The sequence below is a fragment of the Cornus florida genome, unplaced genomic scaffold (genome assembly GCF_030987335.1).
Source record: "Cornus florida cultivar Cherokee Brave unplaced genomic scaffold, ASM3098733v1 CherokeeBrave_3.0.0_Hap2_Chr11, whole genome shotgun sequence".
NCBI lineage: Eukaryota > Viridiplantae > Streptophyta > Magnoliopsida > Cornales > Cornaceae > Cornus > Cornus florida.
Window position 1 is genome coordinate 67,916,834 of NW_026775581.1, and position 72,089 is coordinate 67,988,922.

At 33.9% G+C, this 72,089-nt stretch overlaps 4 protein-coding genes and 1 long non-coding RNA gene across 9 annotated transcripts in view; 4 read left to right on the plus strand and 1 right to left on the minus strand.

Annotated features, from left to right (window-relative positions):
• Positions 1-19,580: 19,580 nt before the first annotated feature.
• Positions 19,581-27,345, plus strand: LOC132286556 (putative disease resistance RPP13-like protein 1). Of its 2 annotated transcripts, none has more exons than XM_059788903.1 (6): positions 19,581-24,116; positions 24,235-24,302; positions 25,817-26,094; positions 26,230-26,517; positions 26,771-26,961; positions 27,099-27,345. In XM_059788903.1, the coding sequence occupies exon 1, from the start codon at positions 19,767-19,769 to the stop codon at positions 24,054-24,056; it is 4,290 nt and encodes a 1,429-aa protein (XP_059644886.1). In that variant the 5' UTR covers positions 19,581-19,766; the 3' UTR covers positions 24,057-24,116; positions 24,235-24,302; positions 25,817-26,094; positions 26,230-26,517; positions 26,771-26,961; positions 27,099-27,345. The 2 variants fall into 2 exon arrangements, 1 of the variants encoding a protein (XP_059644886.1); XR_009472806.1 differs by having other exon boundaries at positions 19,992-20,093.
• A 2,679-nt stretch (positions 27,346-30,024) lies between these two features.
• On the plus strand, positions 30,025-32,007 carry LOC132286557 (ubiquitin-conjugating enzyme E2-17 kDa-like). The gene is made up of 3 exons (XM_059788905.1): positions 30,025-30,183; positions 30,932-31,036; positions 31,625-32,007. The coding sequence occupies exons 1-3, from the start codon at positions 30,073-30,075 to the stop codon at positions 31,766-31,768; spliced, it is 360 nt and encodes a 119-aa protein (XP_059644888.1). The 5' UTR covers positions 30,025-30,072; the 3' UTR covers positions 31,769-32,007.
• Positions 32,008-46,193: 14,186 nt separating this feature from the next.
• On the plus strand, positions 46,194-51,598 carry LOC132284811 (putative F-box protein At1g58310). Of its 3 annotated transcripts, XM_059786941.1 has the most exons (7): positions 46,196-46,398; positions 46,558-46,632; positions 46,853-47,610; positions 47,795-47,860; positions 48,160-48,366; positions 48,453-48,528; positions 51,361-51,598. In XM_059786941.1, the coding sequence occupies exons 4-7, from the start codon at positions 47,816-47,818 to the stop codon at positions 51,363-51,365; spliced, it is 333 nt and encodes a 110-aa protein (XP_059642924.1). In that variant the 5' UTR covers positions 46,196-46,398; positions 46,558-46,632; positions 46,853-47,610; positions 47,795-47,815; the 3' UTR covers positions 51,366-51,598. The 3 variants fall into 3 exon arrangements, with proteins under 3 accessions (XP_059642925.1, XP_059642924.1, XP_059642923.1); XM_059786942.1 differs by having other exon boundaries at positions 46,194-46,632; positions 47,801-47,860; XM_059786940.1 differs by having other exon boundaries at positions 46,196-46,632.
• A 3,696-nt stretch (positions 51,599-55,294) lies between these two features.
• LOC132280747 (putative disease resistance RPP13-like protein 1) lies at positions 55,295-63,607 on the plus strand. Of its 2 annotated transcripts, XM_059782473.1 has the most exons (7): positions 55,295-59,741; positions 59,862-59,929; positions 61,830-61,899; positions 62,050-62,343; positions 62,479-62,765; positions 63,019-63,209; positions 63,347-63,607. In XM_059782473.1, the coding sequence occupies exon 1, from the start codon at positions 55,441-55,443 to the stop codon at positions 59,704-59,706; it is 4,266 nt and encodes a 1,421-aa protein (XP_059638456.1). In that variant the 5' UTR covers positions 55,295-55,440; the 3' UTR covers positions 59,707-59,741; positions 59,862-59,929; positions 61,830-61,899; positions 62,050-62,343; positions 62,479-62,765; positions 63,019-63,209; positions 63,347-63,607. The 2 variants fall into 2 exon arrangements, with proteins under 2 accessions (XP_059638456.1, XP_059638455.1); XM_059782472.1 differs by lacking the exon at positions 61,830-61,899.
• Positions 63,608-71,550: 7,943 nt separating this feature from the next.
• The window catches only part of LOC132286938 (uncharacterized), a 3,334-nt gene continuing 2,795 nt past the window's right edge, over positions 71,551-72,089 (minus strand). Inside the window, exon 3 of the long non-coding RNA XR_009472895.1 lies at positions 71,551-72,007. This is a non-coding gene — a long non-coding RNA (uncharacterized LOC132286938). The remainder of the gene's footprint in view (positions 72,008-72,089) is intronic.

A 72,089-nucleotide genomic window follows, 5' to 3' on the forward strand; every position in this document is an offset into this window, starting at 1 on the left:
TTCTTGTATTAATGTGATGTGATGTGATGAAACCTTCGCTATATTTGATGAAGGAGAAATTTGACTCTCAATAACAACCGACCGTAGAGTGGGTTAGAAGAAGTTAATATCTCCAATGCTTGCATAATCAATGTCTCCATTGCAGAGCATGAGGACATCATATGCAAATGAGAAATGTGAAATTTTGAGAGTGTTGCATCTCTAAAACTTCTTTTATATTTATATGAACATTAGTCCTAAATGTCCCTACTATTTAGTTGAATAATTGAATATAGTAATTTGTCCTTTACAAGATTCTAAAAATAGACTAGTTTGGCAAGAATGACTAATTTGCAACGGATTTAATAGTTGTCGCATCTGAGTCCCACTAATTTATTAGTGAGGGAGTCTCAAATTTAACCAAGCACACGAAGCCAGAATTTCATTAAATATATTTGATAAAATAAAATAAAAATCAATTAAATAGACTTAGGGACAAGTGCAGAAAACACTCTAAAGTATACTTCGCGTAACACTTTTACTATCAATTTGAAAAAGTGTGCAAAAAATACTCATAATCTTTTTACATTGTGCAAAAATACACCCTCTGACATGAATTAGTGTTGTAATACTCGTTTTGTCCTTTTACTCTTCCAAAAATGCCCAAGGGGGTATATATGCTACTAATCTCATAGTGTAGAGGTGTTATGTACACATTATCTTATATATATATATATATATATATATATATATATATATTTGAAACTCTTTTCTTTATATATATGTCTATATTCTATTTTATTTTTTATTTTTAATTTTGAGAATTTGTAGAACAAGGATTTGAATTTTTTTAGATTCCAGTTTACTCTTTTCTACTAATTTTTTTTCTTTGTTTTATTATTTTTTTTTTTCTGTACCAACACTGTTAAAAAAAAAATTCCCAATATCAGTGTGCACTAGTTTTCAAATTTTGGAAAAATTTTGTTTTCTTTAGTTTGCACTTTTTTTTTTGTTTTTTATTTTTATTTTTCTTTTATACTTTTATTTTATATTTTTATCTTTACTTGTCCATTGCCGGTGTCCTCCAATAGTGTTATTTTTAGTCATTTCATAAAATTATTTGTTTTTATATATTTTATAAAATGGTTCAGTAAGGGTAATTTAGTCAACTTAGGTTTTAAATTTGTCAAATGGACCTATTTGCACTAGATTGAAACTTTAGGTATGTTTTTTTCACGAGGGGGGCATCCTCCAATATTGTCCTTTTCGAAATTATTTATTTTTATATATTTTATAAAATGGTTGAGCAAAGATAATTTAGTCAACTTAGAGTTTAAATTTGTCATAGGAATTTATTTGCACCAAATTGAAACTTTAGGAATATTTTTTGCACGTAAGGATTGTTATATGCACTTAAAGCATATTTTAGGAGCATTTTCTGCACTTACTCCATAAAATTATGATGATGACATGATGTGATGAATTATCTAATAAATGATGGTGTGGTAACTATGTTTTTTTTATTTTATTTTTTATTATTCAATATTGATTCACAATCAATTTTGGCCACGTTGGTTTGATTATGGCCACATAATTCAACCCAGGTAATACAAAACATTTTGTTTCTTTTTTTAAAATCCCAGCAAATTCAAAATATATATATATATATATATATATATATATATATATATATATATATAAAATGAAGTTTGTTGAAATATTATATATATAATTACTTTTTAAATATTATTTTTAAGTATATATGGTCAAAATAACATAAAGAAAAAAAAAAAAAAAAAGAAGAGTAAGAAACTTGGTGGCTTTTTCCCAGAAAATAACATAAAAAAAAAAAAAAAAAAGAAGAGTAAGAAACTTGGTGGCTTTTTCCCATAAAGAGAGTAAGAAACTTGGTGGCATTTTCCCAGAAAATAACCCGTGATATACTAGCAGAGCATATATACAGTAAGTTACCTTGGTATCCTAAGAAAATGAATGATTCCAAATTGGTTGTCACCTTCCCAAAAAAAAATAAAAAATGAGTTGTCGGTGAATGATTGATTCTTTCCTAGTCAGCAAATACTTTTTCCAAGTGCAATGAATTATTTTTTCCTACTTTATTGGTATTATGGCCGACAGTAGTACATTTCAATGGACTAGGATTCTCTGTTGTAAAAGGGTCGTGATGTACCCGTGCTGTAGTGAAAAAAAGAAATTGTTTTAAATTGGTAACTTCAGAGTCCAACGAAAAAAAAAAAAAAAGGAAAATAAAATATCCTCCTCGCAAAACAAAAAAAGGAAAACAAAATATTGTCTTCTACTTCAGCACGTTCCTCCCTCGTCACCGTACGCCATCTCCCTCTTTCGTCACAGTGTACCTCAAAATAGCATAGTTGTACTGGATTGTTCAGGCGTCACCTCGTCGCGGTCTCAGGGCTATATTTTCAGGTGCTCACCATTTCTCTCTCTCTTTCCTCTTCATAAACCCTAAATCTCTCTCTCTAAAAATCACACTGATTTCTGCACAGTATATCATAATATATGCGAGTGAGATGGAATCTTCTTCTCCATCGATTTGCATACTAACTACTGCACACAAACTATATTGATATTTGTCGCTGGTGCAACTACATAAATTCCAATAAGGTAGGCGGCTAACAGTTCTACAGTATAGTTAGAAAGTAGTCCAGAAAGAAAGATTCCACTTCTGGTGTAAGTGGTGAAGGCTTCTCCTTCGTTGTAGTACAAAATGTTGATTCGGTTTCCACGGGTTGCATTTATGTTTGCAATCCAAAATTAGTTAAGCACTTAACCTAAATGCCTTTTTGAAACAACAATTTCCCAGGAAATTGGCCAATATAATTTATTAACAAAATCTAAATAAGGTACACGGTAGGGACTTAACTGTTTTATTTTATAATTTATTTTTCATATTGAGGTTTATTAATTTTTCCAACTTTGTCTTAACTGTTTTTGGATGGCTTGCTTTGCTGTACAAATTTTAATGATAATTCTAATATCAGTGATTCAGTGACGAGTATCATATAGAATCAGTAATTAACTTTGGAACTTTAATTGGAAAAGTGAGGTTTCATGAATCGCGAAATAACAAGCTTTGGTGTTTTACACATGTTGAAACTTCCAGTGTTCGGGATGGGATAGATACAAGAGTTTTAAGGATGCAATAAGTAAGGAGATTAAGGATGTTCTCATTCTTTTCAGAAATTACTTATACCGTGTGGTCTTGATGGACTTTGTTTGAGGTCTAATGTCAAAAGGTACCGTCTCTATGAGAAGTAAATTGATGAAAAATATATTTACTTCTATTATTTGGTGTGTTTGGAATGAAAGAAATAGGAGATTTCATGGTGGTACAATTCATTCTCCTCATCAGCTGGCCACAGAGGCCTGTTTTGAAGCCCTGGACTAGTGTTGCTTTTTGTGATCTCTGGTTCGATCACTTCTCCCTGTACTTTAATGTTTATTTGTATTAATGAAATCCACGGAAATATATATGTGTGTGTGTGTGTGTGTGTGTGTGTGTGCACGGATTGTACATGGCAAGGGTTTTTTTTTGTACTTTCCCTTTGTTTATTTGACACAATATGTTAAATGCTTTTTTTTTTCTTTTAATTTCCTTGTATTATTTGATGTACTAAAGGTACAATTTCAATTTTTCTTTTCATTTAGTCCTCAACGAATCATTTTGGAAATCTCTAAACTATAAGGGATGAAGATGACCGGGATTGACCATCTTTTGCATAATCGATTTATTTTTTTATTTATCGATTTGTTTGGTGATTTTAATTTGATGGTGTAAATGATAAAATTGTTGATTTGTTGCTTTCTAATTCTTTATAGCAAAAGACTCTTTTTTTTCCTATTCTTTAAGGTTGTATCTCCTTTTCTAATCATATTTTTGTAACAAATTTGCTGATTTTTTATTTTGTTATATTACTTTGAGCTATATGGAAGAAAGTTTGTTCGCATGAATCAGTTTTTTTTGGAAACAATACTCGTCATTTTATTAATATTTTTAGTACTTCTCAACTCCCCTCCCCCATCTCTTGGTTCTTGGGGTTTTTCTTTTCTTTTTTACTTATCTCTTTATTGTTATTACCTTTTTGTGAGGATGCATTCTCTAAGACACTTTGTTATCTTATTATAGGTGGTGGTTTTAAATGGATACTCCATTAGGTGAAGGAGGCCATAAACCTAAAATTGGAATGATGTTCAAGTCCTTTGAAAATACATACAACTTTTACAATGCTTACGGACGTGAAGTTGGATTTAGTGTGAGAATAGATTATTCCAATAAAAACACTAAAACTGGAGAAATTACTTTAGCCCAATTTGTATGTTGCAAGGAGGGTTACAGAGTAAATTACAAAAGGACCATCTTACAAAAGAAGCTAGGGTAGAAACAAGGGTCGGATGTGGTGCATTCATGCATATAAAATTTGAAAGAGGGGAAGGAATATATTTCACAGACAGATTTGAAGAGAAGCACAACCATAAACTTATTAGAAAAGATTGTACTTATTTGATGCCTTCACAACGGAACACCTCTATACCTTAAGCAATTGATGTCGACTTGGCTGATGATTTTGGACTACCAGTTGGTTCTTCATATGAACTAATGGGACGGCAATCCTGGGCAAGAGAAGCGCTTGGGTTTACAAAAGTAGACCAAAAAAATTATTTTAGAATCAAGAGACAAAAACAATTACAATCTGGAGAGGCTGGATTCATATTTGAGTATTTTCAATCACAGAAGTTGGAAAATCCCACATTTTTTCATGCGGTTCAGTTGGACAAAGATGACTATATAACCAATATATTTTGGGCTGATGCAAGGATGATTATTGATTATGGTCATTTTGGAGATATTGTGTCGTTTGACACAACATACAAGGTGAATAATGTGAATCGACCATTTGCCGCTTTTGTTGGTCTGAATCATCAAAGAGAAACAGTTATATTTGGAGGTGCTTTAATGTATGATGAGACATCTGATTCATTTGTATGGTTGTTTGAAACATTTTGTAAGACAATGTCTCATAAATTTCCGAAGACAATTATAAGTGACCAAGATGCGGCTATTACAAAGGCATTAGCATTGGTGATGCCCGAGACACACCACCATCTTTGTATATGGCATATTATGCAAAATGGTACGAAGCATTTAGGTAATGTTATCAAGGGTCCAGTGGGTATAACAGGCATTTTATCTGAGTTTATGAAAAAATATGAGGATGAAGATGATTTTGAAATATGTTGGGACTCCATGCTAATCGAGTGTGGTGTTCGTAACAACAAATGGTTTTCTGAAACGTATAATTTAAGGACCAAATGGGCAAAGGCATTTGTGAAAAATCACTGGTGTGCATAGCACTCAACTTAGTGAAAGCTTCAATTTCGGATTGAAAAAATTTGCTAAATCTGACCATAATATTCCTGATTTTTTCAAACATTTTGATAGGATGATCACTGAGAAAAGGTATATTGAGCTAAAGGCGGAGTATGATTTGACTCACCAAGAGCCGAATGTTAAACTTCCATGCATGATTGTAGTCAAAGCTGGTGAGATTTACACGAAAAAAATATTTCAGTTATTTCAAAAAGAAATTCAAGGTACAGTTGAATTCTATTTCAAAGAATCAATTTAGGAGGATGGAGAAGTTATATACAAAGTGGTCTCACTAGAAAAACATAATCAAGAATGGCGTGTAAGAAGGAAAACATATGACTTTTTAACATGCAGTTGTTGGATGTTTGAAATGGATGGTATTCCGTGTTCACACATGTTAAAGGTCATGAGAGAAGTGTTACACAAAACTGAATTACCTAAGGAATACGTACTAAAACGGTGGACTCGAGAGGCAAGAGATGGGGTAGTGTTGGATTTCATTGGCCGTGAAGTGCAAACGGATCCTAAATTGCAACAACGACAAAGATATAGAGACGTGTTATTTATTCACTCGCGTTAGTTCATTTGCATCAGAGGGTGAAGATTTTTTTAATTTATCCATTATCCACAGGGAACATTTGCTTAAGCTTCTTGAAGAAATGAGAAGGCAAAAGCGGGTGCAACGTAATGATGAATACTCATCCAAGGCTAGCAATAGGCATCAAATTCATGTCACTTACGAGCAAAGTGGCCATGACATTACTGTAAATGGTTTAAAAAAAGGGGACACATCAAGAGGGAAAAAAAGACTCAAATCAGCATTTGAAATTGCTACAAAAAAGGAAAAGAAATCTTTGAAATAACCCGTTCAATCATACGTGAAGCATGAAGTGAGTAGCACTCTAATATGTTACAAATGTTTAAAACATACCGGTTTGACTACCATTGGATTTTCATTTTAATTTTTATTCTTTTTAGGGTGCTGAAATTCCAAGCGAGTATGCATGGATGTCCATACCACCCAGTCCACCCCCAAGCCCTAACTTGCAAAGGAGTTACGACTACCAAAGGCTTCAATTTCTTAATCGGTGTGATAAAGATAGTGTAACAAGCGCATAAATATTGAACTGCAATTTGTCACAATCGAACACAGAAGTGAATATTACTTCTCAATCATCTTATTTTCCATTTCTCAAGCAGGTCATTACCTATTTCATATAATGTTATATTGTAATTTTTTTTTTTTTTTTTGTTTAAACAATTATAACAATTATTTATACAACACTCTTGTGGTTAGGTTAATGAGAGAACCGATCATGCTAAAGATACAACATCAGAAAATCTAAGCGGTGATTGGGTAAGCCTATCATTTTATTTATTTATTTTTAAAAATCAAAATTGGCTATTTATTAATGGTAATACATATTTTATTTTTATTTACTGTATTTTTTTTAAATGCAGCCCTTTGATCTAAACTCTTGAAGTTGTAGTTGAGAAGACATATATGGCGTTGTTTTGTATCCGCCAGGCCTTTGCTCACCCCCCATAATTTTGTAGATGAAGTAGATGGTACCGGAAATAATTAGCTTGATTGAAGATGGTTGATTTTACTTTACTTCCCTTGGGAATACTTGCCTAGTTGAGTTCCATTATTTGGTTCTTATGAATTCAGGAGATTGTTAATGCTTCTATTCATGGCCCTTTTATCTATGATAACTTGTTTATCGTTGTAGCATTGTGTTCTCTATTTATGGTTTTCCTTCCTGACTTGATGTTTTGATTTTGAGAGTTAAATTTTGTCTTTCTAAATTTACTGTTTTTTTGTAGTCTGTGTTTTGAATTTAGTACAATCTCTGCATTAGTTTGGGTAAATGAATAAGATACTGGCAGGAGGGTCTGTTCGTTTGATTATTGAATTTGTTTTTAATGTACTTATAATTGATGTTTGCAGCATGTACTAAATTGGGTAAATGAAAAAGATAATAGCATTGTGTACGAAGTGAATGTCGAGTTTTCAGATGGATTGCTTTGGCACTTTTAGTTTCTTCAAAAACATGGGACTGCATGCATGGTTTGGATTTTCTAAGAATAGCTTCTTGTTCTCAAAAAGCAAATAAAAAAAGTCTTTTGAAAACAGAGTCGAACAAGGGATGATTTCGTTGAACAGTTTTGATAGTTTACTAGTATTAGAATTCTTGACAGAAGTGGAAAAGTTTCTTGGACTTAGTTGCCATGGGTGATCGATCTTTCACGATGCCATCAGAAACCAACTATCCAGATCAAAAATCAATATTGACAGCTACTTGGGAGATCATTGACCTCTTGATTCACGTTTTCTTGTGTAACTATTCTCCTTTCATGGAGGATACAGTGTTTGGTGCATTGTCATTTTCATTCTACAATTTTTGAACATGATAAAAAGATTAAAAAGTGGCACCTTTAATTTTAAGAACATTTTTTTAATCTTTTTTCTCAACACCTTTAATCTTGTTTTCAACACCATTTAATCTTGTTTTCAACACTTTTTAATCTTCTTTTCAACACTTTTTAATCTTATTCTCAACACCTTTTAATATCTAGCTTAACATCTTTTAATCTTGTTCTCAACACCTTTTACACTTTTTTCTCAACACCTTTAATCTTGTTCTGAACAATTTTTCATCTGTTTTCTCAACACCTTTAATCATGTTCTCAACACCATTTAATCTTGTTTTCAACACCTTTAATCTATAGCTCAACACCTTTTTAATCTTTTTTTTCTCAACACCTTTAATAATAATATTTTTCTCAACACCATAAATCTTATTCTCAACACCATTTAATCTTATTCTCAACACTTTTTAATCTTGTTGTCAACCTCTTAAATTTTTTTGTCAACATCTTTAATCTGATTCTCAACACCATTAATCTTGTTCTCAGCATTTTTTAATCTTTTTTGTCAACACCTTTAATCTTGTAACGCTGTTCTTAGTCCCAACCAAAATAGTGGAAGGTAATTTAAAGAAGGAGGGTATCAAGAATAGCTATCAAATTAGCTCTAAAGCATACTGAAACATACATGTATCATATTCCATATTGAAAGATAAAAAAATCTGTGATGATGTTGACTATAAGGGGAAGAAAAAAATTATAGAAAAAGTATATACAAGGGAGACCATTTAATCTGTGATGATGTTTAATCTTTTTTCTCAACACCTTTAATCTTCTTCTCAACACTTTTTAATCTTGTTCTCAACACTTTTTAATCTCTAACTCAACACATTTTAATCTTATTCTCAACATTTTTAATCTTGTTCTCAACACTTTTTAATCTTGTTCTCAACAACTTTTAATCTTGTTCTCAACACTTTTTAATCATGTTCTCAACACTTTTTAATCTTATTCTCAACACCTTTTAATCTTGTTCTCAACACTTTTTAATCTTTCTCTCAACATCTTAAATCTTGTTCTCAACACTTTTTAATATTGTTCTCAACACCTCAAATCTTATTCTCAACACTTTTAATCTTCTTCTCAACACTTTTTAATATTTTTCTCAACACTTTCAATCTTCTTCTCAACACTTTTTAATATTACTCTCAACACTTTTTAATCTTGTTATCAAGGATTTTTTAATCTATAGCTCAACACCTTAAATCATTTTTCTCAACACTTTTTAATCTATAGTTCAACATCTTCAACATCTTTTAATCTTATTCAACACCTTCTAATCTTGTTATCAACACTTTTTAATCTCTAACTCAACACCTTTTAATCTTGTTATCAACACTTTTTAATCTCTAACTCAACACCTTTTAATCTTATTCTTAACACCTTAAGTTTTCTTCTCAACACTTTTAATCTTCTTCTCAACACTTTTTAATCTTGTTCTCAACACCTTAAATTTTATTCTAAACACTTTTAATCTTCTTCTCAACACTTTTTAATCTTGTTCTCAACAACTTTTAATCTTATTCTCAACACTTTTTAATCTTGTTCTTAACAACTTTTAGTCTTATTCTCAACACCTTAAATATTGTTCTTAATAATTTTTAATCTTGTTTTCAACACTTTTTAATCTCTAACTCAACACCTTTTAATATTATTCTCAACACCTTTTAATCTTGTTCTCAACATCTTAAATCTTTTTCTCAACACTTTTAATCTTGTTCTCGATAATTTTTAATTTTATTCTCAACACCTCAAATCTTATTCTCAACACTTTTAATATTGTTCTCAACACTTTTTAATCTTGTTCTCAACAACTTTTTAATCTTATTCTCAACACCTTAAATCTTATTCTCAACACTTGTAATCTTCTTCTCAATACTTTTTAATCTTATTCTCAACACTTTTAATCTTGTCCTCAACAATTTTTAATCTTCTTCTCAATACTTTTAATCTTTTTCTCAACACTTTTAATTTTCTTCTCAACACTTTTTAATCTCTAACTCAACACTTTTTTATCTTATTCTCAACACTTTTCAATCTTATTCTCAACACCTTGAATCTTGTTCTCAACACTTTTTAATCTCTAACTCAACACTTTTAATCTTATTCTCAACACCTTAAATCTTATTCTCAACACTTCAAATCTTGTTCTAAGCACTTTTTAATCTTGTTCTCAACAATTTTTAATCTTGTTCTCAACACTTTTAATCTTGTTATCAACAATTTTTAATCTTATTCTCAACAACTTTTAATCTTATTTTCAACACTTTTAATTTTGTTCTCAACACTTTTAATCTTATTCTCAACAATTATTAATCTTATTCTCAAAACTTTTAATCTTATTCTCAACACTTTTTAATCTCTAACTCAACACTTTTTAATCTTATTCTTAACACCTTAGATCTTATTCTTAACACTTTTAATCTTCCTCTCAACACTTTTTAATCTTCTTCTCAACATCTTTTAATCTTGTTCTCAACATTTTTATTTTTATTCTCAACACTTTTTAATCTTGTTCTCAACAACTTTTAATCTTATTCTCAACACTTTTTAATCTTATTCTCAACAACTTAAATCTTATTCTCAACACTTTTTTATCTTATTTTCAACACTTTTTATTCAAAAACTCAACACTTTTTAATCTTATTCTCAGTACCTTAAATCTTATTTTCAATACTTTTAATCTTCTTCTCAACACTTTTTAATCTCCATCTTAACAACTTTTAATCTTATTCTCAATACTTTTAATCTTGTTTCTCAACACTTTTTAATCTTATTCTAAATAACTTTTAATCTTGTTCTCAACACTTTTTAATCTTATTTTCAACACCTTAAATCTTATTCTCAATACTTTTTAATCTTGTTTTCAGCACTTTAAATCTTATTCTCAATACTTTTTAATCTTTAATTCAACACTTTTTAATCTTATTCTTAACTCCTTAAATCTTATAATATAATATAATACAATATAATTGTAAATTGCAAAGTATATAGGGATTATTTAGTCTTTTAATCTAGTTTTGTAGGTTAAACAACTCATTTTTGGTGAAGGTATGAGTTTTTTTTTTTTTTTTTTTTTAAAGTTATGTATTGCGTTATTTAATATTTTAGACTAATCAAGAAAAGGCACAAAAATAGTTTTGAACAAGAATGTAAGATAATAAAAACAACATTTAAGTAAATTCAACTTCGATTTCAAACAAACTATCGAGTCAAATAAGGTGTTTACCAATCAATGAGACATGAAAATTGGAGAAAAAAAAAAGAAAAAAAAGAAAAAAGGTACAAATGATAAGAACTATCTTACTTTTAAAGTTCAAATCATGACATTCAAATCCTAAAACCATTAGGATACCAAAACTTTGTTTCAATTCAAAGCTCTTTCGAGTCATAATTAATAACACAACAAAAAAATTCCCTTGTGTTCTTAAATGATACGATACAATTAAATTTTTAAATGCTAGATAAAAATTTAAATAACTTGCCTATCCTTGACTATATTGTTAGCCATAATCAAACACTGAATTCTTTTCAGCTATAGAACCCCACTTCATCAACTATCTTTTGCTTATACTATTCAATCTGCCTAAGTCATAGTGTATTCATAGGAGGTGTAAGTAAATTGATCTAAGAAGAACCAAAATTTTGGTTTCCTATCCTTCCCCTCTGCCTTCTCGACAACAAAAAAGAGGTTTATACAGAAGAACTGAGTTTTCTTTACAAAATAGCATGAAAATTAAAAAGGAAAAGTCAGCATACAAAATTTATATGTTGAATTTCTGATTCTGAATGATTTGTCTTTTCCAGTATTTGAATATGATGGGAATAATCAAGCCAATTAGACTTATACATAATCCGATATTTTCTTCATTGTGTAACATGGTGGAAAGAAAAACAATATAATATATATATATATATATATATATATATATATATATATATATATATATATATATAGTTCCAGTAGTTACTCTGTTTCATTCAATTCTGTTTTTCCCACCCAAGAAATACAAAACATATTTTCAAATATTTGTAATACATATAAGGAGAGGGGAGAGAGATTGGGTTTTCTGGTTCTTGTGTTTGGTAGAGAGAGAGATTTGATTAATAGATTAAAGTGGGGTGTTTGGCTGGCCATAGTCAGAGAAAGATTCCTTTCTATCTGATCTAAATTTTCCTTTCCGTTTTGGTCAACGTTAAGAAGAATACAAAAGGTTGAGAAACGTCACAAAGTAAATTTCGGCTTTGCTTTCAATTATTTGTTGAGTCTGTTACAAGGAATTGGTAATTGATGACCTTCCAGTGTTTATGATTGCCTATCCTTGACTATATTGTTAGCCATAATCAAATATTCAATTCTTTTCAGCTATAGAGAACCCCACTTCATCAACCACCAGCAATCAAACTGAAGGTTACCAATTTACCAGCAATCAAACTGAAGGTTAATTATAATTTTAGTTTTGTTTACTTCTTGTATGATTTATATGACCATTGGAAAAGATAGAGAAAGGGTGAGTACCTGAAAATTCAGCCTTGAGCATGAACAACCCAGTAGAACTATATTATTTTGAGGTAGACCGTGACGACTGATGAGAGATGGCAATGGTGTATGACGGTGACGAGGGAGGAGGCGCTGAAGCAGCCCTTTTTTTTATTTTCTTTTTTGGCAGGGATACGCTGAAGCAGTTTATTTTTCTTTTTTCTTTTTTTCTTTTTATTTTATATTTTTTACCGTGGTTCCTTTTTCCGTTGGACTCTGAAGTTACCAATTTAAAATAATTTCTTTTTTTCACTACAGCACAGGTATAGCACGACCCGTTTACAGCAGAGGATCCTAGTCCCATTTCAATCGCTACTTTCTACCCTTTGGTAAAGTATATCCAAAGACAACTTCCAAGAAAAAAAAAAAAAAAAAAAGGGGGGGGGGGGGGGGGTGAAGCTTTCAGTCAACCCCCGCTTCCTCTAGCTCTTGAGCTTGGTTTGAATTTGATTAGGTGCAAGCAAAACCCATTTTGGTTCTATCATACTGCTCAGTCTTTCACAAACATATCCATCTATTTTCTTCTGGATAGATGGAGGTTGTGGGGATCTTTCAATATTTCTAAATGGAAAGGTTTAGGTATATATCAGCAGCCTCAGTGCACGAGATTTTCATCATTACAAGAGATATTCACAACCTTACTTGTAAATATTGAGGTTGTTTTCAGTTCCTATTTCCAAATTTTTCCGACATGGTTCATTGTAGTAGAATTTTTTGACACAGTAAGTTATATACTATATGGTTCTCAATTTAAGAAAACCTAAAGTCCATAAGGGTCCTATAGTCCAACAGGCCATGGTGATCCTTAGGTGAACAATGGAAAGAAGAAAACTTTCTAAAATTTAATTGAATAAAATTTAATTGATAGGTTGAAAGATAAATATGCTTATTTATGTTAGACTACCAATTACTCCAGAAGCTCAAGCTCTTTCACCATTTTGTAATTAAACAGTTATGTTTGATAAAACTAAAATTAAGTATTTAAAATTTTAAGAGCTGAATTTTAAGAGCAAAATTAGCAGATTTAAAATTTAAATTAAATTTTTTAAAAACATTGCTTTAAAATAAACACTGTAGCCATTTTATCTCTTATGTATTACAATTAATAACTGAATAAAAAATTAGATGAAATGTACTCTTTGGGATAGAGGGAGTATATAAATATATTTTTGATCTTCCAAACAATTATCATGTGTCGCACACCCAATTAAGAAACTCATTTAAACTAGAGATTGTGATTTATTAAAAGCAAAATGTACAAAATCATAAATCTTAGATTTAATTTTAGATTTTAAAATAAAGGGATGCAAGTGAAGGTAATAAAAAACAATACCACGGTAAGTTATTGTAATAAGATCACAAGCACACACAAACCTACTCTGTATGCTTTCGTAAGAGAAAATAACGCTTTAAATATTTCTGTGGGTCTATGCAACAAAATCATCATAGCAGGGTAATATTGGCATACTGTTAGAGTCATAACACAATAACCAAATGTTTCTTAAGATAACTGCTTAATTTGTTCCACATTTGGAGATTAGGGATGCTCAGGCATCTGCCTCTTTTGGTCTGCACACAAGTTCCCATGGAACTTTGGCTCTGAGCTTAGACATGACGGGATTTGACCACAAAAACTTTTGAAGAATTTGGTTCATTTAAGTAATCATATTATAGGGTAAGATAAACGCGTTAGTCCAGAAAATGTGTATGCTGTATAAAGTGGCATAACTAGGGGAAAAAAATGTGCCTCGGATAAGATGCACCTATAAAGGAGAGTGCTCTTGCTATCCAATTAATAATTCTAACTGGTATATAATCTATTAGTGTTTGGTAGTCTTTTGCACTTAATCTTGTAGTTAGTAATGGAATAACCAAGTATCTAATGGGCAGGGAGCCACAAGGAAACCAGAATAAGTTGGTAATGTCTTGTTTGGTGTTCTCAGGAACTCCATATAGGAGGAATATACGACTTTTGTAAGTTAATCCTGAAAGGCTAGAAAATGTGTCAAAAGCCTTTTAAACCTGATGTTGGGTTTATGACTTGAATGCCTCCTTTCCAGGTTATTATGGATCAATTCGATCAATTCACTTGCGGTGTGTTGCGAAGAGGAGTGACCCCAAGACATGTACGTTCAACATTTTTTTGGAACATGTTCATCTTTGGTAGCGAGCTCTAAAACGGTGATTTTGTCAAGGTATTATTTTAGAGTTGTAATTGTTATGGTAACCTTTTATAGGCAAGTTGTGAAATTTTTATTTAATAAGGAATTAAGTTTAAAGACGCTATAAATAGAGATGAGTGTAATAGATTAGGGTAGAAAGGAAGAGGGGAAATATATAAGGGGTTGGTGAGTGTTGTGAGGAGAGGAGAAAGATGTAAGGGGTTAGTGAGTGCTGTGAGGAGAGAGGAGAGTATATGTAATTCTTGAGTGTAAAGATTTAGAAGAGTGTGATGAGTGAGAGTGAGTGGGTTTTTGACATCTGGTTGTATATTTTCTTCATTAATTCATAATAATGGAAATTTCTTTCTCTTCATAGACATGACTCTAAAGTTAGATAAACCATATAAAATATTATGTCGTGCATGAATGTGTATGACTGTTACTCCATATATGTTTGTGTTGATGTGATGTGATATAATGATGCTTCAATTATGTGTGATGAAGGAGGATTTGACTCCCAATAACAACTAACCGTAGAGTGGGTTGAAAAGAGTCAATATCCCCAACAACTGGTATCAAAGCCGATAGTGGGTTAGAGCTTGAGGTTGGTTCTGAAGATAAGAGAAGAATGATGGAGTGAAGTTTGTCAGAGTAAAGGTTGATCATAGGTTCTATAGAAAATCAATCAGGTTGATGCTGACATGAAGAAGGTGGATAGTATGAAGATACAAGCACATGAGAAACAAGTTTTGGGGACAAGCCAAAGAGTGGTGCTAGTTCTCAAGATACGTCTAGTACGATTTGAGGAATGACTGAGTTTTCTCTAAGCTCGATAAAAAGCATTGCAAAAGGAATAAGAGGTTTGTCGTTTTTGCCCAAAATAAGCAGCAAAGGGGGTTAACAATTGACAAGGATGGTGGAAGAAGAACAAGCATGATGGAATTTGAAAAAAGATGGAGATTGTTGGAGCGTTTTCAATTTCATCATAGCGTTTGATTTGAGGTAGAGAGATCTTCAGTCGAGGTGGAGTTATGGGGTAGCGCGTGCAGACTAAATTCAAGCCAAGGTAGAGATTGTTGGGTTTGTGGCTTGAATTCATGTGCAAAAGATGGATCTATTCAAGTTAATAACTCTTTGTAGGCAAGTTGTGAAATTCTTGTCCAACTAGGAATTGAGTTTGAAGACTATATAAATAGAAATAGGTTTGAGAGATTAAGGTAGAGAGATGAAACATGAAAGAGGTTGGTGAGTGTCTTGAGGAGGGGGGAGATTAATGATTATGTGTAATTCCTGAGAGCAAAGATGTAGCCTTAAGGATGTGATGAATGATAATGAGTGGGGTTTCGACATCTGATTATATATTATCTTCCTTTATTCATAAAAGTGAAAATCTTTCTTTGTGGGCATAACTCTAAAGTTGGGAGAACTACGTAAAATATTGTATTTGTGCGTGGATGTGTATAATTATTATCTTTGTATATTCTTGTATTAATGTGATGTGATGTGATGTGATGAAACCTTCGCTATTTTTGATAAAGGAGGAATTTGACTCTCAATAACAACTGACCGTAAAGTGGGTTAGAAGAAGTTAATATCTCCAATGGTTGCACAGTTAATGTCTCCATTGCAGAGCATGAGGACATCATATGCAAATGAAAAATGTGAAATTTTGAGAGTGTTGCATCTCTAAAACTTCTTTCACATTTATATGAACATTAGTCCTAAATGTCCCTACTATTTAGTTGAATAATTGAATATATTAATCTGTCCTTTACAAGATTCTAAATATAAAATAGTTCGGCAAGAATGACTAATTTGCAATGGATTTAATAGTTGTCACATCTGAGTCCCACTAATTTATTAGTGAGGGAGTCTCGAATTTAACCAGGCACACGAAGCTAGAATTTCATTAAATGTATTTGATAAAATAAAATAAAAATCAATTAAATAGACTTAGGGACAAGTGCAGAAAACACGCTAAAGCATACGCGTCACACTTTTACCATCTATTTGAAAAAGTGTGCAAAAAATACCCATAATCTTTTTACATTGTGCAAAAATACACCTTCTGACATGAATTAGTGTTGTAATACTCGTTTTGTCCTTTTACTCTTCCAAAAATGCCCAAGGGGGTATATATACTACTAGTCTCATAGTGTAGAGGTGTTATGTACACATTACCTTTATATATATATAGTTGAAACTCTTTTCTCTCTATATATATATATAAATATCTATATTTTATTTTATTTTTTATTTTTTATTTTTAACTTTGAGAATTTGTAGAATAAGGATTTGAATTTTTTTAAATTCCAGTTTACTCTTTTCTACTAATTTTTTTTTTCTTTGTTTTATTTTTTTTTTTCCGTACCAACACTGTTAAAAAAATATAATAATAAAAAATAAAAAAATTCCCATTATCTATGTGCACTAGTTTTCGGAGTTTGGAAAAATTTTGTTTTCTTTATTTTGCACTTTATTTTTGTTTTCTATTTTTTATTTTTATCTTTATTTTTCTTTTATACTTTTATTTTATATTTTTATCTTTATTTGTCCATTGCCGGTGTCCTCCAATAGTGTCATTTTATAAAATATATAAAACTTTAGTCAAATTAGGGTTCAGTAAGGGTAATTTAGTCAACTTAGGGTTTAAATTTGTCAGATGAACCTATTTGAACCGGATTGAAACTTTAGGTGTGTTATTTTCACGAGAGGGGCATCCTCCAATAATGTCCTTTTCGGTTATTTTACAAAATTATTTATTTTTATATATTTTATAAAATGGTTGAGTAAAAATTATTTAGTCAACTTAGAGTTTAAATTTGTCATAGGAATTTATTTGCACCAAATTGAAACTTTAGGGATATTTTTTGCATGTAAGGAATGTGATATGCACTTAAAGCATATTTTAGGAGTGTGTTCTTCACTTAATCCATAGATTTATGATAATGACATGATGCGGTGAATTATCTAATAAATGATGGTGTGGTGATTATGTTAGGTCTTTTTTTTTTTTAATATTCAATATTGATTCACAATCAATTTTGGCCACATTGGTTTGATTATGGCCACATTATTCAACCCAGGAAATACTAAACAGTTTGTCTTTTTTTTTTAAATCCCAGCAAATTCAATATATATACATATATATATAAATCCCAGCAAATTCAATATAATGAAGTTTGTTGAAATATTATATATATGATTACTTTTTAAAGATTATTTTTAAGTATATGTGGTCAAAATTACATAAAATAAAAAATAAATAAATAAATAAATAAAGAAGAAGAAGAAGAAGAGTAAGAAACTTGGTGGCATTTTCCCAGAAACTAACCAAAAAAAAAAAAAAAAAAAATGAAAAGAAAAGAAAAGAAGAAGAGTAAGAAACTTGGTGGCGTTTTCCCAGAAAAAAACATTAAAATAAATAAATAAATAAATAAAAAATAAAAAAGTAAGAAACTTGGTGGCATTTTTCCAAAAAATGACCCGTGATATACTACAGTATTATACAACAAAAATCATCCTAGCATAGCATATATACAGTAAGTTACCTTGGTATCCTAGGAAAATGAATGATTCCAAATTGGTTGTCACCTTCCTAAAAAAAATTAAAAAATTAGTTGTCGGTGAATGATTGATTCTTTCCTAATCAGCAAATACTTTTTCCAAGTGCAATGAATTATTTTCTCCTACTTTATTGGTATTATGGCCGACAGTAGTACATTTCAATGGCTACTTTCTACCCTTGGCTAAGTATGTCCAAAGGCAACTTCCAAAAAAGAAAAACAAAAGTATGTTCAAAGACTTTTGAAGCTTTCAGTCAACCCCCGCTTCCTCTGGCTCTTGAGCTTGGTTTGAATTTGATTAGGTGCAAGCAAAACCCATTTTGGTTCTGTCATACTGCTCAGTCTTTCACAAACATATCCATCTCTTTTCTTCTGGATAGATGGAGGTTGCGGGGATCTTTCAATATTTCTAAATGAAAAGGTTCAGGTATATATCAGCGACCTCAATGCACGAGATTTTCGTCATCGCAAGAGATATTCGCAACCTTACCTCTAAATATTGAGATTTCAGTTCCTATTTTCAAACTTTCCCTACATGGTTCAATGTAGTAGAATTTAATGACACAGTAAGTTATATGCTATTTGGTTCTCAATTTAAGAAAACCTAAAGTTTATAAGGGTCCTATAGTCCAACAGGCCATGGTGATCCTTAGGTGAACAATGGAAAGAAGAAAACTTTCTAAAATTTAATTAATCAGTTGAAAGATAAATATGCTTATTTATGTTAGACTACCCATTACACCGGAAGTTCAAGCTCTTTCACCATTTTGTAATTAAACAGTTATGTTTGATAAAACTAAAAATTAAGTATTTAAAATTTTAAGAAGAGCAAAATTAGCAAATTTAAAATTTAAAGTAAATTTTTTTAAAACATTGCTTTAAAATAAACACTGTAGCCATTTTATCTTTTATCTATTACAATTAATAACTGAATAAAAAATTAGATAGAATACACTCTTTGGGATAGAGGGAGTATATATATATATATTTTTGATCTTCCAAACAATTATCATGTGTCGCACACCCAATTAATAAACTCATTTAAACTAGAGATTGTGATTTATTAAAAGAAAAATGTACAAAATCATAAATCTTAGATTTAATTTTAGATTTTAAAATAAGGGGATGCAAGTGAAGGTAATAAAAAACAACACTGCTGTAAGTTATTGTAATAAGATCGCAAGCACACACAAACCTACTCTGTATGCTTTTGTAAGAGAAAAAAACGCTTTAAATATTTCTGTGGGTCTATACAACGAAAATCATCATAGCAGGGTTATATCGGCATATATCAAAGGTTTTTGTTTTGTTTAATTTGACAATAAGAAAGTTTATATTGTATATTGGAAAATAAAGCACATATACAAGATAAGACAGACTAAAAAAATGAGTGGATTGAGACAAAAGATTCCAAATTGAATGATGCTTTGGTTGTCTGATTTTTGGATCAACTACTTTTTTTCAAGTGCCACGAATTATTTTCTCCTACTTCAGTGGTATTATGGCCCACGGTAGTAAATTCCAACAGCTCCACTATCCTTTGGTAAACTAATGTCCAAAGACTTTTGAAGCTTCCAGTCAACCAACCCCCTCTTGCTCTTGCTATTGCTCTTGCTCTTGGTTTGAATCTGATTAGGTGCTCAATCTTTCACAAACATATCCATCTCTTTTCTTCCTAATCGATGGAGGTTGCAGGGATCTTTCTGGGGCCGATCATTCAGGCGCTGCTTGACAAGTTGGTCTCTCCGGCGGTGTCAAACTATGCCCGTCGTGAGGGAATCGATGCTCAGTTGAAGAAGTTGGAGAAAATGTTGCCAGCTATTCGTGCTGTTCTGGCTAACGCAGAGGACAAGCAATTGGAAAATAATGCTGCTGTCAAATTGTGGATGGACGAGCTCACGGACTTGGCTTACGATTTGGATGATTTGCTGGACGACTTGGCTACTCAAACTTTGGGACGAGAGCTGATCAAGCCACAATCTCATGCTAGCACCAGTACTACTAGTAAGGTACGACAACTCAACCCTCTCAAGCTTTATCATAATATGAGGTCCAAAAAAGATATGAGGTCCAAGATAGAGGACATCACTAAAAGATTAGAAGATATTGAAAAACAAAAGAGTATCCTGAAATTGAAAGAGAATGCTGAAGTGATTGGGTTCAAGACAACAAGAGGAGGTCGTGAAACGTCTTCTATGGTCTACAAATCTGAAGTTTATGGCAGACAACAAGATCAAGAGGCTATAGTTGAGGAGTTGTTGAAGGGTGAAGTTAGTAGTGCTGACAATGTCTCTGTCATTCCCATTGTGGGCATGGGAGGTATTGGTAAGACAACTCTCGCTCAGCTCGTCTATAATGATGAACGTGTAAAGGGTCGTTTTGATCTCAAGGCATGGGTTTGTGTTTCTGATGATTTTCATGCATACGTTCATCGGGTGACCAAGGCAATTCTTGAGGCAATTCTTGGGGAAGTCACTTTAAAAATTGACGACTCCAAGTCTTTGGATATACTTCAACAGAAGTTAAAGGAGAAATTGACAGGGAAGAAGTTTCTTCTTGTTTTGGATGATGTTTGGAGCGACAAGTATGACGACTGGCAGCTCCTAAAACTTCCTTTTAAGGTTGGGGCACCTGGGAGCAAAATTATTGTCACAACTCGCAATAAAAAGGTTGCATCAACCATGACTCTGTCTCAGCTGGCTTACCAACTAGAAGGTTTGTCCAATGATGAATGTCTATCTTTATTTGCCCATCATGCACTCGAGAAAGAAAACTTTGATGCAGATCCAAGTCTAAAAGGAATTGGTATGGAAATAGTGAGTAAATGTAATGGCTTGCCCTTGGCTGTAAAGACACTAGCAGGCCTCTGCCGGGAAAAACGCCAAAGTAGTGAGTGGGTAGACATATTGAATAGCAAGATATGGAATTTACCCGAACAAAGTGGTGGTATTCTTCCAGCCCTTCAATTGAGCTATCATCATCTCCCATCTCATTTGAAGCAATGCTTTGCCTACTGTGCAACATTTCCAAAAGACCATGAATTTGACAAAGCTGAGCTAGTTCTATTGTGGATGGGCGTAGGTCTTTTGCAGCTATCAAAAGAAAAGGATCGAATGGAGAATTTTGGCAATAAGTGTTTTGATGATCTTTTATCAAGGTCATTTTTTCAACAATCTAGTAGTAGTAAATCATTGTTTGTGATGCATGACCGTCTACATGATCTAGCTATACATGTTGCTGGACAAATATCCGTTCGGTTGGATAAGTTGGAGGGTAATGAGCAATTTGAAATTCCTAAACGAGCTCGACACTTGTCATTTGTTCGTCAAGAATATGAAGTCTTTCAAAAGTTCAGGCCTTTTTGCGAAGCTCAGCATCTGCGAACTCTATTAGCATTACCACTAGTTCAGACATATCATTGGGAAGAATATCACTTAGCAAACAAGGTTTTGTTTGATTTATTGCCAAATTTGCAATGCTTAAGGGTGTTATCATTGTCTGGTTATTCCATAACTAAGTTACCAGACTCAATTGGCCATATGAAGCATCTCAGGTATCTTAATTTGTCTAAGACTTTAATTCGATCGTTACCTGAATCAGTCAGTGCTCTCTACAATTTACAAACATTGTTATTGCGTGGTTGCAAAACTCTTTGTATGTTTCCTCCAAACACTGAGAATTTAATTAATCTGCGCCATATTGACATTGTTGATACTGTGGAATTACGAGAGATGTCCTCAGGTATTGGTAGGCTGGAGAATTTGCAAACACTACCAAAGTTTGTTGTGGGCAGCAAAAATAATGGGGCAAGACTGAATGAGTTGGGGAATCTGAGCCTTTTAAGGGGGAGTATTTCTATTGAAGAGTTGCAAAACATAAAAGATGTTCGAGATGCAAATGAGGCAAATTTAAGGAACAAGGAGTGCCTTAATGAAGTAGAGTTGGCATGGTGTAGTGAGTTCAATGATTCTCGAGATTATTACCTCGAATTGGATGTGCTTGACACGCTGCAACCACACGTAAACTTGAAAAGGCTCAAAGTTAAGTTCTTCGGGGGCAGGGAATTCCCAAGTTGGATAGGCAATCCATCCTTTTCTGAAATGGTGAACTTGAGTCTTATAGGCTGTAGGAAATGTAGATCTTTACCACCACTCCAGCAACTACCCAAGCTCAGAGAGTTATACATTGAAGGCATGCATGAAGTGCAAAATTTGGGGGATGGACTTCCTTTTCCCTCACTGGAGAGGCTAAAATTTGAGGACATGCCAGCATGGAAAGAATGGTCTTTTTCTATTTCCATTGGTGTTGAAGAATCTCGAAGTCAATTCCCTTGCCTCCGTGAGCTCAGTTTGCGTGGTTGTCCCAATTTGATTACGGTTTCCCCTTTAAGGCTTCCCTCTCTTCAAAAATTATACTTGGAAGAGTGTGAGGAGGTGGTGCTAAAAAGTATAGTTGGTGTGACCTCACTAACTAGCTTGGAAGTTGTGGATATTAGAGGACTGTCTCAGCTGGAGGAAGCATTGGTGCAGTCTTTGGTAGCACTTGAAAGTCTAGTGTTCAAAAGATGCAACCAGCTGATGGCTTTGTGGCAAAATGGCGGCGGGGTTGCACAGGAAAATAATCTTGTCCGTTTACAAAGACTGAGAGTTGAGTCGTGCCCCCAACTTGTTTCCTTTGGAGAAGAATTAGATGACGAAGGGCTGCCTTGCATTAATCTTCAGGAATTGTATCTAAGAGATTGTGTGAACCTTGAGAAGATGCCAAATGAGCCGGATAAGCTCACGTCTCTCACATCTTTAGAGATTAATGGGTGTTCGAAACTTGTGTGCTTTCCGAAGGCAGGTGTCCTGCACATGCTTAGAAGACTTGAGATAAGAGATTGCAATGCATTGAAGTCCGTGCCTGAAGGCATATCTGGTCTTAAAGAGTTGAAGATTGAGAGATGTTTATCATTGAGTTCCTGGCCCACTGAAAATATGTTACCCACCACTCTCAAGGATCTTAGTATTGTTGATTGCGTGAATTTGGAGGACTTTAACATAAATAATAATATTATGTCATCACTTGAAACATTAAGGATCGAGAAATGGCCAAAAGTTGGAATGTTTGTTGGGGGTTGCGTAAATAATAACAATTTTGCTAGTCTCAGAGAACTTCGTGTCGAGAATTGCGATGGTGTGGAGTCCTTGTCGTTCCCAGAAAGAGGCTTACCCAACCTCAGAGAACTTCAGGTCTGGAATTGCGTGAATCTGAGATCCTTGCCTACCACCAACCAGATTCTTCAAAACCTTGAAGACCTATGGATATGGGGATGTCCAAGTCTCGAGGCCTTTCCGGAAAGAGGCTGCTGCTTGTCCACCCCCAACTTGAGATGGCTTCGGATCCGGGGCTGCAATAATCTGAGGTGGTTGCCAATTAAAAGCCTCGCATCACTTGAAGACATTAGCATATATGATTGTCCATGTCTTGGGGAGTCTTTTAATCAAGGCAATGGGAACGGGAATTTGCCCCCCAACCTTATTCATCTTAGTATTGAGCGTTGCGGCAAACTGAAGCCCTTGTCAGAGTGGAGTATGCACAGACTCACCTCTCTTCAATCTCTATGCATTGCCGGTGGATATCCAGAGCTGGTCTCCTTTCCTCCTGATGATGACTACTGTCTATTTCCTACAACTCTAACCCATTTACGCATTGTGGATATGCCGAATCTGAAATCCGTATCATTAAAGGGCCTCCAAAATCTCACCTCTCTTCAATCTCTATGGATCCAAGACTGCCCGAATCTGAAATCCATATCATCATCATCATCCAAGGGCAAGGGCAAGGGCGGTGGCCTCCAAAATTTCACCTCTCTTCAAGATCTATTTATCTACAATTGCCCTAAGCTTCGATCCTTACCAAAGGAAGGCCTGCCTGCCACGCATTGTGGATGTCCACTTCTTGAAAAACAGTGCCCATATCCCCTGCGTTGAAATAAATTTCAATTTGCTCAGCTAGACTGAACCCCCTACTATTCTATATTCTTCTGTAAGGTAAGCTCAGGTTCTTCACACACTCTCTCTCATGCCTCTCATTTTAATCTTTCATAACCAAAATGCTTCATTAGGTCCACAATTTTCGACTTAACCAAATGCATTTTCTCCATTGCAGAATAATGGTCCACAATTTTACATTTATGGAGTGCTTGTGATTAATTAAGTCACACTTTTCGGACTCAGGTGATACTTCTTCTTCTTATTCTTTCACAGCCTCTTCATTTTCATATCATGTTTAGCCTTTTAAATAAAAATAATATCAAATAAATTATTATTATTATTATTTAAAGTAATTCACATTTCACACTACTTTAATTTTTGCAAAGGAATTTTGGTAGGTAGGCCACACAAGTTTTTAGGCTTTTGGGAATATAAAGCTTTTTTTATAAACAAAAGAAAACTTTCGGGAAAAAAAAAACATGAACTGATATATATAAATCGTGCAAGTAAAATTTCAAATTAAATGAATTTGTGGAGTACGAAACAAGTAGGATGAGAATAGGTAGAATAAAATTAAACGTAATTTTTGTTTTTATATTGTTTCATACACGGACTTCAAAAGATTCTTATGAATATTAAAAGGTTAATGGATTCCAAATGTAAAACCACTTGGCCAATTACTTTATTTTAAATTTAGAGAATATAATTTTTTTTTTTTCTTCTCACAGCAGTGAATAACTTATAAAATTCATGTTTAGTGATTATGTGATGTGGGAATAGTATACAGAAGCTCTTACACTTTCAGAACAAAAAAAAGAAAAAAAGATTTTATTATATTTTATAAATTCTGGTAGACAGGTAAATTTTAATTATGCAATGGTGCCTACTGAAATCTCCATAGTTTAGCCTCATACTTCTGTGACTCTTACTTTTGAATTGTGAAATTCTACAAAGTTCTACAATATTTAATAATCAATGGTGAAGTTGAAATTCAAATTCTATGATGACTAGCTAATTAAATGAAACTAAGAGATTGTTTCTGAACAATTAAAGTAAAACAAATAAATAATGTTGAATATGTATAAACAAGACATTTTTTTATTTTTATTTTGGTTAAGTGAATAAACAAGACACATTAGACATCATTTTTTAAGAGATAAGACTAGAATAATTAATTCACACTCCTTGCCAAGGAGTGCTGCGAATAGTTCAGTGGCAGTTGTACATGAAGCAGGATACCGTACCAGTATATGCGAGGCCCATTAATTAAGATTAAGACTAAACTAAGTTATGAACTGAATTACCACTCAGATTACTCTAAGTTATGTTAGAAAATTGAAGAAAGAAATTAGTACATTGCAAAAATGTAAAATGCTGTGTCTCTGTGAATTGTCTCTCTATAGAAGACTTTACCTTTTAGAAATTAGTACATTGCAAAAATGTAAAATGTTGTTGCCAATTTTATATGGAGTGGTAAAGAGAGATCTTCAAATTTTGTAAAATCTAGAAATAATGTGAAGCTATAAAAATATTGTAGGAAAAGGGAAAGAACTTCTAGTTTGAATCTCACTCAATCAATGGAGGCTAATACAACAACTTTATTTGAGGTTAGCAAGTGCTTCACTTAATTCTCTAACCAAATCAACAAGAAGAAACATAAGAATGCGTATTTTTGTTTTCCTTTTCCTTCATTTTCTCAACAACCAAACACCTCCTAATAGAATTCTGTGACTAAATACTTTATGTCACAATTGCAGGTTGGGATGCTAAATTGGTGAATGAGTCGTACCCATGGATTGAGAAGCAAATTGTTTACTGGCCAAAGCTTGGGCCATTGCAGAGAGCGGTGAGGGACAGTCTTTTGGAAGTTGGGGTCTTACCCTTCAACGGATTCACCTATGATCACATAAGTGGACCATTTTTGACAAGTTTGGTCGCCATCACACATATGCAGAGCTTCTTGCTTCCGTAATTTCTGAGAACCGTCATGTTTTGATTCATGCTACAGGACAAAAGATCATATTCAATGTAACAGGTTTGCTAGTTACTCAGATTCAATATAGGATTTTAGTCCCAAAAGTCGTAAATGAACCAGAAAGATTGACAACTAACTATAGAATGTGTACGTACTTGTTAACGGGCAGTAATGAGTTTATAATGTCCAATACAGGGAAGAAACCAGTGGCCGTTGGAGTGATCGTCATGGATGAAAATGGGAAACAACATTGATAATTTCTTGCAAAGAAGCCGAGCAGTGAGATAATAGTGTCGTGTGGAGCAATTGGAAGCCCTCAGCTGCTGCTATTCAGTGGCGTTGGACCTAAGGCTGACCTCAAGAAGATGAACATTTCAATGGTGCTTGATAATGAGTCTGATAACCCCTTGAACACTGTTTTTATTCCCGCCAATCGATCTGTGGAGCAGACATGGATACAAACTGTAGGGATTACCAAGATGGGTATGTACTTTGATACTAGTTCTTGTTACCATTAAGGGATGTACATGGATTAGAAAGAAATGCATAGGCTGAGTACTTATGAGGCTACTGTCTCTAATCTGACAATTTTACCAAAAATATGTGTTTGAAAGAATGACTTCTAAGGAACACAACTAGAATGGACTATATAAAACTATGTAAATTGATAGAAATTTTCTCCCCATTCCCCCTATCATCTCTGTTTAATCTCTTTAGCCATCCGCGTGATCTACAGTGTTGCGTTGAAGGTATTCGTATCGTGGAGAAGCTTGTGAGCTCCAAACACTTCACAAACTTCGCACTGTTTGATAGACAATCAGTGGCCATGCCGCTCAACACATTAATGAAACAGGGTCATTGGAGCAGTTTTGCAAAGATACTGTGATCACAATTTGGCACTACCATGGTGGGTGCCTAGTGGGCAAGGTAAGATCTTAATACAATGTATAGATATACCTTATAAAAGATTGTCTAGGTTCTTATTTTTCTGTTCTGCCTCTGTGAATTTAGGAGAGAGAGTAATAAGCACAAATGGTTTAATATCATGATTTGGACTTGTACAGGCACATGGGAGTGAAGATTTTAAGAGAGATTAGGAAGAGCAGCTGGTTTATAAAGACAGATCAAGACCAAGTAAGGGCAGATGCATTTGTATGTTGTGATAGGGAAAATGTAATTTTCTTAGTGCAATTGTATGTAGAGATAGGCTTGTCAACAATCAATATCGGTGTTCTGTTCTTTTGTATCTATGGTTTGTATAAGAACCAAATTTTATTTATGAAGTCACCTGTTGGTCTTTTTGCTGATTCACTTCCATTTTTTCAAAGTTTCATGTTACTCATTGTTTGATGTAGAACAGGTGGTGTTGAACTATCTGGAGTAGTTACGCTGTCCAAAGCTTAATCCAGAGCTATCAGTTAGACTGAATTTTATGAATGTTGAATAAAGTTTTCGCTGGACGCATCCCCTTATTTTTAAAGATAAGGTATTTTGGTCGAAAACAATCATAATGAGTGGGGTGTTTAAGATAAGGTTGCAATTTAAGCGCATTAAAAGATATAACCTGAATCTAATCCATTCTTTAAATTTGAGTTGAATTCGGGTTTGCAACTCAATCTAATGTTTCGAGTTATAAAACCGGATTGCTTATATGACTATTCTCTAATTAAAAAACTTAATGTGAGACAACCATTCCAGTATCATACTTCAACATAACAATTAAGAAAAATATTGAACTCAATATGCAAGCAATACAAATAGTACACTGCCTATAAATGTGCAAGCAATACAAATATTTTTACTTTCACAAATCAAAGTTAATCGGGTTAGAATATTAAGGATGGGTTAAAGTTAGGCTTTGTATTGCGTGACACATGAACCCAAGTCTAGACCGAATTTATTTTGGATTTCTCTTTTTCACTCCAAACCCGCACCGAATTTCAAATAACATTATCCGAGTCCAATTTTTTTTTTAATTGGCCTCCAGTTGGGTCTAGCTTAATCCAAGGCATAAAACCGTGAGTTAACAATATATATACTTGAGCTTGGATTACATTTTTTTTTTTTTTTAATATTAATATAAGGTTGGCCTTTGGGCTTGGGTTGGCCTTCGGTTGTTGAATAATACCTCAGCCGAAACCGAAACAAATTAATTTTTGGTCCAAAATTTTCAACTTAAGCCCAACCTGAATAATGGAAAAGTTGTCCAAACCCATTTAAGTGATCACATTGGCTTTTAGTTAGCCCTTCGAGGTTGCATTCCTGAATGATTATGATCACAAATATCAATACAGGATATCTTTGATTCCATCAATAAGCAACAAATAAGGAGAAGTTAATGATAAAGAAAATAAGTTGTAGGGAAAAAACTTATTATATATTTTTTATCATTATTATTTTTTTTTATATCGATTACGGTGATGTAAATCTTACATACATCAGATAATTATTCAAAAAATTCACAAGAGGTGGCCCCTATTATGAATGTTAAATCACTAAAGCACAACTTATTAGTTGTTTACTATGTTATTTCTATTAAAATGTAATGGAGTTATATTTACTTATTTTTACATTACATTAAAATATATATATATATATATATATATATATATATATATATATATATATTCAATTACATATCCCTATAATGGTGCACGTTCTTGAGTAACTAATGTTCAATTTTAATCTGAAATTTGAGGTCCAGCTTGATTGAATTATGTGTTTCTGCTAATGACCTAATGACGTACTATTTACTTGTGACTTTGTGTGCCATCCCTCTGAGCCACACCTATCCTAGTTGGAACAAAATTGTAAGTTCTATTGTATTTTTATTTTTTGCTTTAATATTGTCTTGATGATTTGTTATGCTGGCAGAGAATTGTTCTATCTGGAGGAAAAATTTCTTAAGTTGATCAATTTCTGAGTTGTATTTGGTTTTACCATGGAAATTAAATTGTCTCATTATAGCTTAGTACTGTAGCAAATTCTGCTCGACTAAACAGAGACTTAATTGGGCTAAAATCAGCTCCAAATAATACCATATTTCTGGTTAAATCTTAGGCTTTCGTTTATGCCCTCAGTAGCTCATTCGACTCTTTAGTCTTCGTCTTGTCTTCAACTTGACTGTCTAGGATTTTGTACCATATGTTATAAGCAGCTAGCTTTATAATTGTCTTGTCCACTAAATTTGTTTATTTAGCTTAATTGGTACTTAATAATCACACAGCACTTAAAAAGTATTTTTTCATATTCTTTTAGGAATTATGATGTGTTGCTCGGTTACTTGAGATCATACGTAAGTCTTTTGATTTGGTAAATATATTCTTAAGAAATTATATACAATAGGAGAGATGACTTATGATAGAAGAGAATGAAAATAAAGAATTCATGTGGCCAATCCTATTCAAATGGGACTAAGGCAAGGAGGATGATCGTTTGGTAAATATCTAGAAGGGTACCAACATGATATGCTGATCACATTTAGCAACAATAGGTTATGATATGCATTTATGACTCTTTGGAAGTGCAATGGTCACCCTACAAGTTGGTTAAATGAAAAAGACGTCACTCTACAGTTGATGATAAAAGCTCAAGTTAATCTTTTTTGTATACATTTTAACTTTTTGATTGTTTCCTGTTTATGAGAGTTGGATTTCTTGCTTTTCATCACGTTGGTGGTTGTGGAATTTATACCTGCTCGAAATGAGCTGTGTCTGTGCACACAAGTATTCACTATTGATTATAAATGATGAACATTGGTCTTCTCTAATGTTTTGAAATGAGAGGTTTTGACATGGGACACATTTTGGTGATCTTGTACTTGAGTAGAACATATTCTTCGCATGCAATTAAATTTGAACTTAGTTTCTTATCTCATTTGATTAGGTCATATGGCGACACAAAATACCTAGGCAAAGTAAAAATGAGATTATATTATTTAGTATGTGGAAAAAAGGTTTACCAGATCATAGATATAGCAATTTATTCATTTTGATGTCTTGCATTTGAATATATATTATAGGTCCAGTTGCCGAGGACATGTTTCACTGGCAAGCAACAATTATGGGTCCCTCCGACAGTCCTTATGCAGGTGGAGTGTTTCTAGTTACCATACATTTCCCTCCAGATTATCCGTTTAAGCCACCTAAGGTACTGCATTATCTGCTGTTAGTATTATGAAAGATGGGTGTAATGTCTTATGGTGCTTCATTTTAAATAAGAAGAGGCTAAAAGTTTGTATGATGTTAATCATTTTAAAATATGCTATAGCCTTTTGTGGTATAATAATCTATGCATGAAAGAAGATTGGTGAGAATTTGAAGTATAGAAGGTGGACGTATCTAATGGAATATCCTGTAGACTTGGTTTGAGAGAGAGGGGCAGAGTAAGCAGGGATACACATGATTGCATACGAGGTAGACTTTAGGATCATGTTGTATGTAGCATGCTCTTGTTTCTCCTAGTATGGCTCAAAAGAATTTTTATGTTTCCTCTTATTTTCCCCTCTTGTACTCACACACTCCTGAGTTGTGGCATATTTGATTCATACCACCTCATAACGCTGAAACCAAGATGCATTGGAGAGCCCCGAAACCATGACCAAAACAGCATTGAAAACCATATTCTTCATAAGAGTACTTAAAAAAAACTATATTCTTCATAAGAAGTGTTCACATTAAAACTAGTGTCTTTCTCCCAGTCTTGGAATCTTGGACACGGGATATATGAAACTATTTTCTACTTAATCATATGGAATTTGGCACTTTGTTGATCTTAACTATACATGCTTAACTTAATGGCTAATTTTGCCATGCTTTTTTTATGGATGAAAATTTATTGAAAATGTTTTCAGATAGTTTCCCCTTGTAGTTCTATTTACTTTGGATGGCTTTTGCAGGTTGCATTCAGAACAAAGGTCTTTCACCCTAATATCAACAGTAACGGCAGTATTTGCCTTGATATATTGAAGGAACAGTGGAGCCCTGCCCTTACTATTTCCAAGGTTATTATTCTGTTACTTCAAACCACTTTACGAAGGAAGATTTACATGTTTTAAAATAAAATACAGTGTGGTTGAATAAACTCTCCTACTCATGGCATCTGGTTCTATCGTTTCAGATGCTATGAACCACAAAACTCGACCCAATTGAGCAGTGGCACTTAGTTTTATGATCTGAAAGTAATTACAATTGAATATGGGAGGTGATATTTGCACTTTACTTTTTCATAATTGAACTCCAATTTTTAAAGTGAAATGACATCATTGTCTCTATTAATGAATAAGACAATAAGATATTAGGGGTGTTATTTGTCATTTAATTTGAGGAAAAACAAAAAAGGAGTGCATTTATAAAAGAGAAGTGCGAACCTCCCTTGAAAATTAGACTTGAAAATCTTGGAAGTTGGTCATTTGGGTTATCGATCTGCTTTTGTATCCCCAGGTCTTGAGGGTTTGTGTGTGGGTGTTTTGGGAGGCTGTGGACTGTGGGTCATCATGCATGTCCTCCAAAACTATTAGGAGTGGAAATTCATTTTTGGCAAAGTGCATGATTTCATATGGATGTTTAAGTGGATTCGTGTTCATCTTCAGGTATTGCTCTCCATCTGTTCTCTATTAACGGACCCGAATCCTGATGACCCTCTGGTGCCCGAGATTGCTCACATGTACAAGACAGACAGGAGCAAGTATGAGACAACTGCCAGGAGCTGGACCCAGAAGTATGCAATGGGTTAGCGCGTGCTGCCATTTGTGATAGGAGGGCTCCTTTACCTTGTGCTTTGGTCTTCTATCTGTAATTTATGAATGTAGAAGTAAGATCTGTCTGCTGTAAGATGGACCGAGAGAGGGAAAGGTTTAAATCCTGTCCTTCTTAAAAAAAACACAGGTGCTGCTTTTGAATTGTTTGTATGGTAAATTGTATGTGTAACTAAGAAGTATGCTTCTTAATGTTTGAAGGTCTTCACTCTTCATCACTTTGGTAGTTCTAATTCAAAATTCGAAAGCATAAGATAAGAACATGAGCGTAGTACTGCAAGTTCATGTTCTCATAATCTGTCACTTAAGCCTCAAGTTTACACTTCATTTTCCTTCCATTTCTAATTGAAAGCCTATATAGGTGACTTTCAACTACTCATGCAAGCCATTGGAGTTTGTACTGATCAATTCTTGTGACCCCAATTCTCGTGACCACTCTCAATTAACCTTGTACGTAATTAACAATGGTTGTAACAGTTATTATGGTTGAAATATCCCATGTGGTTATTGTTCCTGCACATTAGGTCAGAAAAACTTGCATGTGAGTGGGAATTTACTTGTCACTAACATTTATGATGTCATGATGATATCAATCTCTACTCACCTCAAATTAGTCGGAGAAAGATATTAAATGCAGTCACACCATAGTTACCTAGTAGCACTTGTACCCAGGCACGGACCCATTAAGAGCTCAGTGGGGCAGCTACCTCCATTGAAAATTTATTTTATTTGCAAAATTATTTATAAATTTCATTAAAATCTTAAAAAATGCTCTCAGTCAATTTCTAATGATACCTCATTATATATTATTGTTGTTCAAGATCGCCCCCTCTCATACAATTCTCTGAGTTCGTCATTGTCTGTACCAAGTTTACTCAATTTTTTTTCTTATTAAAAAAAAAAATTTGATTTCATAACTAATAGTGAACTTTTCTCCTTCTTCTTCTTCAGAAAAATAAGACCATTTTAAGGATGTAAGAATAAACCTAAATGGGACAATAAAATTCAACCAGTGTCATGAGGAGGAGTTTCCAAAATTCAAAAGGCCAGCTAAAATAATCCAACCATGTCATGCCTAGACAAGGTTGGTTGATAGGCATAAGAAGAAGAATAGTGAAGTAAAACATACACCAACTTTTAAGCAAATCAGGATAAATAACAGAATGCTCCAAACCAAACATACAGCTAAAGCTATAAAGAGATTCACAGTGAGATTTTCATATGTACAATTATATCAATAGTTTCAACTATCAACCATTTGCAACAATCTTTAAATATTTCTAAAAATAAAATAATTTTGAGGAGGATGGGAGGAATAAAATTGTCTGAGGCTGTCCACTTGTCGACACAAAGTTTTTGGAAGGACATTCCTGAATGACCCAAATGAATTGAATGCTTCATTTCTATTTTCAAAGTAGCTTTTCTTTTTATACCTTGAGCCTTTGTTTTTTTTTCCTCCAAAAGTTCAAGCAAACATATACATGTCCAAATGCAAAATACTGCAATTTCTAAAACGCATAAAGACTATGCTTTGAATTACATAAAGTGTAGTGATAGGAAGTTAACAGTCGGACAAATTCGACTAATTTATATGAATAGTAGAAGTTGATGTCATTATAGCATAAGTGATATTAATAACTTCGACCGCCATACATATAAACCAATTAGAATTGTTTGACTTTTGTACTTCAAATCATTATCTTTATATAAAACATGCATAACACACCCTTCAAGCAAAATTTATATTTATCTAAATTGCAAGTACTTTTGGGTATAAAATTTTCAAAATTGAAAGTAAATTTTCTGCGACTCCAATTCTAAGACGTCCATTGATAGAGTATCACACGCTAATTAAATACGATACATAAGTAAGAATACATCTATTTTAATGTGTCCTATTAATATGTGTCGGTGTTTAATTAACGCATTATTCCATGTCATCAATATACCATGAGCATTTAAGTTTTTCTCGTCCATTTGGTTCTCTTTTTAAAAAACAAACAAACAAATACATTTTCTGCACTTCATACCTCTTGCATTTGTATGAAACCTAAAAGACACTGCTAATTTTGGGAAACCAAAACCAGGGAAAAAAAAAAAAAAAAAAAAAAAAAAAAAAAAAAAGAATAAGAAGAAAGAAAATGAAATGCTTAGAACTGTTTTTTTCCATATATTTTATGGGAAACAAAACAGAGCATAGAATGGAGAATAAAGTTTACCATTGCTGGTTGGAGTTGGAGTTGGAGTTGGAGTTAGAGCTGGAGAAGGAGCCAAAGATTTAGCTTCAATTGCGGGCAAAATGATAGCAACAATTAGTGATAAAGCTGCAATGATACCAAAAGAAACCCTAGAAATCGCCATTTTTGCTTGTTCTGCTTTCTCTTGTTAATTGATCTTTAGTGTTTTTTTTTTTTTTTTTTTTTTTTTTTTGTACTCTCTCTATATGCGCGAGAGGCGCCTAGAGAGAAAGGGGCGAAGAATGATTTGTTTGAGAATAGGAAGCGGCCCAGAGATTCTGATGGATGCTAATGTTGCGGTTTCTTACCAGCAAGAGGAACAAAAACCGATAGATTTGGTAACCGGTAAAGACAAACTCAAATAACCAGTCTGTTCCCTTCTTGGTGCCAGAATCTACGTTCTTTTTCTATTATTTCCATTTTATTTTTATTTTTTTGACATCATGCTTAGTTTTGGTCGTCCCAAAACACTCAAAACTTTTTTTTTTTTTTTTTTCATTAACAAAAAAAGGTTGAAGCCCATATGGACTTACATTGCTATAAGTCCAATATAAAGCCTTCTGTTGGCCCAAGCCCTTTATAAGACCAACTACACAATTAACTATCTAATGACCACCATCAAGACACAGATGGGAAACATCAACAATCCATGGCTTCTAATAAAGCGGAAGAACAAATTGCATCAAAGAATAATCTAGGGAGGTTCCAATCAACTGCAATGGATGGCGCAAGGGGACATTTGCATCTTTTAATGGAGAAGAAAGGAAGCCGAACAGATTCAACAATGAAGTCCGGAGTTCATTCCAACTCTTGGGGTTTGTGTAGAAGCCATATTTAGCTTACAAATTGTTCCAAATAACAGTAGAATATGAACAATGATGAAAGAGATGGTTGTGATCCTTTGCTACACTAAGCTTAAGGCAGAGAGCATATACATTCTACTGCATTAGATAGCCGAGTGTTGGTTTGTCTTCGTGTAGGTAATTTGTCTTGTATGGCTAGTCATAAGCAAAAAGAGTGGTTGGTGAGATGGCCTTAAGGGTATATTTATTTGAGAGAATAGGTTTTGTTTGGGGATGGGAGCCATTAGAGGAGGTCATTTGTTTGTATTAAGGTTAGGTGGAGGAAAAGTGGTTGTGTCACCAACTGGGATTACATTATTTTGAATGAGCTTAGGCCATGCATGCCCATTCCTCATTAGAAATAAATGTATATATACCTTCATGTATTTGTTGATGTTCTAATCTAGTCTCGTTTTAGCATTTATGTGAGACCTCTCGGATCCGAGACACGGGTTGATCAGGCCCAAGCCCAAACCCGAGGGAATATCAAACAATTAAAGTATTTTAAATCGAACACAGAATAGAAAAATAAAGAATTTAAATATAAAATCCTCCAATGATAAATAATAAATTATTCCTCCAAAAACCTTCAAGGTTGTAACTTGGGAATCCAATTAGTGGACCCCTAAACCAAACTCCAACTGAAACTGGGTAACTGAAAGTAAAGATATTCCAAAACTAAATCATGAAGTGAAATCCTATGTCGTCAGTAGAATGAATGAGTGTAACGACCTGGTCTTTTTCCTCCTTTTCTATTTTCGGTGATTTTCTTTTTTTCATTTTTTTTTTCTTTCTTATTTCGTCTTTTCCTCGTTTATCGTTTTTCCTTGCTTAACCTCACTTCGGGTGTTTGGATTTGATTCCAGTTTTGCATGCATTCATAATACTTGATTTCCATGACATTTGTATTTTCACTTTTGTTGAAAAGCATGCTAGTTGCTTTTATTTTTCATAAAGGGCATGAATGCATACTTTAGTATAATTATTCATAATTTTTGGGATTTTAGTGTAATTATGCAAAATTATTATTTTTCATTTGAGGGACTTTTTGCAATTTATTTTAGAAGATATTTTGAAAAAAGGACCATTTTGCAATTTTTGAAAAGTGTGACAAGTGTCACACTTTCATGGAGCCATTTGTTGGCATTTAGGTGAAGAGACTTGGCACCATGACCTCTTGACATTTGGTGGGTGGAGATTCATCCATGTGTTGGCCTTAGATTGGTGCACATGTAACCATTTGATTGTTGACAAGTGTAAGCTTAGGATTAAGTCTTGGAAGAGGCATTGGATTAGTGATAAGTGTAAGGCCATGATGTAGTCTTGCATTGTGTGTGTGTGAGAGGTAATGCAAGAGCACATAGTGAGTGGAGGATCTCTAGCCCTTCCACTCACCATTTCTACACTTTACTTTCTTCATTTTATTATCTCACATGAACCCTAACAAATCCACCATTAGAGGAAAGCTTAGTTCATAGCTTACCCTTTCAATTTGGCTCACTTCCATACACCTTAGACTAAAAACCTTGGGAGAGAAAAGTTTCCTCTCATTCTCCTCTTCAAGAACCCTAAACTTGTTTTCCATTTTGTGTTTGGTAGCTTGGATTATAGAGATACTATTCTCTATTGAGGTAGGGGTGGTAGTATGTTTATTTTCTAAGTGTTTTGAAATTCTTTGGGGTTTAATATATATTGTATACATGCTTTTAGAATTGTAGTATTGCATGCTATAGGAAATCCTTATGATTGATCAAGCATGTATGTTGTGTATATATCTTGTGTAGGATTGTTGAAGTTGTATAGAATTCTTAATGATTTGAGTTCCTATGCTATTGTGATGGTAATCCTACATTCTATTAGATTACTATTGATAATCATGATTGTTTTAGAAGCTATTTGCTAAAATGCAAGCATTTAGTATATATGGCTTATTGTTGAGGCATGCTTAAATTGATAAATTAATGATATTGTTTTGTGCATTATATCATGTTAAGAACTTGTCATCTATCATGTCATTCTAAACTTGGAACCCTAAGACATGGTTTGTATGGTTTCAAAGTACTTGTGCATGGAAGGTGGTTTATATGCCTTATTATCTATATATAAGTTTTAAACTTGATATATATATTTTAGATTCTCTTGGGACATGGTTACTAATAACATGGTTAGAGTTTGGCTCTAGTGCGGGAGGTATGAGTTCTCCCCAATCGAGATAGTACGCACTTAGGGTGGTCTTCCCTGCGGGTTAATGCTCGGAATAACCGTTGAGGTCTCGGCAGAATTCCGAGCTTAGGTGTCCAAGGATTCTATTTTTTTGATTTTGCATTCGTTTCCAAGTTGACAATCAATGCTATTTGTAACTTGTAAATTTTGTTATATGCGGTTTGATGTTGCTAAGTACATCTATTTTGATATTGTGTTGCTAAGAAACATTTAAGTTAGCTTAAGATGATCCCTTAGAACACCTTGAACATAGACGTTAAGTGGAATGCTCCCTTATATTCGTCTATATTAATCTTGCAATGATATTGAAACTTTAGGGTATACGCATATGCTTCTCCTACGAGTAACTTGATTACTCACCCTAGTGGTTTGGGTTGTTTTTCAGGTAAGGAGACCATGTTCTTGGATGCTCATCATCCTTAGAAGATTTTGAGTTATTTGAAGCATTTTTGTATATTGACATGCACTTGTTTAGCATGCCTTCCTTTTTGGATGTTAATTTTGTATACCATGGATGTATGGTATTGTAGAAGCTAAGATGGATTCCTTGATGTGTAATGTATATCTAAGAACACTTGAAGATTTTTATTTTGTATACATAACATGAGGCCAAGTGCCATGTACATTTATATCACATGTATGCTAGTTTAATCCCATAGTTGTCTTATGAAATGGTGAGAATTCGAGGTTTGACAGGTTGTATTTTGTATATGACATGTTATGTGACCATGAGCTATTGGAACACGTGTATTTACTCATTTTACATATGTGTGCATGTTCACTTTGGCACACAACACCATTCTTGATGAAATGAACACTTAGAGTATCATTCATTTACATATTTTTGCTAAATTAGACCTCAAGGGCATTTTTGGTATTTCACTTGAAAAATAAATGTTGGTCTTGATATGGTTGACCAGAAAACATGATTTTAAGGGGGGTTACTTCATAACTTTTTTCCAAAAAAGACCCAGAAAGTCCTCAAAATGGCATTTCAAGGTTGCATTTCAGGTGCAGCTACAGGAGTTCGAGCGCTCTAAAGGAGAGTTCGAGCGCTCAAAGTTTGGGCAGAAATTTTTGGCCTCGGGCATGTACTGTTCGAGCGCTTGAACTAGGACCCGAAGTACTATTCATAGGTGTGTGTTTGTGTGTCTTGGTTCAGCACTGCACCTCCAACTTCAAATTGTCATATCTTCCTCGTTTTAACTCCAAATTGGTCCGTTCTTGAGCCTAAAATGACCGCATCGAAATAATCTTTCCAATGGTACCAATTAGATTTTCAGATTCCTTTGGTAGTTCAAGATATTCAGGTTTTAGTGGAGGGGTGTCAGTTTTTGGCTCGAACCGGGATAGGGTTTTTCTTCCTTCGACTTCAAGACTTGATATCTTTGCCGTCCGGACTCCGAATCAAGTGATTCTTGAGTCTAAATTCATTTTTTTTTCATTGTCTTTCCAACAGTGTGCTTGGTAGTACTCACTTTTGGGATGGAAATGACCATTTTACCCTTGGGTCCCTTTTTGTCCATTTTTGAAATCTTGTTTCCGCATTTGTTTTCTTTGGGTTCCGTGATCTCATTGAGGGTCTCTTTGGTGTCCTAGAAACATGTTGTATCCCTAGGGATGTCATTTCATCTTTTGCTTCCGCAATTCAGATCCGTTATCGGGTCATCTTTTGGTTCATCGCTGACGCACAAGGTTGAAAAACCTTGGGCCGTCACAATGAGAGTCTCTACTTAGCAAGATCAAGCTTGAGACTGGAACCGTCCGATACCTGAAAAGAATAATAAAGGAGTGGGTCAGGCCCACGAGCAAGTTTTAATCTAACTGCAATCCATACAGTGACCTGATACGCAGATACACCGTAAACACCTCACAACATCTATCTAGTCCATAAATATAAATATATCCATACTAAGGGACATTCACTGGTCTATAATAGGGGTCTCAACCTGAATAGAAGTCAACATGCGAAAACGCACCCAAAGGTGGTCATGAATATCTAGGCCTAATAGGGTACACCTCAACCTATTATAACCAGCTACGCATTCACTGCATATACGCACCCTAACCAACGAGTTTGAGACTCAAGCTCATCTCGTGGTACCATAAACATATATATAAAGTCCGTCCAAAACTAGGATATGTAGTTCAATTATTTATCGAACTGACATACAATAACAAATTAGTTAGTCACTCAACTTATTCAGTTGATATGACTTAACCATCATCCATTATTCCAGGAAGCCACTCAACTTAGTTGCAGTTGATTTGACTTAAACACAATTAGGATTCAATATTTATAAATCCATTCCTTTAATCCGTTAGGTTAGGTTTAGGCGTTTTGAGTTAAACCGTCCCTAGTATGTCACCGTCCCATACCGGTGCATACAATCTTCCATATCCTTGTAAATTACATCATATATATAACAATTTAGTAATTTACAATCCAAAACTAATGTCCAAATAATTGCAGAAAGAAGATTAACAATCTAGCAATTAAAATCTAGTATTAATCCAAGTAATTGCATCAAAGACTTTAATATTCTAACAATTAACATCCAAAACATGCATAGTTCAAATTTAATATAACAATGACCCTATCATGTATTTAAAATAAGTTCTATAATAATATTATAGTCCAATAAATCGCTAAATTAATTTAAGCAATTTAGCTCCTTCCATCCGGTAACAACGTACTAAATTGTATACTTATCTTCTGTTTTATCTTTTAGCACAGAGCCACATACTATGCCACAAGTCCAATTTATTAATTAAAAGACTTCACCGTGCATTTAAAATAAATTTAGAATCATTTTATAGCACCCTAAACTATTAGATTAAAACTAGTCAGTAAATCTCCTTCCAGCCGTTAACCGCATGCAAAGTTGTCAAATAGTGTACTGTTAATTCTATTCAAACTAAGGGGTAAATTTATGCAATTCAAGACCTTAGTTACATGTGAAATTAATTATTGAAAACCCCATTGAAGTTTTAAAACTGTTCAGAAACCCCAAGAGCCTAAACAGTAGATGAAAACTTACAGTACGCATCAAAATGGAAAGAGCCTGCTCTAAAAAAAAATAGAGCAGGCTAAAACTAACATTGAGCCGGCTCCAAAAACTTTTGGAGCAGGCTCAAAGTGCTTTAAGCCGCCTCCAAAAAAACTTGGAGCCGCCTCAAAAAAGGGGAAGCCCACTGTTCCACTTCCTTCTTCATTTCCGATGATCTACTTCAACCCCGGCCACTTTCTACCCTTCAGTTGGTTTCTAAAACTGATCCTAAGGGTCTTATTAATATTAAATAGCATCCCAATGGCTTGATAACAACAATTAAAATCAATTACAGAGATTGAATTTGCTACCGAACTAACACGCGTTAGGAACAAAAGTGAAACTATAGTTCTATTCCAACCCCTATATTCCTCTTCACAAACTGATCTTAGGAGTCTTATATCATCCCATTAAAATCCCTATGGTTCGTTTACAGAAGATAAAAGCAAGAATAGTAACTAAAATCACAACAGATTTTAACATGCTTTAATGAACAGAACTAGGAGCAACCATACACGAACTGTAAACAGATTTGAATTTAAGGCAAACAGATCATCAACAAAGCATATATTAAACACGTAAGTTTCAATTACTAATTAGTTAAACCTTAGAGACTATCTAGGTGCACAGAACACGAGCCAAAGGGAAAGAGGAAGATAAGAACTTGCCTATGATTTCAGTTATGAAATCCCGGCATCGTGTCCACTGTTCCGGCAACACCGAACTACTGTCAAACCTCCTAGTACTCCGAGATAATTCACCACAATCCTTCCTTGGTCCTCTCTGATTTCCTTCTTGCCAATCCTTACAATGCTCTGTTCCTCTACCCTCTGTTTTTACTGAACAACTCTACATGTATGTGCTATATGATATAACGTAAAGCCTAGGGTTAAAGCATAATGGTGTATTTATAGGCTTAACACTAAAACCCTAATCCTTGTCATAAAAGAGATAGAGCCCTAAACTTAATCCTAGTCGGCCCATAACAAAACCTACGATTAAATTCTATGTAGGCTACACCGGACGACGTCCCAAAAACTTTAAATAAAAACTTAATATATTTACAACGCACGTAGTTTAATTCACATAAGAAATCTAATAAGTCAATAAATGAAAACAAACAAGTTCAATTAAATCAATATAATGCAATTAATGCAAATAATTTCAAATAAATCAACTAAGGCAGTTTAAAACAAAATAAAAACATAAATAAACAATTAACAATAAAAAATGCACCTAAATAATTAATAAAAAAAATACCAGGACTATCCTTTTTAAAATTAGGGGGACTATCCTTTTAAAATTATGGGTATTATCCTTCTAAAATTAGGGGTATTACAATTTAGTACTTAATAAAGAGGTCCACAAGGTAACCAGTTGTCAAGAAATGCTGTGGTAGAAGTTCCACTATTGATTTTGTGTCACACAATAAACTAAACCAAATGTCTATGATGTAGTAACTTCCTCCAAAACCAAGAACAACTGTTTGGAATCTTCAGTTCCCACAGACTTTTGTGCTTGATTAGATGCTTTTGAAGTCCATTTTTTTTCACATACTGTTAGAGTCATAACACAATAACCAAATGTTTCTTAAGATAACTGCTTAATTTGTTCCACATTTGGAGATTAGGGATGCTCAGGCATCTACCTCTTTTGGTCTGCACACAAGTTCCCATGGAACTTTGGCTCTGAGCTTAGACATGACAGGACTTGACAACAAAAACTTTTGAAGAATTTGGTTCATCTAAGTAATCATATTATAGGGTAAGATAGACGTGTTAGTCTAGAAAATGTGTATGCTGTATAAAGTGGCATAACTAGGGGAAAAAAATGTGCCTCGAATAAGATGCGCTATAAAGGAGAGTGCTCTTGCTATCCAATTAATAATTCTAACTGGTATATAATCTATTAGTTTTTGGTAGTCTTTTGCACTTAAACTTGTAGTTAGTAATGGAATAACCAAGTATCTAATGGGCAGGGAGCCACAAAGAAACCAGAATAAGTTGGTAATGTCTTGTTTGGTGTTCTCAGGAACTCCACATAGGAGGAATATACGACTTTTGTAAGTTAATCCTGAAAGGCTAGAAAATGTGTCAAGAGCCTTTTAAACCTAATGTTGGGTTTATGACTTGAATGTCTCCTTTTCAGGTTATTATGGATCGATTCGATCTATTCACTTGGGGTGTGTTGCGAAGAGGAGTGACCCCAAGACATGTACGTTCAACATTTTTTTAGAACATGTTCATTTTTGGTAGCGAGCTCGAAAACGGTGATTTTGTCAAGGTATTATTTTAGAGTTGTAGTTGTTATGGTAACCTCTTATAGGCAAGTTATGAAATTTTTGTTCAACAAGGAATTGAGTTTAAAGACGCTATAAGTAAAGATGAGTGTAATAGATTAGGGTAGAAAGGAAGAAGGGAAATATATAAGGGGTTGGTGAGTGTTGTGAGGAGAGAAGAAAGATGTAAGGGGTTAGTGAGTGTTGTGAAGAGAAAGGAGAGTATATGTAATTCTTGAGTGTATTTAGAAGAGTGTGATGAGTGAGAGTGAGTGGGGTTTTGACATCTGGTTGTATATTTTCTTCCTTAATTCATAATAATGGAAATTTCTTTCTCTTCATAGACATGACCATAGAGTTGGGTGAACCATGTAAAATATTATGTTGTGCATGAATGTGTATGACTGTTACTCCATATATGTTTGTGTTGATGTGATGTGATATAATGATGCTTCAATTATGTTTGATGAAGGAGGATTTGACTCCCAATAACAACTAACCATAGAGTGGGTTGAAAAGAATCAATATCCCAACAACTGGTATCAAAGCCGATGGTGGGTCAAAGCTTGTGGTTCGTTCTGAAGATAAGAGAAGAAGGATGGTGTGAAGTTTGTCAGAGTAAAGGTTGATCATGGGTTCTATGGAAAATCAATCAGAGTTGATGCTGACACGAAGAAGGTGGACAGTATGAAGATACAAGAACATGAGAAACAAGTTTTAGGGACAAGCCAAATAGTGGTGCTAGTTCTCAAGATAGGTCTAGTATGATTTGAGGAATGAATGAGTTTTCTCTAATCTCGATAAAAAGCAATGCAAAAGGAATAAAAGGTTTGTCGTTTTTGCCCAAAATAAGCAACAAAGAGGGTTAACAATTGACAAGGATGGTGGAAGAAGAACAAGCATGATGGAATTTGAGAAAAGATGGAGATTGTTGGAGCGTTTTCAATTTCATCATAGCGTTTGATTCGAGGTAGAGAGATCTTCAGTCGAGGTGGAGTTATGGGGTAGCGCGTGCAGACCGAATTCAAGCCAAAGTAGAGATTGTTAGGTTTGTGGCTTGAATTCATGTGCAAAAGATGGATCTATTCAAGTTAATAACTCCTTGTAGGCAAGTTGTGAAATTCTTGTCCAACTAGGAATTGAGTTTGAAGACTATATAAATAGAAATAAGTGTGAGAGATTAAGGTAGAGAGATGAAACATGAAAGAGGTTAGTGAGTGTTTTGAGGAAGGGGGAGATTATGTGTAATTCCTGAGAGTAAAGATGTAGCCTTAAGGATGTGATGAATGATAGTGAGTGGGGTTTTGACATCTGATTATATATTATCTTCCTTTATTCATAAAAGTGAAAATCTTTCTTCATGCACATAGTTCTAAAGTTGGGAAAACTACGTAAAATATTGTATTCACTACAAGAAAAACAGTTTTTTTACCACGTTTTTTTTACCACGATTTTAAAAAAAATGTGGTAGAAGACCCTTTCTACCACGGTTGTTTTAAAGCCGTGGTAGAAGACCCTTTCTACCACGGTTAATAAAAAACCGTGGTAGAAAGTATATTCTTTTACCACGGTTTTAAAATAACCGTGGTAGAAAGTATATTATTTTACCACGGTTATTTTATAACCGTGGTAGAAAGTGAATTATTTTTAATATAATTTAGGCGTGTCTTTCGACCACGGTTATTTTAAAACCATGGTAGAAAGTGAATTTATTTCAATCCCTTCCACCCATCTTTATACCATGGTTAATAGCAAACCGTGGTAGTAATTTATTCTACCACGGTGTAGGCACCGTGGTAGAAAGTGAATTTAGTTTCACCCGCTTCTACGCGGGTCTTATTCCCGTTAGTTTCTTAAAAAAAAATTTAAAAAATATATTTTATATACAAAAATATATTTACTCACATGTGTCCACACTAGGGCTGCTACTCGGGCAGACCCAACCCGATTTTACCCGAGCCCAGCCCGCATTTTTATGGGCTTGGATAATGAATTTTTGTTCTGGGCCTGGGCTGAATTTATTAAGCCCGAATTCAATTCGGGTCGGGCTCGGATAGATATATTATGAAACCCGAAGCCCAACCCGAACCCGCCCGAAATGCTAAAACCCGTTCAACCCGCTCAAAGAAGCCGAACATCAAGCCTGCCCAACCCGGAAATGAAGCCCGCTTCTAGTATTTAGTAATTATAGTAGCCAATAGGCACAAAAAGATTTGATCGTTGGACCTTTAAGAGGAAAGAATGAAGCATTACCATTTCTGCTCCAACAGTTCTTGTGAAATCTTTTACTTAGTAAAATATATAAATACTAATTATATATACCTAATATAAAATTATAAAGAAGGCCATTATTTCTTTTGATTAAGATCCAAAAAATTATATATACCTAATATAAAATTATATTTATCTCTTTTGATAAGATCCAAAAAATAAAAAAGGTTATTTCCATTGAATAAATTATTTCTTTTTAGGGGCCATATAAAAATATCATTTTTTTTTTCTTTTCAAAATATGAATTATTGACTCATTAATCACTATTAGAGGAATTCCTTTATTGAAAGTGATATTATTGATGATTTTAATATCTGACTTGCATTATTGACTCATTATTAGAGGAATTCTTCTACAAAAATTGCAATGTTTTATAATTTTTCAAAACTTTGCATTTTTTTTTTTTTTCTCTTTTTGTTTTTTTGTTTATGAGTGTTAGATAGTCAAATAGATCATTAGTTTTAATCACTAATGCCTATCAAAGTAATAGATATATATTAATGATCAAACACACAATCTTTTACATATAAAGTATAAACGAAAGGGATACACAATCTAATTATATATAAAGAATCCTTACAAATATGCAATGTGATGTATACATAAAACAAATATATATATCAATGCCTATCAAAGTAATAGATGTCTATTAATGATCAAAAATACAATCTTTTACATATAAACGAAAGGTATACACAATCTAATTATATACAAAGAGTCCTTATAGATATGCAATATGATGTATACATAAAACATAATATATATATATATATATATATATATATATATATCAATGCCTATCAAAGTAATAGATGTATATTAATGATCAAAGACACAATCTTTTACATATAAACAAAAGGGATACACAATCTAATTATATATAAAGAGTCCTTACATATATGCAATGTGATGTATACATAAAACAAATATATATAATTTGATATACATAGTGATTGAAACTTTAATAAATAACAAAGATACTAGATTAAGATGAAATCTAGAAAGGAGATTACAACTTTCTAAATAGTTAATTACCTTCTATTTTTAAATAGGTCCATTATATTTGACACATGTAGTCATGCATAGCCACGTAAACTATGTGAAGTAGTACATTTTTATTTATCACGACAAATAGTTATCTATATCACAATGAAAACATATATCAACAAAAAATAATCAAAACTGAAACATTGGCTATATATATAATTATATATATACACTATAAAAATAAAAACTTATTATTGTATTGTTAAGGAAATTAAGAAAAACTATAAAATAAAAATAAGGAAAGACCGAATTACTCGAACACTTAAAAAAAAAAAAAAAGAAAAAAAAAAAGAAGAAAAAGTCGAACACTGTTTTTACTTAAAAGAAAAAAAAAAGAAAAAAGAAAAGAAAAGAAAAGAAAAAGTCGAACACGGTTTTTACTTTTTGGTATATAGAAACCCTAGGTTCCTTATCCTTACTTTTTGGTATATAGAAACCCTAGGTTCCTTATCCTTACTTGATACTTCCTACTTTCCTAGTTCCTTTACTCCCAAAGTCGGCCTCCCCTACTTTCCAAAAAAAAAAAACTTCCCCTCTTCTTAGTTTCCATCGCCCGTTGTTCCAGATCGGATTCACCGTTCGCAAGCTTCAGCCGCTGGCAGCTGTCTCTCAAGTCTCAACTCTCAAGCTTGCCCTCCTCTCTCTCTGCAACTACTAGCTTGTATGTATGGGTTTTGTTTTAATTTTTTTTTTTCTTTCTAAATCAACTAATTAATCAAGGCTATAAGACTGTAATTCTTGTTTTGCAATTTTTATTTTTTATTTTTATTTTTTTTTCAAATTGTTCAAAAAATGAAAACCCGTATCTTTAAGTTTCCAGATCCAAATCTCCAACCCTTATTCGCCATACCGTCCTCTGTCTTGCCGTCCTTCGTCATCGTCTGCTATTATATCGGTAGGTACTACAGATTTATTTATTTATTTTCTGTTTTAATGAGTTGAATCCATTGCAATTTCTTGTTATTGTTGTTTTGTCTTGCAAATTGAAGTAGAAATTTATATATACACACAATTTGCTATTATTGATTTACTGAGCATTTTTTTTTTTTTTGGTTTAATAATTTACTGAGCATTTTTTTTTTTTTTTTTTTTGTTCAATAATTTACATCACACAGATTCAAGGTCTTGTGGATTGTGGTACTACAACTTCATCGTCATCATCAGCTTCTGGAGTCGTCTCATACAACTACTCCAACTCCAAACACTAATAAAATTGAGAGCCCGATTTAAAAACCCAAGAAAATCCGAAAATGTAACCCGAACAAAGAACTCGACTTTAGCCCATGTTTTAAAAATTAAGTATGGGCTGGGCTTGGGCTCAGTAGGCGAAATTATACCTGAGCTTGGGTTGAAAGTTTGTTGGTTGGGTTGAGCCCGAGTTAAGTGCCCAACCAATCTAACTCGCCCGAATTGCAGCCCTAGCGGCGTGCACACCCATACAATATTTTAGGGCAAATCATTTCAGACTCCCCAATCGCCTCCATCTCTAGGATCGTTCTCAACTCGGCCCTCTATCCGTCTCTGCAACTGCAAAGTACAAAATCTACAAGAATCAGAACCCATATCGGCATATGAGATATGACTTTGAATAACGACAACGATGATGATTTTGAATCACCCACCCACAAATTCCAGATCCACCGCAAACCCTCAAGCGTCTCCGGCGAGGTCGCACCACCGAATCCACATCGGCCACCCTGAAGCGGGAGTTGTGGCGTAGTGTCGATGAAGAGATTGTTCAAAATATCAAAACCCATATCCTTCAACTTCAATTGCCCGTTGTTCCAGTTCGGGTTCGCCGTTCGCAAGCTTCAGCCTCTGGTCCGCGCGCTGTCTCTCAACTCTCAAGCCCTCTCTCTGCGACTGCTAACTTGTATGTGTTGGTTTTGTTTTATTTTTATTTTTCTAAATCAATTAATAAATTTCTGTAATTCTTGTTTTGCAAACTAAAACCTATTAAGTGAAATTTTTAGTGCAAATCATTTTGTATAATGTTCTAACCCATTCCCTTTTTTGACTGCTTGTACGTATTTGATTGAATTCCGGATACAAAAAAGCAAAAGGCATCATCAAATTCAATGACGAAAGGGGTCCAACTTGCTCTTGAAAATGATAAACAAAAGGTGAATTTTAAACTCTAAACTACTTCCTATATGAACTCTAGAATTTTTACCATACATCTTTTCTCAAACAAGCAAAGGTTTAAAATGATACCTTATATCGAAACAGATTTAGTTGGCCAATCTGCTTAAATAATGTTTATTATCAATTTGTAATACTGAAATAAATTGAATGGGTGATTCTGCAACTATTTTTTTTCCCCCCTCGTACAAATTGTGTGACAAGCTAGGGTGACCATTATTTAGAAGACCGGAATGCAGATGACATTGTTGTTCTCATACTCTCTTTTTTGACCTTCAAGGAAGCAACGGCTACTAGTGTCCTATCAAGTCGATGGAGGTATCTGTGGACACATTACTCTCGTCTTGATTTTGATGCCCCAGAAATGATTAGTGAAATATATTGGACAATGGACGAGGAAGTTGTTGAGGCAGAAATGGTGAGATATGTCAAATGGGTGAATCAGGTTGTGCAGCTGTATAGGGGCTCAACTATTGAAGAATTCAGGGTTCGTTTTTCATTTAACTATCTCCACTTAGGGTTTATTTTGGTGTTATATTTTCTTTAATTGATTTGCATGTACTTGAAATGTAGTCTTCCAAAGGGACTGGGAAAAGACAACAACGGGAGCGTCGATTGCATGGCCTATCAATTAAGTACATCAAAATTTGTAAGTTATATGGTCTTTATGTTCGATAAAATTCTTTTATGATTGCACATTTTTAATGCCTTTTATACTCATACTCAGGGGGGTCACATGCCTTTAAGTGACCAATTTTGTGATGTATCTTGAACTTTATTACCTTATTGGTACATCGGCCTGTGTGGAGGCCATTTTTATTTCTTGTTTTAAAATGTTGAAAGCATGGGAGTATGGGATCATCGTATGTGGAGGTTTTGATTGATTGTTGTGGAGGAGAAGTTGTTGATATGTTGTTTAAGGAGTTAATGCAAGTTGGCAACTTAAATTTTTTTTATGTATTAGTTGTTATTCATATTATATGCATATGATTGATGTAAGAAAAAAAGGGGTGGATTAATTACCTTAAAAAAAGAGTGCTATAGTCACATTTGTATGCGAATCAAAAGAAGGAAACTGAACTCCAAAATATCTTTAAAACTGATCCAAATGACAATTTCTGCAAGCAGAATTATATTTTCAGAAGGTGGAGTTTTGGGGCCATATGGATCATAGAAGGGTGGATATTTGTAACTTTTAGGCTTGGCCTTGGGATCTCTTGGAACAAAGTCAGGTTGGAAGGAACGGAATTGCAAAGGCCCAGTTATTTCAGGAAGAGTAGGACATACACTAGCGGTTCTGAAAAGTGCAATGAACTTCATGGTTTTGTTCACTAGTGAGAACATAAAGTAATTAAATGACGATGGCTAGAAAGTGGTGTTTTAATCATGTAGTTTTAGCATTCTGTGTAGCTGAGAGGTCTTGCTTCACTTCGCCGTAATGATTTGAGAGGAACCTTACCTGAAAAAGGGAATAAAGAAGGCATAAACAACACTCCTCTCCTCCCAAAACCCTCACAAGAAAGGCCATTACCTGGTGCTGATCTCGCTGACGTGAGATGTTAGGAGATGAACCTAACTGTTAAAATTATTTTGCATAATTTTTTGCTCTCACATCATATCGTTTGTTATCCGGATCATTGCACCGAGCAATGACTCCTTCTCCCAACCTCTCGAAAAGGAAAAAAAAGAAAAATCAAGAATGAAATTTTGGCTATCCAGTAGTCAATGCATCAACAAATACAACAAAACCCACTTCTGGTCTGGGTGTGATCAACTAGAATTCCACTTTTTTCTTTTTCATTGTCAACTAGCGCAAATGACAATTGCAAAGTAAGAAATTGTGACACCCAAAATACTTCTTGATCTATGCCGCTTTCCCAATTTATAAGAACATTGGCAAACAGTTAAAGTTGAAAAAACATTTTGAAATGGGCATTCATTCAAACATATCGCATGCAACCCATATCATGCAATAATAAATCACAAAAGATTAAAAATAAATCATACATAATATGCAAAGTTTTATAATGCCAGTTATATAGTAACATTGTCCAAGTAACAAGCACCAAAAAAACAAAAAAAAAAAAACATAGCAAGAAGCTTACTAGGTAGTAAAAGACGCATTCAACAAGATGAGTGTTCTCTTTCTCAATCAATTGGTAAATTTGGGTTGAACTTGAGTGTTGAACAAAAGTTAAAGATTCCATTTTATCTTCTTTCTATTTTTCCCTACTACTTCACTTTCCTTTGTAAGGTCTCTCTTCACTGAAGCAATTATGCCTTGGTAGTAGTAATATCTGTACTACTTTCAAATTATGACATAGTAGATAAAAAATTTATATGAATCTTGCAATCTAGCAGTAATAGTAATTTTTCATCTTTTTAAATAAAAGTTTGATGGTTGAAGTCTGTGTAGGATGCTCGTAAAATTCATAAATGAGAAAAGTGTTGCCAATTCATCCATTGTACTCATTTACAGGGAACAAGTTTTTATGTAGCAATCCAAAGTTACCTCCCAGTCATGATACTGATTAAATTTCTTTCAAAAATTGATAGTAGTAGGGTCATGTAAGTGAATGATTATTGCCCAAAAAACAATATTAAAGGAACTGATAAATAAAGTATGAGCATTACCCATGCCAAGCCTCTTTCTTGTATACATACATACATAGAGAGTCAGATCAAATGCTACCTATTCCATATTCTAATAACAGTTCAACTTATTATAACTTCAGTATGTACTTGACAAAAGGATTCCATTCATTCTAAAGCTGTTGATAATGCAAGCAAAGGAAGGAGTGCTTCACTTATATAACCACTGTAGTGATAGTCCATAAAAGATGCCCATCTCTAAACTTACCTATAACATATTTAGGAGAAATAATTTAATAAATAAACTTAGCTAAAACATTACTTTAAGAGTATATATGAAAATTAAGTAGCAACTCAAGAGAGAGAATACCTTGTCATAGTTTCAACAGCTTGTAAATTGCATATACATTCTAGCGTACACTAAACAAGGCTAGCTCCACCTCAAGACAATTGAGGTGGTGGCCAAAGACTCCACTTGGAAGAAAAGCTTCCTAGGAGCAGCATGCTCACTACATGAAGCTGATAAAACCAGCATCTCCCTTTGCTTCCATTTTTGTAATATCAAAAAGGTAATTACACAGAATTTCTTATGAAATTCTAGATACATATAAAGCCTTTGATTTTGCCATTTTGGTCAATTTAAAAAAATAATAATAATAAAAAAAAAGAAGTAGAAGAAACCTTAGCTTGGTAGTAGTTTTAGCTTGACACACTGAACTTGTTTTGCTTGAGTTAAGACCATGATAATACTTGTTTTGCTTGAGTTAATACGAAGAATAGATCTTTCAAAGTATCTTTATTATAATGCTTGCTTTGCTTGGTTTAATTTTGGCAACTTTACAACTTGCTTCACATTAATTCTCTTACTTTAACTATTACATCTTTGTAGGTTAAAGCTAGGATTGCGGGTTGCGGTTGACGTTACTTTTTTTGTTGCCACTATATTTTTTGTATGGCTCGTGAAGAAGTTGCAAGAAGATATGAAGACTTTTTGTTTTATTTTGGTTAAGTAAATATATAAGGTGTGGATCATGTACTTCTTTGAAATTTGTATATGGTTAATTTTTGTATAAAACAGTGATTTAGAATTGGTTATATATATGATGTTATTGCTCAGTTGTAAATTATTTTGATTATGATGTTATTTTTTATTTATTTAGGGTTTGCTTACGGGGTTCTTGTAAGGCTAGTAGTAGGTAAAAAAAAAAAAAGTTTTCATAAGGGCTACACTATTATTTGCACCCTGGTAGAAAATAGACTTTCTACCACGGTGCGGAACCGTGGTAGAAAGAAAGATTTTTTACCATGGTGCAAAATCGTGGTAGAAAGTCTCGACTTTCTATCACGGCTGTTTTTACCACGGTTCAAAACCGTGGTAGAAAGCTTTTTCCATCGTGATAAAAAGTCATTTTTCTTGTAGTGATTGTGCGTGGATGTGTATAATTATTATCTCTGTATATTCTTGTATTAATGTGATGTGATATGATGTGATGAAACCTTCGTTATATTTGATGAAGGAGGAATTTGACTCTCAATAACAACCGACCGTAGAGTGGGTTAGAAGAAGTTAATATCTCCAATGCTTGCACAGTTAATGTCTCCATTGCAGAGCAAGAGGACATCATATGCAAATGAGAAATGTGAAATTTTGAGAGTGTTGCATCTCTAAAACTTCTTTCATATTTATATGAACATTAGTCCTAAATGTCCCTACTATTTAGTTGAATAATTGAATATATTAATCTGTCCTTTACAAGATTCTAAAAATAGACTAGTTCGGCCAGAATGACTAATTTGCAACGGATTTAATAGTTGTCACATCTGAGTCTCACTAATTTATTAGTGAGGGAGTCTCAAATTTAACCAGGCACGCGAAGCCAGAATTTTATTAAATGTATTTGATAAAATAAAATAAAAATCAATTAAATAGACTTAGGGACAAATGCAGAAAACACTTCAAAGTATACTTTGCGTAACATTTTTACCATCTATTTGAAAAAGTGTAAAAAAATACCCATAATCTTTTTACATTGTACAAAAATACACCCTCTGATATAAATTAGTATTGTAATACTCGTTTTGTCCTTTTACTCTTCCAAAAATGCCCCCTTGGTGTTATGTACACATTATATATATAGTTGAAACTCTTTTCTCTCTCTCTCTCTCTATATATATATATCTATATTTTATTTTATTTTTTATTTTTTATTTTTAACTGAGAATTTGTAGAACAAGGATTTGAATTTTTTTAAATTCCAGTTTACTCTTTTCTACTATTTTTTTTTTCTTTGTTTTAATTTTTTTTTTCTGTACCAACACTGTTAAAAAAATAAAAAAAATAAAAAAAAAAATAAAAAAAAAAAAATTCCTATTATCAATGTGCACTAGTTTTCGGAGTTTGGAAAAATTTTGTTTTCTTTAGTTTGCACTTTATTTTTGTTTTTTATTTTTTATTTTTATCTTTATTTTTCTTTTATACTTTTATTTATATTTTTATATTTACTTGTCCATTGCCGGTATCCTCCAATAGTGTCATTTTCAGTCATTTTATAAAATTATTTAGTTTTATATATTTTATAAAATGGTTCAGTAAGGGTAATTTAGTCAACTTAGGGTTTAAATTTGTCAAATGGACCTATTTGCACTGGATTGAAACTTTAGGTGTGTTATTTTCACGAGGGGCATCCTCCAATAATGTCCTTTTAGGTTATTTTACAAAATTATTTATTTTTATATATTTTATAAAATGGTTGAGTACAAATAATTTAGTCAACTTAGAGTTTAAATTTGTTATAGGAATTTATTTACACAAAATTAAAATTTTAGAGATATTTTTTGCACGTATAGGATGTGATATGCACTTAAAGCATATTTTAGGAGTGTGTACCCCACTTAATCTATAGAATTATGATGATGACATTGATGCGGTGAATTGTCTAATAAATGATGGTGTGGGTTTTTTTTTTTTTTTTTTTTTATTTTTAATATTCAATATTGATTCACAATCAATTTTGGCCACGTTGGTTGATTATGGCCACATAATTCAACCCAGGAAATACTAGACATTTTGTTTATTTTTTGAAAATCCCAGCAAATTCAATATATATATATAATGAAGTTTGTTGAAATATTATATATATGATTACTTTTCAAAGATTATTTTTAAGTATATATGGTCAAAATAACATAAAAATAAAAAAATAAAAAAATAAAAAAATAAAAAAGAAAAGAAAAGAAGAAGAGTAAGAAACTTGGTGGCATTTTCCCAACAAAAAAAAAAAAAAAAAAAAAGTAAGAAACTTGGTGGCCTTTTTCCAAAAAATAACATTAAAAAAAAAAAAGAAAAACAGGAGAAGAGTAAGAAACTTGGTGGCATTTTTTCAGAAAATAACCCGTGATATACTACAGTATTATACAACAAAAATCATCCTAGCAGAGCATATATACAATAAGTTACCTCGGTAATCCTAAGAAAGCGAATGATTCCAAATTGGTTGTCACCTTCCTAAAAAAAATTAAAAAATTAGTTGTCGGTGAATGATTGATTCTTTCCTAGTCAGCAAATACTTTTTCCAAGTGCAATGAATTATTTTCTCCTACTTTATTGGTATTATGGCCGGCAGTAGTACATTTCAATCACTACTTTCTACCCTTTGGTAAAGTATGTCCAAAGGCAACTTCCAAAAAAGAAAAACAAAAGTATGTTCAAAGACTTTTGAAGCTTTCAGTCAACCCCCGCTTCCTCTAGCTCTTGAGCTTGGTTTGAATTTGATTAGGTGCAAGCAAAACCCATTTTGGTTCTATCATACTGCTCAGTCTTTCACAAACATATCCATCTATTTTCTTCTGGACAGATGGAGGTTGCGGGGATCTTTCAATATTTCTAAATGGAAAGGTTTAAGTATATATCAGCAGCCTCAGTGCACGAGATTTTCATCATTACAAGAGATATTCACAACTTTACTTGTAAATATTGAGGTTGTTTTCAGTTCCTATTTCCAAATTTTTCCGACATGGTTCATTGTAGTAGAATTTTATGACACAGTAAGTTATATACTATATGGTTCTCAATTTAAGAAAACCTAAAGTCCATAAGGGTCCTATAGTCCAACAGGCCATGGTGATCCTTAGGTGAACAATGGAAAGAAGAAAACTTTCTAAAATTTAATTGAATAAAATTTAATTGATAGGTTGAAAGATAAATATGCTTATTTATGTTAGACTACCAATTAGATGAAATGTACTCTTTGGGATAGAGGGAGTATATAAATATATTTTTGATCTTCCAAACAATTATCATGTGTCGCACACCCAATTAAGAAACTCATTTAAACTAGAGATTGTGATTTATTAAAAGCAAAATGTACAAAATCATAAATCTTAGATTTAATTTTAGATTTTAAAATCAGGGAATGCAAGTGAAGGTAATAAAAAACAACACTGCTGTAAGTTATTGTAATAAGATCGCAAGCACACACAAACCTACTCTGTATGCTTTTGTAAGAGAAAATAACGCTTTAAATATTTCTGTGGGTCTATACGACGAAAATCGTCATAGCAGGGTTATATCGGCATATATCAAAGGTTTTTGTTTTGTTTAATTTGACAATAAGAAAGTTTATATTGTATATTGGAAAATAAAGCACATATACAAGATAAGACAGACTAAAAAAATGAGTGGATTGAGACAAAAGATTCCAAATTGAATGATGCTTTGGTTGTCTGATTTTTAGATCAACTACTTTTTTTCAAGTGCCACGAATTATTTTCTGCTACTTCAGTGGTATTATGGCCCACGGTAGTAAATTCCAACAGCTCCACTACCCTTTGGTAAACTAATGTCCAAAGACTTTTGAAGCTTCCAGTCAACCAACCCCCTCTTGCTCTTGCTATTGCTCTTGCTCTTGGTTTGAATCTGATTAGGTGCTCAATCTTTCACAAACATATCCATCTCTTTTCTTCCTAATCGATGGAGGTTGCAGGGATCTTTCTGGAGCCGATCATTCAGGCGCTGCTTGACAAGTTGGTCTCTCCGGCGGTGTCAAACTATGCCCGTCGTGAGGGAATCGATGCTCAGTTGAAGAAGTTGGAGAAAATGTTGCCAGCTATTCGTGCTGTTCTGGCTAACGCAGAGGACAAGCAATTGGAAAATGATGCTGTTGTCAAATTGTGGATGGACGAGCTCACGGACTTGGCTTACGATTTGGATGATTTGCTGGACGACTTGGCTACTCAAACTTTGGGACGAGAGCTGATCAAGCCACAATCTCATGCTAGCACCAGTACTACTAGTAAGGTACGACAACTCAACCCTCTCAAGCGTTATCATAATATGAAGTCCAAAAAAGATATGAAGTCCAAGATAGAGGACATCACTAAAAGATTAGAAGATATTGAAAAACAAAAGAGTATCCTGAATTTGAAAGAGAATGCTGAAGTGATTGGGTTCAAGACAACAAGAGGAGGACGGGAAACGACTTCTTTCGTCTACAACTCTGAAGTTTGTGGCAGAGAACAAGATCAAGAGGCTATCGTTGCGGAGTTGTTGAAGGATGAAATTAGTGCTGACAATTTCTCTGTCATTCCCATTGTGGGCATGGGAGGCATTGGTAAGACTACTCTCGCTCAGCTGGTCTACAATGATGAACGTGTAGAGGGTCGTTTTGATCTCAAGGCATGGGTTTGTGTTTCTGATGATTTTCATGCATATGTTCATAGAGTGACAAAGGCAATTCTTCAGGAAGTCACTTCAGGAAGTCACGATTCCGTGTCTCTGAATATGCTTCAACAGAAACTGAAGGAGAACTTGTCAGGGAAGAAGTTTCTTCTTGTTTTGGATGATGTTTGGAGCGACAAGTATGAAGACTGGCAGCTCCTAAAACTTCCTTTTAAGGTTGGGGCACCTGGGAGCAAAATTATTGTCACAACTCGCCATGAAAGCGTTGCATCAACCATGACTCTGTCTCAGGCTTACCAACTAAAAGGTTTGTCCAATGATGAATGTCTATCTTTATTTGCCCATCATGCACTCGAGAAAGAAAACTTTGATGCAGATCCAAGTCTAAAAGGAATTGGTATGGAAATAGTGAGTAAATGTAAAGGCTTGCCCTTGGCTGTAAAGACACTAGCAGGCCTCTTCCGGAATAAACGCCAAAGTAGTGAGTGGGTAGACATATTGAATAGCAAGATATGGAATTTACCCGAACAAAGTGGTGGTATTCTTCCAGCCCTTCAATTGAGCTATCATCATCTCCCATCTCATTTGAAGCAATGCTTTGCCTACTGTGCAACATTTCCAAAAGACTATGAATTTGACAAAGCTGAGCTAGTTCTATTGTGGATGGGGATAGGCCTTTTGCAGCAATCAAAAGAAAAGGATCGAATAGAGAATTTTGGCAATAAGTGTTTTGATGATCTTTTATCAAGGTCATTTTTTCAACAATCTGGTAGTAGTAAATCATTGTTTGTGATGCATGACCTTCTACATGATCTAGCTATACATGTTGCTGGAAAAATATCTGTTCAGTTGGATAAGTTGGAGGGTAATGAGCAATTTGAAATTCCTAAACGAGCTCGACACTTGTCATTTGTTCGTCAATACTTTGAAGTCTTTCAAAAGTTCAGGCCTCTTTGCAAAGTTCAGCATCTCCGAACTCTATTGGCATTACCAGTTCAGGCACATGAATCGGCATACTTAGCAAAAAAGGTTTTGTTTGATTTATTGCCAAATTTGCAATGCTTAAGGGTGCTATCGTTGTCTGGTTATTCCATAACTGAGTTACCAGACTCAATTGGCCATATGAAGCATCTCAGGTATCTTAATTTATCTAAGACTTTAATTCAATCGTTACCTGAATCAATCAGTACTCTCTACAATTTACAAACATTATTATTGCGTGGTTGCAAAAATCTTTGTATGTTTCCTCCAAACACTGAGAATTTAATTAATCTGCGCCACATTGACATTGTTGATACTGTGGAATTACGAGAGATGTCCTCAGGTATTGGTAGGCTGGAGAATTTGCAAACACTACCAAAGTTTGTTGTGGGCAGCAAAAATAATGGGGCAAGACTGAATGAGTTGGGGAATCTGAGCCTTTTAAGGGGGAGTATTTCTATTGAAGAGTTGCAAAACATAAAAGATGTTCGAGATGCAAATGAGGCAAATTTAAGGAACAAGGAGTGCCTTAATGAAGTAGAGTTGGCATGGTGTAGTGAGTTCAATGATTCTCGAGATGAAGACCTCGAATTGGATGTGCTTGACACGCTGCAACCACACATAAACTTGAAAAGGCTCAAAGTTGAGTTCTTCGGGGGCAGGGAATTCCCAAGTTGGATAGGCAATCCATCCTTTTCTGAAATGGTGAACTTGAGTCTTATAGGCTGTAGGAAATGTAGATCTTTACCACCACTCCAGCAACTACCGAAGCTCCGAGAGTTATACATTGAAGGCATGCATGAAGTGCAAAATTTGGGGGATGGACTTCCTTTTCCCTCACTGGAGAGGCTAAAATTTGAGGACATGCCAGCATGGAAAGAATGGTCTTTTTCTATTTCCATTGGTGTTGAAGAATCTCGAAGTCAATTCCCTTGCCTCCGTGAGCTCAGTTTGCGTGGTTGTCCCAATTTGATTACGGTTTCCCCTTTAAGGCTTCCCTCTCTTCAAAAATTATACTTGGAAGAGTGTGAGGAGGTGGTGCTAAAAAGTATAGTTGGTGTGACCTCACTAACTAGCTTGGAAGTTGTGGATATTAGAGGACTGTCTCAGCTGGAGGAAGCATTGGTGCAGTCTTTGGTAGCACTTGAAAGTCTAGTGTTCAAAAATTGCAACCAGCTGATGGCTTTGTGGCAAAATGGCAGCGGGGTTGCACAGAAAAATAATCTTGTCCGTTTACAGAGACTGAGAGTTGAGTCGTGCCCCCAACTTGTTTCCTTTGGAGAAGAATTAGATGATGAAGGGCTGCCTTGCATTAATCTTCAGGAATTGTATGTAAGAGATTGTGTGAATCTCGAGAAGTTGCCAAATGAGCTGGATAAGCTCACGTCTCTCACATCTTTAGAGATTAATGGGTGTTCGAAACTTGTGTGCTTTCCGAAGGCAGGTGTCCCGCACATGCTTAGAAGACTTGAGATAAGAGATTGCAATGCATTGAAGTCCCTGCCTGAAGGCATATCTGGTCTCAAGGATCTTCTTGTTGATGATTGCGTGAATTTGGAGGACTTTAACATAAATAATAATATTATGTCGTCACTTGAAACATTAAGGATCGAGAAATGGCCAAAAGTTGGAATGTTAGTTGGGGGTTGCGTAAATAATAACAATTTTGCTAGTGTCAGAGAACTTCATGTCGAGAATTGCGATGGTGTGGAGTCCTTGTCGTTCCCAGAAAGAGGCTTACCCAACCTCACATCACTTCATGTCTGGAATTGCGTGAATCTGAGATCCTTGCCTTCCACCAACCAGATTCTTCAAAACCTTGAATCCCTACGGATATGGGGATGTCCAAGTCTCGAGGCCTTTCCGGAAAGAGGCTGCTGCTTGTCCACCCCCAACTTGAGATCGCTTTGGATTATCGGCTGCAATAATCTGAGGTGGTTGCCAATTGATCAGATTCAAAGCCTCGCATCACTTGAATCCATAAAAATATGTGATTGTCCATGTCTTGGGGAGTTTTTTAATCAAGGCAATGGGAACGGGAATTTGCCCCCCAACCTTATTCATCTTACTATTAGGCGTTGCGGCAAACTGAAGCCCTTGTCAGAGTGGAGTATGCACAGACTCACCTCTCTTCAAGAATTCGACATTGAAGGTGGATATCCAGAGCTGGTCTCCTTTCCTCCTGATCATGACAATGATGAGTACTGTCTATTTCCTACAACTCTAACCGATTTAAGCATTGTGGATATGCCGAATCTGAAATCCGTATCATTAAAGGGCCTCCAAAATCTCACCTCTCTTCAATCTCTATGGATCCAAGACTGCCCGAATCTGAAATCCATATCATCATCATCATCCAAGGGCAAGGGCAAGGGCGGTGGCCTCCAAAATTTCACCTCTCTTCAACGTCTAAATATCAGGTATTGCCCTAAGCTTCGATCCTTACCAAAGGAAGGCCTGCCTGCCACGCTTCAAAATTTAGTTATCTGGAAATGTCCACTTCTTGAAAAACAGTGCTCAGGTGACTACTGGCCCAAGATTGCCCATATCCCCTGCGTTGTAATAAATGACAGCTAGACTGAACCCGTTACTATTCTATATTCTTGTGTCAGGTAAGCTCATGTTCTTCACACACTCTTCTCTCATGCCTCTCATTTTAATCTTTCATAACCAAAATGCTTCATTAGGTCCACAATTTTCGACTTAACCAAAATGCATTTTCTCCATTGCAGAATAATGGTCCACAATTTTACATTTATGGAGTGCTTGTGATTAATTAAGTCACACTTTTCGGACTCAGGTGATACTTCTTCTTCTTATTCTTTCACAGCCTCTTCATTTTCATATCATGTTTAGCCTTTTAAATAAAAATAATATCAAATAAATTATTATTATTATTATTATTATTTAAAGTAATTCACACTACTTTAATTTTTGCAAAGGAATTTGGTAGGTACGCCACACAAGTTTTTAGCCTTTTGGGAATATATAGCTTTTTTTTTAAAAAAAAAAAAAAGAAAAGAAAAGAAAACTGTTGCACTCCCAAAATTATTCTTACTTATCCTAATGGAACATGAACAGATATATATAAATCGTGCAAGTAAAATTTCAAATTAAATGAATTTGTGGAGTACGAAACAAGTAGGATGAGAATAGGTAGAATATAATTAAACCTAGTTTTTGTTTTTATATTAGATATTGTTTCATACACGAACTTCAAAAGATTCTTATGAATATTAAAAGGTAAATGGATTCCAAATGTAAAACCACTTGGCCAATTACTTTAAGAACAATTACTTTTAAATGTAGAGAATATAGTTGTGCTGGAGTTTAAGATTGCAGACCCTTCAAAATGTATAATTAAAAAAAAAAAAAAAAAAATTTGAAAACTAAGAATATGTAGGGGAGTCAAACATCCCCTCCATATTAAATTGATTTTATTATATTTTATAATAATAATGTAAAATATATAAAGATTTATTTATATTTATCTATCCCTTCATCTAGCAAAAGAGAAACAAAATAAAAATAATATAAAATAAATCTGACATTTTGTTCAGTAATATGAATCACTTTTCCAAGTCCTATTTCAACAGCCTTTGGGCAAATTATTGTGAACACTAAACTGCTGTCACGAATTTTATAAGAATAACAAGTGAATTTTGCATCTTGTAATAATAATACTGAAACAGGATATTAATAGCGAACTTTGGTGGTGTTCTGCAAAGTTCTGGTAGACAGGTAAATTCAAATTATACAATGGTGCCTAGTGAAAATTCAAAACTTACAGCAACAAATTACTTTTGAACTGTGAAATTCTACAAAGGTTGAAGCTTATGATGACTTGGAGTTCTACAATATTTAGTAATCAATGGTGAAGTTGAAATTCAAATTCTACGATGACTTGCTAATTAAATGAAACTAGGAGATTGTTTCTGAACAATTAAAGTAAAACAAATAAATATTGTTGAATATGAATAACAAGACAGTTTTTCTTTTTGTTTTGGTCAAGTGAATAAACAAAACACATTAGACATCATTTTTTATGAGATGAGACTAGAATAATTAATTCACACTCATTGCCAACGAGTGCTGCGAATAGTTCTGTGGCAGTTGTACATGAAGTAGGATACCGTACCAGTATATGTGAGGCCCATTAATTAAGATTAAGACTAAACTAAGTTATGAACTGAATTACCACTAAGATTACTCTAAGTTATGTTAGAAAATTCAAGATAGAAATTAGTACATTGCAAAAATGTAAAATGTTGTGTCTGTGTGAATTCTCTCTCTATAGAAGACTTTACCTTTTATAATTCAGTTAGGATGATTGCTGGTTTTAAGTGTTATCTCCACTTAAAGCCAGAAGCATATATGTAAAATAATCTTTTAATTAAGCAAGATTTAGGAAATTTGATTATGTTCAGCAGCCAAAGCAACAAAACACAATGCTAGGTCAAACCATTCAAGTAACTGAAGACAATACCCATAAATCGAGCTGAAATAAACATATCACTTGTGAATCTCAAATAATAATAAAGTGTATTAATGAACACGTTAAGTTAATAATTGGACATCTACTATGTCATATTCCAACTTATGACTCCGCAATTACCAGGTGTATTTAAGATAATCTCATCTACCTTAAATTAAATTCTGAACATTAGCAACTTATGACCCTCTAATTGGTTATAATGTAGGAAAAGGAAAAGAACTTCCAGTTTGAATCTCACTCAATCAATGAAGGCTAATACAACAAATTTATTTGAGGTTAGCAAGTGCTTCACTAAATTCTCTAACCAAATCAACAAGAAGAAACATAAGAATGCATATTTTTGTTTTCCTTTTCCTTCATTTTCTCAACAACCAAACACCTCCTAATAGAATTCTGTGACTAAATACTTTATGTCAAAATTGCAGGTTGGGATGCTAAATTGGTGAATGAGTCGGACCCATGGATTGAGAAGCAAATTGTTTACCGGCCGAAGCTTGGGCCATTGCAGAGAGCGGTGAGGGACAGTCTTTTGGAAGTTGGGGTCTTACCCTTCAATGGATTCACCTATGATCACATAAGTGGACCCAAGGTTGGTGGAACCATTTTTGACAAGTTTGGCCGCCGTCACACAGATGCAGAGCTACTTGCTTCCGCAAATTCTGAGAACCGTCATGTTTTGATTCATGCTACAGCACAAAAGATCATATTCAATGTAACAGGTTTGTTAGTTACTCAGATTCAATATAGGATTTTAGTCCCAAAAGTCGTAAATGAACCAGAAAGATTGACAACTAACTATAGAAAGTGTACGTACTTGTTAACGGGCAGTAATCAGTTTATAATGTCCAATACAGGGAAGAAACCCGTGGCCGTTGGAGTGATCTTCATGGATGAAAATGGGAAACAACATTGATTATTTCTTGCAAAGAGGCCGAGCAGTGAGATAATAGTGTCGTGTGGAGCAATTGGAAGCCCTCAGCTGCTGCTACTCAGTGGCATTGGACCTAAGGCTGACCTCAAGAAGATGAACATTTCAGTGGTGCTTGATAATGAGTCTGATAACCCCTTGAACACTGTTTTATTCCCGCCAATCGATCTGTGGAGCAGACATGGATACAAACTGTAGGGATTACCAAGATGGGTATGTGCTTTGATAGTAGTTCTTGTTACCATTAAGGGATGTACATGGATTAGAAAGAAATGCATAGGCTGAGTACTTATGAGGCTACTGTCTCTAATCTGACAATTTTACCAAAAATATGTGTTTGAAAGAATGACTTCTAAGGAACACAACTAGAATGGACTATATAAAACTATGTAAATTGATAGAAATTTTCTCCCCATTCCCCCTATCATCTCTGTTTAATCTCTTTAGCCATCCGCGTGATCTACAGTGTTGCGTTGAAGGTATTCGTATCGTGGAGAAGCTTGTGAGCTCCAAACACTTCACAAACTTCGCACTGTTTGATAGACAATCAGTGGCCATGCCGCTCAACACATTAATGAAACAGGGTCATTGGAGCAGTTTTGCAAAGATACTGTGATCACAATTTGGCACTACCATGGTGGGTGCCTAGTGGGCAAGGTAAGATCTTAATACAATGTATAGATATACCTTATAAAAGATTGTCTATGTTCTTATTTTTCTGTTCTGCCTCTGTGAATTTAGGAGAGAGAGTAATAAGCACAAATGGTTTAATATCATGATTTGGACTTGTACAGGTACATGGGAGTGAAGATTTTAAGAGAAAGATTAGGAAGAGCATCTGGTTTATAAAGACAGATCAAGACCAACTAAGGGCAGATGCATTTGTATGTTGTGACAGGGAAAATGTAATTTTGTTAGTCTAATTCTTAGTGCAATTGTATGTAGAGATAGGCTTGTCAACAATCAATATAGGTGTTCAGTTCTTTTGTATCTATGGTTTGTATAAGAACCAAATTTTATTTATGAAGTCACCTGTTGGTCTTTTTGCTGATTCACTTCCAGTTTTTCAAAGTTTCATGTTACTCATTGTTTGATGTAGAACAGGTGGTGTTGAACTATCTGGAGTAGTTACACTGTCAAAAGCTTAATCCAGAACTATCTGGAGTAGTTAGACTGAATTTTATGAATGTTGAATAAAGTTTTCGTTGGACGCATCCCCTTATTTTCAAAGATAAGGTATTTTGGTTGAAAACAATCATAATTCGGATGAGTGGGGTGCTTAAGATAAGGCTGCAATTTAAGCGGATTAAAATATATAACCCAAGTCTAATCCATTCTTTAAATTTGAATTGAATTCGGGTTTGCAACTCAATCCAATGTTTCGAGTTATAAAACCGAATTGCCTATATGACTAATCTCTAATTAAAATACCTGTGTAAGACAACCATTCCAGTATCATACTTCAACATAACAATTAAGAAAAATATTGAACTCAATATGCAAGCAATACAAATAGTACACTGCCTATAAATGTGCAAGCAATACAAATATTTTTACTTTCACAAATCAAAGTTAATCGGGTTAGAATATTAAGGATGCGTTAAAGTTAGGCTTTGTATTACGTGACACATGAACCCAAGCCTAGACCGAATTTATTTTGGGTTTCTCTTTTTCGCTCCAAACCCGCACCGAATTTCAAATAACATTATCCGAGTCCAATTTTTTTTTTAATTGGCCTCCAGTTGGGTCTAGCTTAATCCAAGGCATAAAACCGTGAGTTAACAATATATATACTTGAGCTTGGATTGCATGTTTTTTTTATTTAATATTAATATAAGGTTGGCCTTTGGGCTTGGGTTGGCCTTCGGTTGTTGAATAATACCTCAGCCGAAACCGAAACAAATTAATTTTTGGTCCAAAATTTTCAACTTAAGCCCAACCTGAATAATGGAAAAGTTGTCCAAACCCATTTAAGTGATCACATTGGCTTTTAGTTAGCCCTTCGAGGTTGCATTCCTGAATGATTATGATCACAAATATCAATACAGGATATCTTTGATTCCATCAATAAGCAACAAATAAGGAGAAGTTAATGATAAAGAAAATAAGTTGTAGGGAAAAAATTTATTATATATTTTTTATCATTATTATTTTTTTTATATCGATTACGGTGATGTAAATCTTTTTAAAGTACTCAATAATCCATCACCGATTACAAGTTATTCTCTCTCTTACATGCACCGGACAATTATTCAAAGAATTCACAAGAGGTGCCCCTATTATGAATGTTAAATCACTGAAGCACAACTTATTAATTGTTTACTATGTTATTTCTATTAAAATGTTTTGAGTTATATTTACTTATTTTTACATTACATTAAAAATAAAAATAAAAACTAGCTTTAAAATATTTTAATACTTATCCTGAAATTAAGAACAGATGAAACTTTCATTTCTTTTCCCTCACAATCCCTCCAAATTCCTTAATCCAAACAGAAAATTTTATTCCATTTTAAGTGAGACTTACGAAGTAATATTCAAATTGCGTTTTCAAATACACTTACTTAGATAAACGCTTAATCCATTCAGAAAATAGACAATGGAGTTTGTTAAAATACGAAGCCAAATTTTTATTTCAGATTGGCGAAATGTATTTGATAAAATAAAATAAAAATTAATTAAATAGATTTATGATGATATAGTGAAAGTATAAACGGATGGTGTGGTGATTGTGTTAGTTTTTTTTTTTTTTTTTTTAATATTCAATATTGATTCACAATCAATTTTGGCCACGTTGATTTGATTATGGCCACATAATTCAACCCAGATGATACTATACATTTTGTTTCTTTTTTGAAAATCACAGCAAATTCAATATATATATAATGGATAGGATTACTCTTTAAAGATTATTTTTAAGTATATATGGTCAAAATAACATTTAAAAATAATAATAATAATAAAAAAGAATTTGATTGAAGAAAAGAAATGTAATATATATATATATATATATATATATATATATATATTAAGGTGAAGGGAATGATGTGGGTCGATTACATCCTGTATGTCCCAAGTTCAAAATAATCTCTCCGTGTGGAGGTCCACAATAATCATGTAAAAGTCTGTAATGACGAAAGGCTCGTATACTGATTTAGTCATTTTTAACTCGTAGACATTTATCTACTGGAGCTTAGTACCTCAACCTTTCTTTTGAAAAGGTAGAGGACATAAATCAGTCCTTTTTTACTCGAAGACATTTATCTACGGGAGCTTAGTACCTCAACCTTTCTTTTGAAAAGGTAGAGGACATAAATCAGTCCTTTTTTACTCGTAGACATTTATCTACGGGAGCTTAGTACCTCAACCTTTCTTTTGAAAAGGTGGAGGACATACTACTCAAGCTAAGACTTTGACGTTCAAAACTAGTGCACTTCTTGCCTTCCAAATTGGACATTTGGGTTCATTTTCAAGAGCAAAATTGAATTGAGAAATCACGCATTTTGTATCATAAACCGTACAATAGGGTGAAGAGCAAAAATATACGTTCATAATTTTAATAGTGTGCAAATAACACCCATAGCATTCAAAAACCACCCCGGTATTATGAAAAGTGTGCAAATAAGACATTATGCCCTCCAAAAAGTGTGCAAATAAGACATTATGCCCTCCTAAAGTGGCACGTGCCTATCATGTGACTAAAAATGACCCTTTAGTACCCCATACTGTCCTCTTACACTACTTAAACTACCCTTTACTCATTTTTCTCTCATTTCTATATATAATACCCTTATTTAATTATTTATTTTTATAAAAATTGACAATTGATTCACTTTGACATAAATAATTGAAAAATGAAATATAACTGTTGTTCAACTCCCAAAAATAATTATCTAGTTGATATTGTTGATAAGAAAGAATTGGGTAGTTGTGCATCACCAGCAAAATGAGCATTTCTACAAGATCAGTTCCAATCACAAGACTGAACAATCACTTTCTTCAACACATAATTTTGTCTCAACAATTAATGAAACCTATTGGCAAGTTGCAACCAAACCATGTCAATTATATCATCTCAATTAAATCAGGACTATACATTGCGCATGCATATGCTGAGAACTTTACATGTCATGTCATGGAGTCTCGATTCTCTGCACTTATAAGGATGTTTAATTAAGGCTCTCCTATAAATGTACATATATATATATATATATGCATGCATACATAATGCAATTCAATTTTGTATCTCACAATGTTCATGCCCTGGATAAGAGGTCACATGTAATTGTCATATTTAATGGAAACCTACCAAATACTAGCAAACAAACTAAAGATAATACCCATTGCATGATGGCAATTGCATAGGACTTATCTTCATGTTCATGATAATATGTATATATTAAATTCTGATGTGCGTGTATACCTTCATCCACATTTATCACCCTAGCTAGTGGAGCAATCAAACTGATGTAAAAGAGAACCAAATAAGGACTCTGACATGATAGGCTACAATACTCTTAGATATGGAAAATACAATAGCTTCCAATATTTCTAAATGGGAAGGCTCAGGTATATATTCGCAGCGGTACTACACGAGGTTCCCGCCATTGCAAGGTCTGGAAAGGTTAGATATCCGCAACCTTACCTCCAAATATTGAGGTTGTTACTGGTTCCTATTTCCAAATTTTCCCTACATGGTTCATTGTAGTAGAATTTAATGACACAGTAAGTTATATACTATATGGTTCTCAATTTAAGAAAACCTAAAGTCCATAAGGGTCCTATAGTCCAACAGGCCATGGTGATCCTTAGGTGAACAATGGAAAGAAGAAAACTTTCTAAAATTTAATTGATCAGTTGAAAGATAAATATGCTTATGAGATAAATATCCATTTAGTATAAGTAATGTTTCTGTGTCACGGGCTCCGTTTGGATACATATGAGAGAAAAGAAAAGAAAGGAAATGACAGCAAAAATCTCTATTTATATTTGGATAGATAAGAGAGGAGAGAAAAGAAAGAAAATGGTAATATTCTTGTTTGAATAAGATAGAGGGGAGAAAAGAAAATAAATTATAACAACCAAATTACTATCATACCCTTATAATTAGATGGAACATGTGTGGAATAACAAGTTCCACCTTCTAATTGTTAAGGGCGGTTTCGAAACTATAAAATACAACTTAACCCACTATCATTTCCTTCCCAATATTCTCATTTTTGGGAGGATAGGATATGATATCCCTCCTTATCCCTCCCAATCCTTTCTTTGATCTGATATCCTGCCCAATCTTTTCCTTTATCTCATTTTAAACATTCCAAACAAAATCTACACTATCATTTCCTTTTCTTTTCCCTCACCATCCCTCCAAATTCTTCAATCCAAACGGAAAATTTTACCCCATTTTAAATGACCCTTACTGTTTTGAATAATATTCAAATTGCGTTATCAAATACACTTACTTGGATAAGCGCTTAATCCATTCAGAATTAAGTGTTGAATTGAGTATGGTGTTGAAGTCTTGGGTTCAAGTCTTCATCTTTATTCTGTTTTATTGCCCTTTCTCCTGTCAGCCCTGGACTTCTCTTATAAGCTGGAAAGTTTATCAATATGGATGCTCATGAAGTCCTCAAACTTGTGTCATCTAGAGGCTTCAAGAATAGCTTAACACTCCTCACTCCAAGCTCCGTTTGGTCCTAGAGAAATTGAAATTACTCAATACCAAGCTTAAGTATTCTAGAGAGTTCAGACTACTAGTGATTTTTGGCCTGCTTTGTACATTTTATACAATTTTTTTAAAGGTAAAGAAAATTGTACGTAAATTTTATACATTCAGCACAAAAATTGACCTTACCAAAAAAAAAAATTGTCTTCATCTTTATTTTTGTTTCCAATTTGGAGTGCAAGATTGCACTTTTGGGACAATTGTTAATCTAACAATTTCATGGATGAAACTTTCGAAAGCAGCTAAATTTTTCTCTATATATATGTCAACAAAAATAAGTAAACACACAAAACAAAGTTAATATAGCTATATTATATATCTTATTAGATTTTCTGGTGCATACAATGTACAGTACATATATAGGAATGGACATCATCAAATAAAACCATGCGTACAGAGATACTAAAGCAACATCGGCCAACACTATACGTACCAACCATATGCTAGCACTTATTTTACATCATAATCGTAACATATATATATATATGAACAAAGCATGCATGTAACATATATATATATATGGGCGTGTGGATTATTTCTTATTCATTCATTCTGGGAAGGCCAAAGGAAAGCTCCCATAACAAACTTCCTCTTCTGGTTTTCATCTCCAACGATGGGCAGCCCGTACTCTGTTAGGAGGCGATCAATTTTCCACTCTGGCATGGTCTCGTAGTCAGCTTTCTTGTACCTTGGATAGTGCAGTGGCATCTGGAAGGAACAGTACTGTTTCACCTCGCTCCTGCCGGTGTTTTGGTGCCCTAAACCGGCCGGCATAGTGTACGCAGGGTTTGAGCAAGTAGTTCCACTCATCTTCTTTTCTTCTCCTAGATCTCTACAAGATTTCTTGAGCAAAACACAGTGCCAACTTACCCTTTTATAGACAACCTTGAGAGAGGGAGGGTGTGTGTGAGAGCTCGAGTGTGAGGTGGCAATTATTATTGCAGTAATGATTGAAGATTCTATAAGTTTCCGGTTAATTTCTTATTTTGATGCGTAAAAGGGGCATGCTACAATGAAGGGTTCTCTCACGTGAGCTCATGAATTATTAATTGGCAACTTCAGTCATTGGATCAAGATTAGATTGTGACTGTGCACTAAATGTAACCATGATATACAGTGGTTTTAGATATAAATTTGTTCACATTTAAGAATATATAGATCCGGTAAGTACTCACTCGCACATTGACTACACGCTGGGACTTGAACCCTGCCCATCCTCTTTGAGGATTGGGAGGTTATACCATTGGCCTAATGGTTCATTGGTCATATTTAAGAATATTACATTAGAAAGTCTTCATTTATGCATATATATATATATATATATTAAAGGAGTTACCCTTTTTCTTTTCTTTTTTTAATTCTTGTAGAGGTTCTATACTAGAGGGCTACATAACTGTAAAAGAGGGAGATATCAAACACAAATGTGAGGGATCCAAAGAGATGATCTAGATTGAGGAGAAGTAGACTAGCCAATGGGGCTTCTGGTGAAGGTGAAATGTTTGTCACTACAACAGGTCTTTGTTGGTTCTGCACTTGATGTTTGCCTTGGAACTAGTATTTTTGGTCATAGGTTTCCTAGGTAATACCCAGAGGTCCTCAAGGGGACCTGGTCCATGCTTGGTATCTAGGGTCATAGGTAATGATTTCTGCCATGCCCGAGGTGGCATGGCGTGTTAAGTTTTAAATGCATTCGGCTGGGCAGCAGTGGTAGTGGTTGAAACCTTAATAACTTTTAACAGAACATTAATGGTGATTGTAAGGGTCTTTGTTACAGCACATGTTCATCATCCCTTTGGCTAGGCCTATTACATCGAGTTGCATTTTCTAACTTCTCATCCACCAATCCAAAAATCCTTCTAAGTGTCCCAAATGCTAGTCGTAAATGTACAAGAAAGCCCTACCCATATCTTGTTTCGTATTGAATAACTTTGGCTCAAGGTTAGGGCAACCTCGAGGTTTGATAACCTGGCATGTTGCCAAGGTGTTTAGATTCAAGGGCACCCTTGAGGTTTGGTGACGTGGCATGATGTCAGGGTCTTATTTAGTCGAGGTTTGATGACCTATCTTATTTAGTCGAGGTTTGATGACCTGACATGGTGCCAGGGTTTTATTTGGACTTGAGGGTTGCACCCTCACCAATTTGATAACCTGGCATGACGTCAGAGTTTTCCTTGGACCCGAGAGTAATATTTTTGAGGTTTGATGACATGGCATGACGGATTTTTTTTTGACTTTTCAAAGGGCCATGTGGGTGCCAACGTGGGCTATGCTTGGATGCCATGTAAGCTATGTTTTTTGACTTTTCAATGTGATGCACCGCTGGTACTAAATGACCTACAATTCTTAAATTTCAGAACTATTTTTGAAGCTGAGGGCAATCAAAAACTGCATGTAATATCTAAACTTTCAAGTATTATTTAATTAGTTGGTTGTGCTAAACATATACATATGATATACATCATATACATATTCATTCATATCTGTATAAAAAAAAATATTGAGTTTCTAGGCTGTATTAGAGCTTAGGGCGTACAAAAACAGATGGTAATACTTGTATAAACCAGTTTCTGGTACAGAGTCTGAAGAGTTTGAGACGTGAAAGCTACCATTCAATGCATCTAACATATCTAAAGTCATCTACTGGAATCATGTAATAAATGCTTGTGTATATTATTGAATGGTTGATGTATTGTCTGATTAGCTTTTAATTAATTGATTTGTTGACATTTCAACTCTTAAATGCATCTTTCATCCAATTCAAGAAATATTTATGTGCACATATGTAAGCTAGAGATTGTACATTGTGCGAGTCAGTATCATGCATTTAATTAACTCATTGAACAGGGGCCAAAGTTTTCATATGTATTTTTCCCAATGATCACAATACACAACTGATCATTTAATTGAAGTGATAAAGTTTGTTTTGTCAATCAATTAAACAAGTTTAAAATCTGCACGACTCTAGAGCAAACTTAAATTTTGTGAATGTTTCATCTTTAAATTTAAGAATTTACAAAGAAATAAGTGGTTCTTATTTCTTCTTTTGGCATCCATATATCACTACTTAAAAATGTCTCTTTGACGTGCGTTTGGCCTCGAATAATCGTTTCGCCTTAGGGATAATAGATATGAAGAACATGTGATAATGGTCATATAGTGGTAAAGAACTGGTCTTGCATCCAAAAGGGGGAGTGAAGGTTGTGTGTTCAATTATTATTGAATCAAATAAAAACCACTAGGGGTTGGCATATGGATCTGAGTGTGATACATCAAGGTTTGAGATTATTTATTGACTCTCAGCTTGACATCAACACTTTATAAATCTATAATACCAAACTACTAGGATAGAGGTGACAGAAGTTACCAAGATCAATTAAAAAGGATGGAACCCAACTAATTGATAATGCAACTTAAACACGAACATCTAAAGAATAACACCCAAAAATTACAAAGATTGGAAAAGAGTCTAGCAAAAGAGAACACATTAAACCAAAAAATCAAATAGAGGCATAATTTTGGTCTTACAAGGAAAAATACCTTCCACGTATTTTCTACAAGGCCAAAGATCGCCAAAAGTGGTGAATAGAGATGCCAAGTTGAAAATGTCACGCCAAAGTAATCTTCTCTGTGTGGCGTCATTTGCTCCACAAACAAAAGATGCATTAAATGATAGAGATGAGCTTCTGATAGTAACAGCACAGTGAATCACTTGACTTTGCTGATGGATAACCTGAACACACATCAAGGTTGGTTGTTGTCATTCTAGATGATCCATATTCTCCCCCAACTCTGAGTTGATTAACAGAAGAGTC

Excerpts from the sequence above, each read along its gene's own strand:
- LOC132280747 (XM_059782473.1), top strand. The coding sequence starts at position 55,441 with ATGGAGGTTGCAGGGATCTTTCTGGAGCCGATCATTCAGGCGCTGCTT.
- LOC132284811 (XM_059786942.1), top strand. The coding sequence starts at position 47,816 with ATGACGAAAGGGGTCCAACTTGCTCTTGAAAATGATAAACAAAAG. Across the intron at positions 47,861-48,159 it reads TTGAAAATGATAAACAAAAG|GAAGCAACGGCTACTAGTGT; the intron begins GTGAATTTTAAA and ends TTGACCTTCAAG. Across the intron at positions 48,367-48,452 it reads CAACTATTGAAGAATTCAGG|TCTTCCAAAGGGACTGGGAA; the intron begins GTTCGTTTTTCA and ends CTTGAAATGTAG.
- LOC132286556 (XM_059788903.1), top strand. The coding sequence starts at position 19,767 with ATGGAGGTTGCAGGGATCTTTCTGGGGCCGATCATTCAGGCGCTGCTT.
- LOC132286557 (XM_059788905.1), top strand. The coding sequence starts at position 30,073 with ATGTTTCACTGGCAAGCAACAATTATGGGTCCCTCCGACAGTCCTTAT. Across the intron at positions 30,184-30,931 it reads ATCCGTTTAAGCCACCTAAG|GTTGCATTCAGAACAAAGGT; the intron begins GTACTGCATTAT and ends TGGCTTTTGCAG. Across the intron at positions 31,037-31,624 it reads CTGCCCTTACTATTTCCAAG|GTATTGCTCTCCATCTGTTC; the intron begins GTTATTATTCTG and ends GTTCATCTTCAG.